General features: G+C 33.6%; 6 protein-coding genes across 6 annotated transcripts; 3 read left to right on the top strand and 3 right to left on the bottom strand.

The window, feature by feature from the left end:
• Positions 1–12,555: 12,555 nt before the first annotated feature.
• Positions 12,556–14,744, top strand: LOC124538798 (uncharacterized protein DDB_G0290685-like). The gene is made up of 4 exons (XM_047116003.1): positions 12,556–12,639; positions 12,788–12,947; positions 13,511–13,763; positions 13,957–14,744. The coding sequence occupies exons 1-4, from the start codon at positions 12,600–12,602 to the stop codon at positions 14,674–14,676; spliced, it is 1,173 nt and encodes a 390-aa protein (XP_046971959.1). The 5' UTR covers positions 12,556–12,599; the 3' UTR covers positions 14,677–14,744.
• A 26,705-nt stretch (positions 14,745–41,449) lies between these two features.
• LOC124538900 (achelase-1-like) lies at positions 41,450–42,544 on the top strand. Its single transcript, XM_047116153.1, has 4 exons — positions 41,450–41,560; positions 41,662–41,809; positions 41,895–42,141; positions 42,235–42,544. The coding sequence occupies exons 1-4, from the start codon at positions 41,524–41,526 to the stop codon at positions 42,520–42,522; spliced, it is 720 nt and encodes a 239-aa protein (XP_046972109.1). The 5' UTR covers positions 41,450–41,523; the 3' UTR covers positions 42,523–42,544.
• A 4,343-nt stretch (positions 42,545–46,887) lies between these two features.
• Positions 46,888–48,026, bottom strand: LOC124538964 (trypsin alpha-like). Its single transcript, XM_047116251.1, has 4 exons — positions 47,947–48,026; positions 47,678–47,825; positions 47,342–47,588; positions 46,888–47,244 (listed from the first exon to the last, which is right to left on the bottom strand). The coding sequence occupies exons 1-4, from the start codon at positions 47,981–47,983 to the stop codon at positions 46,957–46,959; spliced, it is 720 nt and encodes a 239-aa protein (XP_046972207.1). The 5' UTR covers positions 47,984–48,026; the 3' UTR covers positions 46,888–46,956.
• Positions 48,027–55,009: 6,983 nt separating this feature from the next.
• LOC124539115 (trypsin, alkaline A-like) lies at positions 55,010–55,932 on the bottom strand. Its single transcript, XM_047116440.1, has 3 exons — positions 55,715–55,932; positions 55,384–55,630; positions 55,010–55,297 (listed from the first exon to the last, which is right to left on the bottom strand). Exons 1-3 carry the CDS (start codon positions 55,930–55,932, stop codon positions 55,010–55,012), a joined length of 753 nt encoding a protein of 250 aa, XP_046972396.1.
• A 5,983-nt stretch (positions 55,933–61,915) lies between these two features.
• On the bottom strand, positions 61,916–62,998 carry LOC124538966 (trypsin, alkaline A-like). Its single transcript, XM_047116254.1, has 4 exons — positions 62,919–62,998; positions 62,650–62,797; positions 62,319–62,565; positions 61,916–62,232 (listed from the first exon to the last, which is right to left on the bottom strand). Exons 1-4 carry the CDS (start codon positions 62,953–62,955, stop codon positions 61,945–61,947), a joined length of 720 nt encoding a protein of 239 aa, XP_046972210.1. The 5' UTR covers positions 62,956–62,998; the 3' UTR covers positions 61,916–61,944.
• Positions 62,999–69,685: 6,687 nt separating this feature from the next.
• On the top strand, positions 69,686–70,886 carry LOC124538965 (trypsin, alkaline A-like). The gene is made up of 4 exons (XM_047116253.1): positions 69,686–69,774; positions 69,929–70,076; positions 70,161–70,407; positions 70,494–70,886. The coding sequence occupies exons 1-4, from the start codon at positions 69,738–69,740 to the stop codon at positions 70,779–70,781; spliced, it is 720 nt and encodes a 239-aa protein (XP_046972209.1). The 5' UTR covers positions 69,686–69,737; the 3' UTR covers positions 70,782–70,886.
• Positions 70,887–72,089: the final 1,203 nt, after the last annotated feature.

Genomic DNA, 72,089 nt, shown 5'->3' with positions numbered 1-72,089 from the left:
GAATGGATATGGATAGTGGTTGCAAACGATAATACCATTAGATATTATAATGGAAACAAAAGCGGTTTATAATCTAATTTTTTTGACCACAAATGCTGAGTTTAGTCTACTCGTCAATCCGTTTATATAGGGACCCATTGCAACTTGGCACCAATTGAAACCATCGATCAGCTTTTACATTTGAACATTTAGTGTACTAGGTATATTTTAGATTTTTTTTTTAATTTTATTATTTCTGAACCTAAGATTGTTGACGATAAAAAAGTGTAATATATAGAAGATAGTATTTAGTAAATCATGTTGTACCTTATTTCTACTATTTTTTTTAAAACTAAATTAAAGTTTGTACCCTACAAGAAAGATCAATTTTTGGACAAGAGGAATAGAATAGGTCCAAGAATTGATCCTAGAGATCCACGTAACAACTGAGACCCCAGTAGACTTTGAGACTACTCCAAGGCTATATACAATGTAATATAAATAGAATAGAATATAAACCCTTTTTATTATCCGTTTGCATTCTGGAAAGATAACGTTTTTGTTTTCTATGATAAGATACTGGAAATTTTTATCAATTAATCATTTAATAGGATTACAAAGTTAATTAAATCAATCGAAAAATCTTAAAAAATACCCTACCATCTTGCTGGAGGCTACTTTTCGAAACCGTGGCAGTGTTTAAATCTTGACAAGCTTTTTCTTTGTGCAGTTTAGAATTTTAAACAAAATCAGTAAATATATTTATTTATGTCTATTCAAAAAGAACTTAAAATAAATTTTATAAAAAAACACAAGTCAATCTTTACTAAGTCGAAGAGTGCCCTTTTTGAGAACAGCCCATATACGGAATGTTTACAACCGCGACACATAGTTTTCTAGTAACGTATAGGCGACTAATTTAATTAAGGTTAAATTTAACAAAGATCTGCGATAATCCAGTGATGACAACACGAAACTGCGGTGACATCTCTGTGGTGAGGCTCCTTACCCCAATTAAATACAGTCATGTATTTAAACGTACTTCAATATTGTCTGGAATCAATAATATTCTGTTGTGCTTGCTGAATGTTTCCACTTACCAAATAATACAATTATAATTAAATAAGTGATAATTATTAGATGATTAATGTTCTCATTATGAGAATGGAGCACGTAATGATAAGCAGATACGCCTTAATCTTGTTGATATCGGGTTTGATAGAGTAATTTTTATAAATAGTAATTTTTGGATCAATGGCCAAGTACTGGTGTACGTTGGCCTATAATCTATATTCATTATTATTTAAATAGCGTAGCGGCTTTCCGTAAAGCGTTATTCTTTAATCTGCTTTCAAAATCTGTAAAGAAATTTGTCGTAATGGCTATGCCACACTGCTTGATTGTCCTAAAGGTACTGAAAACATGGTCTGTGATGCTCTACCCGTTGTTCGGTGGTCCCATTAATTTAGGATATATATCTATAGATGTTATCACTCGGAGATATATCTATATGTGGAATGCAATTTTTCCAGGACACAGCAACAGTGTTGCATCATATTACATAATAAATAATTCATTTTTTTTTTTAACGATCCCAACCAAATCGAAGATAAGATAAGTACCGGAAATGACATGAAAATATTTTGACTCAAGAAGAGTCGTTGTAATTATTTATATATATCTCATATAAAACTACAATAGTCAGAAGGCGATAATTTTCTTCCCAGGGTGTGTATTTTACATATATTTTTTTTATTATTTAGATTATGATTATTTACGCTAAACTAGTGTACTTTATTGTTGTAATTGTATCAATCGTAATACTGTACCTGTTTTCTATTTTTTTTTTAACTAAGGAAGTATCAACAGCAAGCAATACTATATCATTTTTGTTATTGAGCTGAAAGAGCAAGTCATTTATGCATATCAGGAATAGAATAGGTCCAACAATTGATCCTCAAGGCATCCCCTATATGAACTGGTTTCGATTGGTATGAAGGATGCCTTGCCCCGGGTAACTTTTTCCTTTAACGTCAATCCTCTAAATTCTTTTGTTAAGATAAGAAGCCGAAAGGTCGACTAAATAATCTCTAACTGTGAATTGTTAAAGTTTCCTTATGTTACAGAAAATTCCTAAGACATGCAGACTTTTACTCTTCATAAATATTCCAAATAAGCTCGATACGATTACGGTAGTGTAGCGACAACACGTAGATCTAAATCGATTTCAATGACACATATTATGTATTTTAAAATAGTAATAATTAATGTAAAATAATTTTCTGAGGGTAAGTAGTGTTGAGATTGGCCCACAGTTTTTCAAATCTGGAAAACAACAAGATTGGTAAATTGGAATGATTTTACACTAAGTGAATCATCGGGTCAAGAAATACACAACGTTTGACACAACTATTAAATAATTTTGCAAGGTAAGGTGATATCACATCGACAATAAAGTTTATCAATAGATTAATTTTTAACTGCAATAGCATATGTAAAATTGCAGAATTATAAAGATATGAACAAGAATTACTCTACGGCTTATTCTGACATTGAATTTTTTAATAAAATTTAAGAAAGAAAAACAATAGTGTATATTATTAATTATTCATACCCTATAATTATATGTTAATTCTTAATAGTTATCCTGGTAATACTCTCAAAACTTTCAAGGCCATCAGTGACATTATCAGAGTGTTTTTTTTTATATAAATAAGCATAGCTATTACTCTAAACTATTTAGTAAAGTCACTGTTGAAAATTCCCAGAATTTTATTTATCTAAAACCCAAGCTATAATAATACGCTAAGGGTACAAAAAACGAAGAAACGCATTGAGAATAGACAGCTTACACTTGTTAGGCTTGCGCCTCGCTTGGCACATCGTTAGAAATATGATAGCAAATTCTCTATCCGTCTCTTATAAAAAATAATAGGCAATAATATCACATGTCAATAAACATGGTTTAATATTCATAATGTTATCTCATTATATTTTATTATTAAGATCTCAGTATTCGTGTCTTGTCATGTCAAATAACTATTTTGTTCCATTTTTTTTAAATGTTGAAAAAGAGTAACTACTGAATGTCTTACCGGTTCTTCTTGGTAGATCTACTTTCCGAACCTATGGTAGCTCCACTTAATTTAATATGTTATTAAAATTTATATAATATAATTTAAAATGACGATTCAAAAGTGCTTGTGAAAGCCTACTCGAATAAAGTTTATTTTATTTTGATTTTTTTTTTCTGTAGAAACGCTTGGCCCTTGGAGTAGTGGTGCAAAAAGCTTCATTAAAAGTATGACACCTCGCCTTGTTGCTTCCAGTGGTGATAGGAGGGATGGTTCATTTTTTGCTCAGAGGATCGGAATTGTGATTCAACGGGGAAATGCTGCTAGCATTCCTGCTACTATTCCGCACGGTCAAGATTTATACAGTAACTAGTTTTAGTTCTTAGTTAGTTATTTGTATATATTTAAGCATTTCATGTTATTAATTCTTATGTTAATAAAGATTGAGATAATATATTTAATGTTAATTAAATTATTTTTATTACAAACTAGCGGTCCAGCTTCGCACCAGTGGTCATAAGATTTTTTAAAAATACTTTTACCTTTTATTTATTTATTTACTGTTGTTTTATTTTTATACATTTTTAAGTGCATTACCACGTTGTCTATTTATACTTAGACTCCGAATTTGTTCATCGTTATTTATATAAGTAACGTATTTAATCTTAAGGGAGAGAGATTATTATTGTTCTAATTCTCGGACTTTTTAAATACGTAACATCGATTAATTATAAAAGCCGATTTAGGTAAACGAATCAAAAAGTAGTCCATATGAATTGAAATAGCCTTGAAAACATAACGATAATAGTTGGACATATTATGTTGTCTCGAAGTTTTATTTAGATATTTATATTTATATGTTCTTTAATATTGTACAATATACTATTGTTACTATCATCAATAGTTTCTGCAGCGCATTCGAGGAAAGACGTTTTAGAACACTTCTTCACGCCTTGAGTTACGTTACTAAAATGTTAGTAAGATTCCCTAACCTTTTCTAGCCAAAAATATATCCTATGTATTCAGGTTAATGTATCTTTTTAATGGTAAAGGATTTTTGTAATCGGCACAGTAGTTTATAAGTTTATTCATTACACGAAAATACAAATTTTTCTTCTTTTTATAATATTAGTGTAGATACCATTTTTTGTCACATAATAATCAAATTTACTATTTGATGTAGATTATCTTTTTGTTCTTGTCCATGTCTAAATATTGTAAATGTAATATAGAAAGCTGTGTTTTCAATGCAATGTTTTCGTTAATAACTAGCAAAAACTTGTGTTCATTATCATCTCTTTCTTTTAACAATAAATGTCGCGTTGTCTTTGTTTCTTTTAGTTCCTAGAGCGACAGCTAGGGTTGTTCCTCCATCTAACGCGCCTTGAGTATCATCATAGTTAAAAAAATAATTTGTTTGGTAAAATATAGTGACCTAACCAGAAGTTCAACAAGGAAACCTTTTTATAATGATTTCATTATCTGCGTTATGTCTGACGAACACAATGCAGATTAACACACTACATTCAGTACCTACTGTTACGGATGCACTGCTCATACTCAATAAACTATAGATTTTTTTTTATTTACGACGTCACATTGTCCATGTTTTCACAAAGAATCTTTCTCTCGAATCACTATCTATTAAAAAGAACCGCGTCAAAATCCGTTGCGTCATTTTAAAGATCTAAACATACTTTAGATTACTATGTACTATGTAATCATGGTGATATTACAGTAAAAAAAATATTGTATACTTTTTATCTCTAATTATTGTTTTTTTTATGGTATAGGTTGGCGGACGAGCGTATGGGCCACCTGATGGTAAGCATCGCCCATAGACAATGACGCTGGAAGAAATATTAATTAATCCTTACATCGTCAATGTGCCACCAACCTTGGGAACTAAGATGTTATATCCCTTGTGCCTGTAGTTACACTGGATCACTCACCCTTCAGACCGGAACACCAATACTGAGTACTGTTATTTAGCGGTAGAATAACTGATGAGTGGGTGGTAGCTACCCAGACGGGCTTGTACAAAGCCCTACCACCAAGTAAATGTATATTTTATATTTTTATAATATTGTGCAATATGATGTGCATGATGAGCGGTTTCTCACACAGGCAGCCATACAATCAGCGACTAGCTGAATATAAATTAATGTCTCTTCGAAATAGGCGGGATATTCTCGATCAATGTTTTTTGCATAAAATTATACACAACAAGGTTAAGTGCTGCGACCATTTACATCGAATATCTCTTACTGTTCCTCGCAAACATCCCCGAAGTTACATAACAAAAATATTCCATACTCCTATCACGAAAACTCGTCTTGGAAAACTGGCTCCGATAGTGCGCATATGTGCTCGACATAATGAATTGACAAAAGTTATACATGGCATTGACATCTTTCATGATAGCTTCATTGCTTTTAAAAAAAAGCTCATGGATTACTTTTTGTTAGCTAAATAGTGCGTTACATTCCTGTTTTTTTTTCTTTTTTTTTCTGTTATATTATTTAGTTATAGTTATTACGTTTATAAACGACGATAGCATAGGTCATTTTTTTTTTAATTGTATAATATGTTTTATTTTCAAGTTTAAACAAATATGTTGACACGATACACTATGAATGTTATGTACACTTGTAATCGATGTACATATCAGAAGTTGTTTTTCTTTTTTTGGATGTTGTGTAAGCCATCAATTAATATGTATATTGTTAGTGTACTTATTAAATAAATAAATAAATGAGACTATCTGTAGGTAAGTAGTAAAACTTTTGTTTAGAAAATTTTCAAATCAATTTTTTTATTTTGATATATTAAATATTGAAATTTGAATATTGTATCTACTCTTGGTTGTTCAATAAAATGAAATAAAATATTGTTCCCAGTTCCTTTAGCCCTATCTTACGCCGAATCCGAGCCGGAGCCACTTACCGGCAGTTTTCGTTCAATTTGGGTAACAACGGTGCTTTGATTAATTATCTTCGTTGAACACGCCTACAATCACCCCAGCTTCGGACTACGGGGTTTGGACGGTGACATCTCTGTAGTTGTCTTAAATTTTCGCGATTATTGCACATTGAAATAAAACTAGTTTTTACGGATTTGAATCGCGTATATACTAATACTAAATAATATACGCGATTCAAATCCGTAAAAACTAGTTTTACTCCTCAGTCCAATCATTGAACGTACTGCAATATTATTTCAAAGAACAATAATACCTGATAATGTTCCTGCAGTGTAGGCTGGCTGGGGGCAAATTGGGATGAGAGAACATTTAAACGCTCCTACGAAAAATATTGTTATGTAATCGATTTTTGAATTTTTTGTAACGTTTTCACCACAAATAAAGCAAAAACACTTGATTATTCAAACAAAATGACGTCAAATTTTACTTAAATAATAACAATACAACACTAAGCCTGTTATGTTGTTGTTGAGGCTAAGCTAAAAAATATGAATACAGCTGTTTACAAGAAACTAAAACGGATTGGTGAAAACGGGTGGTAGATTCAGAATATAAGTAGTAATATTTTGTAGGTATGTGTAATTAATGGATATTAATGGTCTTGTTATTAGGAAGGAGTTCAATTTTTTTGGCATTTCATGGAAATCTGTGTTAATATAATAAGCCGTTCAGATAGGGTATCTCGATCTGTGTCTTATCAACAGAAGAAATTTCTATGAAACCCTATCACGTAGCATCACTAAACCTCACAGGAAGTGAAGACGCACTATGCCGATTCTATTTGAAATGTGCGATCAAAATCAAAATATATACTTTATTTAAGTAGGCTTTTTCGAATCGTCATTTAACAACAATATTAAGTGAAATTACCACTAGCTCGGAAAGCAGATTCCACCGAAAAGAACCGGCGAGAAATTCAGTAGTTACTTTTTTCATAATTCATGTTAGTTAATTATATTCCTGCTTGGAAGTCAACAAGCATTATTTCAATGCTTTTTTGTCGTCTATATATTTTTTTTTATTGAAAAATATGCCTACTTTATCGATGTACTTTTTACTAATGATTTGAATTTATAAAACAGCAAAGTTAAAAATGTCTGTGAAATTTTATTATAGAAACGGCTACCTTGTCCCGAGACAGATTTATTATCTTTTTCCTGTGCCCTTTAGTTTAGGCACCACTGACTAGTGATCTCTTGTTTGACGGTGGTTGACCTTGAAATCCTCTTGTATATATTTGTTACTCACGTAGTATTATAGTAGGGTATACTTGTCTATCATGGGTCGCAATCTAGCATGGATCTCAATATCTTGCTATGAAATCCTTCAAGAATCTCTGTTTCTATTTCCAGCGGTGTCCCATAGATGTATTCCGTAAGTCCAGATTTGTTTAAGAATGGTCTTGTAGATCTATCTATCTTTCTTTCATGTTATATGTCTATCAGCCAGTACATCGATCTAAATATTATGAATAGTATAATTTAATAATAGTTATGTATATTAAAATGTTTCTGATAAGAAGACACGCTTAATCTTCGATATCTGGTATGATAATGTTATTTTTGTATTAATCAATGGAAAAGTATTACATTGGATAATACATTAATTTGTCTTTAAATAGAGCGGTCAGGTTCAGTGTTCTTCTCGATGTGTCTGTTTTCACAATCAACAAAGATCTTTGTGGTAAGGATTATGCCACACTGCTTGATAATCATGAAGTCTCTGAAAACATGATCTGCACTTGTCTACCCGGCATTGGTGGCCGAGGATCCTGCCACGGTGATTCTGGAGGACCATTTTATTTAGGAAATATCACCATTGGTATTATCTTTATTGGTTATCATACATAATGCTACATTAATATATTATTATGAGAAATGAAAGAGTTTATTAACATAAGAATTAACAACATTAAATGCTTAAATATATATATACAAATATGAACTAAAACTAGTTACTGTATAAATCTTGACCGCGTGGAATGGTGGCAAGAATGCTAGAATTATCTTTTGGGGAGGTTTATGTGGAAAGGCCACTTTTGCAGGAGTTAATACGACGATCGTCTCTGCTGCAGTTTAAATGCAAAATAAATATTATAATTAAATCCAATTAGTTTTTTGTTATTCGAACCTAGACATGTTTAAGTTAACGCATTATTTTTCATATTTGTATCTTTGTCAATAGATGTTTAGGAGACCTAAGTAAAACGTTTTTATAACATGATTGTAATCAATATATTTTCACAAGTGCCTCCATAACTCGAATAATTCTGAGATGTTTGATCAGAACTAGCTCTATACTAACATTATTCATGAGATTTTTTTTCTATCTCTTGAATACCGAATTGTGAAACCTCGTATGAAGCAAGCTTGAACTCCTAAATTTATGCCTAACATACAACGATCCCTAAGCCGCGCGTGTAATCAGGCGATGACAAGTATATTTGTATATGCTATTACTCGTCAAACTCTTTATATTTGACTATGGTCGGGGTTTTGTTATTATGTTAAAAGTCACCACGATTGATCGATGAAAACAAATAACACTACGTATGTACAAGTAGGTAACGGAAGAACGACGACCGAAGACAATCTAAGAATCTGAATGCAAAGTATACTTTATGTATCTACGTTTGAATTGTCGTTTTACAGGATTTTTCAAGTAAATACCAGATAGCAAGAAGATCAGTAGTTACATTTTTTCATCAGTCGAAAGATAACGTACATGCAATAAAATAATTTACAACTAGTACTAATTCTCTATCACTTAAACCTACACGTTTTAATAATAATCCTTATGTATTATATTTAAATTTAAACTTCGACGAATCGATATCAACATTATGATCGAAATATATTTCATTCAAGCTGGCTTTTATCAGCACTTTTGAATCTCTTTTCTGATCTGGATTAAGCTAGCTAAAACCGACGAAGAAATTGTAAGAAACTCAGTAGTATCATTAATACTATTTGTCAAAATAAAGACACGTTAAATATCTGTAGAGTTACAGTTATTTCTAAGAAAAATCAGTTCCTCCAAAATGTATATTTCGATAAACTATATTAGTTTCTATAATATTATAATCGGCAATAATTTGGAATCCATTGATATCTGTAGCTGCGGTAGGTGAGGTAGGTGCATTGGGGTCTCCTGAACTACACACAAGACAATTCTTCTAGCGACGAAAAAAAAATGAGGACGTTCTACTATTTATTATATTTTTATGGGCATACGTTAAGGTTTGAAATTTTAACTTACTACTGAACATTACTTTTTCAAAAACCCGAAAATAAATTAAAGCAAAAGATTTGTGTGTTCCATTGCACCATTTAATTATAACTTTAAAGTACCTAAAAGAACCGAACGCCGGACATAAAACTTTCATACGACTCATGTGATCTAATGAAAACTAACCTGGCTAAAACCTGTATAATATCTGCTCGAAATGTTTTATTAAAACCTAAAAGTATTGTTGATGCATTTTAGAATCAAATATTAGAAGGTGTTCGTTGGTTTTTACAAGTAGGTAAGCTAATCGATGGGTCAGAACAACTACCTATGGCCTGTCAAAAATCAAAACATACTTTACTCAAATAAGCTTTTTAAAATTTAAATTTTATTAAGTGAAACTGTCACCGGATCATAATATAGATTATACCAAAAACAACAGAACCGCATGCATACCTACTAAAACACCTCGAGGTGACATGTTTGTACTCTCATACATCTATGCAAAATTGGGGTTAGACATAATCTAAGTAAATTTATCCTTTGGATGAAGATACTTATTGTTATGCACACATTGGAAATGAGATGACCGCCTCTATTATGTTTGAAATAACAAAGAAGGTTTACACAAAATCTACTATTATGTCGTCAAAATTAAATCTGAATCTAAAAAGTGATCTCAATCGTACCGTTCAGGCTCCATCGTGATATTGGCGAAATAATCTGTAACAGAAACAAAAAAATCTCTAATACAACACAATTGCTTTAATTTATATTTTTGTGATGTACAACAAAGAATAATATTAATATTACATTCAGAATCATAATTCGTAGATTATTGATAAATTTTCTAATCTTTTTTCCATTCAATAATACAATGTAGATGACTGAATTATTGAATGAAGTCTTACTTAGAGTCTAGAACATCGAGAACAACCGACAAATAAAACGTATTGATAATGGAAATGAAATGGATTTCTATGCCTATTTATGCAATCGCTTCGAATTTATTAATATGACATTTATCCTGTTGCTTTTAAGACCTATAATCTTTATATAGGTAACATTCAATTCTCATTGTCCTGCAATTACTGATAACATTTACACCGGTTGTAATTTTCGTCATACGAATACCGGTGAGTGATGATTTTTATAATCCTTTAGATTAGTATTTTATAAAAGTAGATTATAGGATTTCCGATTGATAACAAATATATTGTTATTGTTAGCGATTAATACGGTACTATGTTCCGTATGTTATTTGAACTGGCTACCGTTCTTATGTAAATATATGAGTTACGCATATAATATATTTACATAAGAACGGTAGAACGTCCTTGGTGGTAGGGCTTTGTGCAAGCCGACTGGGTAGGTACCACCCACTCATCAGTTATTCTACCGCCAAATATCAGTACTCAGTATTGTTGTATTCATTTAAAAAAAACCTGTAGTCGAATTGCCTTTGTCCAATGTAGCAAATAACGTAAACCCACTTTTAGTTATTTGTGACACTTACGTGGTGGTAGGGCTTTGAGCAAAGGTACATAACATCTCAGAACCCAAGTTAGGGCGTATTGTTTGTCAGAATTGGTTATCAGTGTTTTCGGCATTGTGACCACTTACCAACATTCTAATAAGGCATTTAAAATATATAAATTTAGGGCTTGATATAAGGGTCAGAGTCAGAAAGGTCTTTCTTAACATACTTTTGGAACATTGCTGAAGAGAGTCTCTTAAATATTTCTTTGGAGAGAGGAAAGGTCAGAAGACTGAAGTGTTAGATACGTTTTTTATAATTATTTTTAAATAAACTAAATATGATTTAATACAAAAACTTTACCGAAACCCATAATTTCACACATAAATCATATCCGCTGAAATATTGCTATAAATATACATATGATTATCATTGATTAATTTATCGTTCATAAAAATAATGTACGCAAACATATTTTATATGCATATATAGATGGTGTTCTATTAATTATTAACAATTAACGCGGTGTTCCTGTACTTGTTATCTAAGGGCTAACGCAGAATTAAGATAATTATTATAGAAGCCCTAATACCGTTGCTTTTTTTATTTATGACTCGTATGCTAAGACATAGATCAGAAAATCATAATAAGAATGCACTTGGTTGATAAAATAGAAATAATCTTTATTGTGTCAATACACAACTAAGATTATGAAAAGGAATATTGAAGTTTAGCAAAGAAAAAGGGGATTCAATTCATTTACATGAGGATGAACTTGTTTGAGAGACTATGTAAAGCGTGCACAATCAAGTAAATACACAAAAACCAGACACACTCGATTACAATAAAGAATAAATTTTGGCCATATAAAAGCACTAGTCGTAGCTTTTTAGTAACATGGGCTATACACCATTGTCAAGGGAAATATATGTTAGACAACATTAAAACTAGTTTTATTTCAATGTGTAATAATCGCGAAAATGTAAGACAACATTAGCCCGATTGAGATCATTTCTGGATATAGGAAAAACCAAAGGATTGATCTTCAGCTCTACTTCACCAATAATTACCCATTGCCTTACGAATATTATTGAGCCACCCGGCTCTATAGTCAGATTATATGCTATGCTACGTTTACCAACTATGTAATAATGATAAAAATAATTATTATAATAATTTGCAAACTTATTAGCATTATATTATTTTACAAGAAGATTCTTGTAAAATATTTTTTAATTATTAGATAATAATATTTACCAGTGTATATAAGTAAAACATTCCTTCGACTGGCAGGATAAAATCTTAATATACAAAGGCACTTATATCACAAACGCTTAATAGAAAAGTGCTCTCAGTTACGACTAATGAAAAACACTCGATCGAAGAGTTACTATAACTTTGCCCTTTATATACATCTAATACTATTTTTGTTTGTCTGTATTTTTTGTATAATACAAGATTGGTAATTCCATCTCTTAAAATATTATTTTTTTTTTATCACTATTTCAATTATTGTTATTATTCTATATCTAAATCCTAATCTTAATAAAAATACCTACAACAACGTCTATTTAGGGGTGAAATAAATCGTCGTTCCCCAAGGTTAAACTATCACAATACGAAATTTAATACAAATCGATTCAGCAGTTAAGGCATGAGGAGCAACAGACAAAGTTATTTACACATTTTTAATATCAGTATAGATAGTAATTGCTTTAAACATAATCATAAAAATAATACGTGATATCATTTAACATACACCCTGTATAATACTAAAGTAATATTCATTGATAACAACATATATATAAATGGGAAAGATATAGAAAATCATTAGTAGAATAACATTTGGTTCAGCAAAATGACTCTATTCTGGGTTTTGGGATTAGCACTCTTCGCAGGCTGGCATATTATGTATATTATTATATATTTTATTTTCAATAATATTTTATTAGTCCATTCGTGCATTATTTCCAAAGTAAATTATCATTTTCTCAAATGTAAAAGTTAAAATTACAGAAGTTGTTTTATAATCATATTGTTTTTCAGGAGTTGCCTCAGCAGGTAACTATGCCTTGGAAACCTATCCATCAACGGTCCAAGTAGAAACTTTGGACATCACCGACTTGGACACCTGGTCGCAAAGCTGCGCTGCCAGCATCCTCACAACCAGATATGTCCTCACAGCTGCCAGCTGCTTCTCTGGACCGTAAGTTTACAATTTATGCAACAACTTGATGTGCCCGCAACTTCTTGTGCATTTGATTGAAACAAAAACAGTTATTGTTGTAGCCTAATCCTTATGAAATTAGCTTTCTGCCAGTGAAAGTCCCGTTAAAATCGGTCTAACCGTTTCAGAGATAATCTGGAACAAATAGACACACAGACAAAAATTGTAAAAAAATATATATTTTTGTATGTGTACTGTGTGTGTTTTGTAAAAAAATATATATTTTGTGTGTGTTGTGTGTAAGAATTTAGTAAAAAGCAGTTTTTTTTATGTTTATTTAGTGTCTGCTTGTACAGGCACTCTAATTTTAGTAACGAAATTATTTTCATGGGTACGCCACTCCGAGGTCCCAGTTCAATTCCCGGACAAGTCGACGTAGAAAAAGTTCATTAGTTTTCTATGTTGTCTTAGGTCTGGGTGTTTGTGGTCGTTACTGGAAAATCATATTTTCCATACACAAGTGCTTGAGCTACTTAAATTGGGATCAGAGTAATTTTGTCCAATATTTGTTTGTTTTATTCATGGTCAATTTATATTTTTAGCCTTTACCAACGCGAATTCCGTCGTATCCGCGCTGGTTCAAGCAACCGCAACACTGGTGGTATCATCGCTTACGTCGAAATTGAAATCAACAACCCCAAATGGGCCAGCGGCACTCTCTACGATGTCTCCGTCGTGAGACTACTGACCCCTCTGGTGTACAGCGAACTGGTCAGACAAGCCACCATTGCTGGTGTCGGTTCAGTCATCCCTGAAGGTCTTGGTGTCGTTCAAGCAGGATGGGGTACTGGCGAAGTAAGTTATGAGACATTATTTACTCTTTTTCTTAATTACTATTTGTCTTAACTTCTTTATGATAGGGCTTCCGATAATGAAGTAATTCTCACGACTTTTAACTGTAGCAATAACTGTCGCGTTTGCGACTAGTAACCATTGCTCCAATCGTTAATATTTAAGACATGCATCAATATTTCTGCATCAATTTCAGACATCCGACGTTCTCAGCGTCTCTTCTTTGGTCACCGTAAATGTTGCTCAATGCGGCAGACGTAGATTAACCAAGCGAATGGCAACTTTCGCTGAAGGTGAAGAAGATAAAGAAATTGAGAACGAAAACGAAAATGAAAACGAAAACGAAAATGAAAATGAAAACGAAAACGAAAATGAAAACGAAAATGAAAACGAAAATGAAAACGAAAATGAAAACGAAAATGAAAACGAAAATGAAAACGAAAATGAAAACGAAAATGAAAACGAAAATGAAAACGAAAATGAAAACGGGGAAGACAACGAAGAAGACAACGAAGAAGACAACGAAGAAGACAACGAAGAAGACAATGAAGAAGACAATGAAGAAGACAACGAAGAAGACAACGAAGAAGAAAGCGAAGAAGACAACGAAGAAGAAAGCGAAGAAGACAGCGACAGTGAGTCTAATGAAGAGGAAAGTAGCGAAGAAGATGAAGAGGAAAGTGAGGAAGATGAAGAAGATGAAGATTACGAAGTCGATGAAAACAATACCTTACTTTGCGGTGCCTACAGCGAGGATGTTCAAAGCTCCAACGCTGATGTTGGTGGCCCTTGGTTCTTCGGTAACATAACTCTTGGTATCATCGCTGGAGCCAACAGTGGCGACAACTCCTGGTCAGGTATCTTGAGTACATCTGTCTCATCTTACACCGAATGGATCGTAAGCGTTGCCGTTTAAGATTAAATGATCGTCTGATTTGTAATATGTAATATTTTTATGTATTAAATAAAACAAATTATATTTTATCTCTGTTTTTGGACTTACTAGCTTAAGAAAAGTAGGTATCAAAAGTCTAAAATCTTTATTCAAAATAGAAGTGATTACACTTTCTTATTGATAGTCAAAAATCTACCACCTGTTCGGAATTTAACACCTCAGACCTGAGAAGACGTCAGTTGTCGAGCGAATCCTCGTAAACCAAATTGTTTGTTGTGTAGCAAATTGTATTTGTTAAAATGTACTAGCATTTGATTTAGTATTAGTTTTTCGAAAATTTTGCTAAGAGTTGGTAGTACAGAGATGGGTCTATAGTTGTTGGGGTCTGATGTACTACCTGACTTAAATATTTCATGAGGTCAGGAAACACGCCACTAAGAACACAATTATTGAATATAGTAACAAGGTAGGGTGCGATTACTTCAATTATTGAATTGATTACCTTAACAGAGATCCCCACAGATCGGCAGATTTCTTAATATCTAATTATCTGAAAGAACTTATTATGTCATTTACATTTTTATATTAAATTTAAAACTTATATGACATTCTTTCATATTGTCTTCTATACTTATAATAAATCTGTAGAGATGTCAATTCTGTACATGAAATATTTTTACAAAATAACTATCAGGGGGTGATCAGGGGTCGATACTGATGGCAAAAATGCAATCAGTAAAATTTTTGTCTGTCTGTCTGTCTGTCCATATAACCGTTATAGAAACAAAAACTACTCGACGGATTTTAACGAAACTTGGTGCAATTATTTTTCATACTCCTGAGCTGGTTATAGTATACTTTTCATCACGTTAAAGTCCATAGGAGCAGAGCAGTGAAGGGAAATGTCTGAAAAACGGGAGAAGTTACCCCATATTTTGAGCTTCCGTCGCGTGTTTAGCCTTAATGGTTAAAGCTACACAGAAATCATGTACTACGAAAAGGTTCTCCTTAAAATTATACAAAAAATATCCCATGACAGCGTATGTCTATCTTTTATGGTTGACTCACAATAACACGTGTCACTCCTAATAGCGTAGTAGTTCGAAGCTTTCTGATTATATTTGTCTATTATTACGATTATAACACTCTCAATCATCCCAAATTACAAAAGTTAACAGTATTAACTATTCCATAAAAAAAAGTCATAGAAATCGGTATAGAAACACCAAAGTTATACATAAAATACGCTAATAATAAAGCTATCGCACGTCAGTACTAAATATATACTATTATATAAATCTCTAGAGTCTGTCTGTACACTTATTTTTGTCGTTATTCGTCATAACTGTGTTCTTTGACTGACTTAATTTATACCATTTTCGAAATTTTTGTGTGTCTGTATCTTTATAAAAATTGGCATACAGGAAAAACATGTTCTTGCGCAAATCATAGGCGATCTATACATACAAAAGTGTATATAGATAGCCAAAAGGATGTTTTTGTATGTGTGTCATCGATAAACTCAGAAACTATTTGATCGATCATTATGAAAATTGGTATGTTTATCTATTGTTTTATGAAGAAAGTAATTATTTCATCCGTATCATTAAAAATAACCAACAGATGGCCCTTACGTGTATCACGATGCACTTATATTCCGATCAACCGATAATTATAAAATATGAAATAAAAAATGAAAATCTATTCAAAAAGCATAACAACTAACCTAATTTCCGTCATATGCCAATATACATAAAATAATCACAACAATAATAATTGTCATTTTAAAATGAGATAATTATTATAAATTACATATATGGGAAGAAGTGATTAGCTGTTCTGATTATAAGAAAGTAAACAATAATCATTATTGGTAAGTATACTCATAACTCCAATAACAATGAATCTTTAGTATAAAATGTAAACGTAAGACACATAACCAAAAAAAAAAACAACTTATTTATATAAGTTGAAACCACCATGCCATTAAAAAAATAGAAGATCGGAATATCAACAATATATGCGTAGCGTCATCCAAAAGAGCTACGGAAACAACACACCAACAAGAAATACGTTTAGAAACAAATAGAATCCAAATTTCTACTTTAAGAGCTGCCAAAACAGTTAGTCAACGAAATGATCAAGTTTCAGATCTTCGAACAAGCATCTTTATCGAGAGATACTGATAAACCTGACAAGCCCAATGACTGGATGATGAACGATTAAAATAGACTAAGTCAAGAACTAGAACCAATCTCAATAAATCAGCCTTCAATTACTATATAGGTTATGATAACAAGATGAATCCCGATGTGATCATTGGTTCAATGAATATAGTATGCCCATATTGTCACGCTAAATAAACTGATGGTATATGCTACTCCACTGGTAAAATGTATTTACCACAACTGGTTGAATCACCAGAACCTCTTCTTACCTACGTGACGGGAACTATTAAGGAGTCTAAATATTTCCTTCAGTATATTAGAAATTACAATTCATGCTTTTAAATGACATCTTTTGGAGCAACAAATATTGTACAATACAATAATTTCGCGTCTACGTTTAAAGTGTATCATATGATTGGTTCACTTCTTCCAGTATCTAAATAAAATCCCCAATCTCTGGACATTTATTTCACGGACAACGTAGAAAAAAATTGATTTTCGATGCATGTACAGTACCACAACTAATCGAGAAATAATCGCTAAATTTAGGATTATGCCTAAAACTGCTCTAGAAAGTGAAAACACAAATGATTCAAAGTAATTATTAATGCAGATAGAACGCAGAGCATAAAAGGCGTATTAAAGCTTCCATAGCTCCTGAAGTCACAGCTGTAATTGTCGATACAGAAATTACATAACGAGGTATTGTTATCACTAAGCGACACAAAAACAATCAAGGTGTCGCTGAAAAATATCAATCGTATGACAATTATTACGATAATCCAATTATGATTATGCGAGCAGAAGATGGATATCATCTCGGACTGTATCAAAATAATCTCACGACTGGCTCTGTGACATCGAAAAGTTAGATTTTTATGCGTATCGTATAATTATAGATAATTAATCTAACCATATTCTGAAGTATCGTCAACTGTTTTAACAATTCATTGTTGACATGTACGCTATGGTCGAGAACGAACGATTAAATTACATTCAATGCAACCAATCAAAACTTCAAGCCAAAGGGTACATTTATTTACGTGATACATACAGATGACAAGGTTATAAATGTAATAACATCGATATTTGATAGAACCAGATAATAGAGGACGTTTTTGTGTGATACAAACTTTTCTAGACTATAGAAATTTAATTAAAATTTTCATCGTACAACTTTACATCGAGATTACACCAACAAAAACATTCTCAAAAATCATATCTGTTTCCGGATTCAAAAAAAGAAGATATGATCTTGATAAATAAGTTTATGGGTGTTATGACCAATCTGCAGCCTATCGAGAACATCATTGACGAATATTAAATGAAATAATTTTTAAGTATTTGATTAGAGCTCGCATGTTTCTGATTATTTGTACATTCTATCAGTAATTAATTACAAAATTAAAAAAATATTTTTCCACGACTAATGCCCAGCGAAGCGGGCGGGTATAGCTAGTTTTTTAATAATGATTCAGCAACGGTGGGAGAGGAATTTAGTGAGCTAGTAGTCGAAAAAGGAATGTCAGCAAAAAATTTTTCAAATCCTATTGCAACTTCCCGATCTGAGGTCTGACGCCAACATACCATCTGAGCAAACCAAGACCCTATATCTGGTTCATATGCAGAAGAAAAGAATCTCCTGATGGGCCAGGTATACGGAAAAGGTCAGGGTCAGGGTCACGACCATCCACGATCTCAGGAACAAGGGACAGCCCTAAGGCGACCTTGGTAGCATAATTTAATTGTAAAATGACGATTCAAAAGTGCTTGTAAAAGCCTACTTGAATAAAGTTTATTTGATTTGATTTCAATCACTATAACACATGTGTTTACACGGACGATTGTGACGAATCTATCGGCAGATTCATCGGTCGAGCGGAGGGTGCTTCAGAAAGGACTATCTTAGTCGCCGAGGCTGTACTATATCTGATCGACCGCGAGCAGGGCCCGCTGGATTGCAGTTACTTTACTTTACTTTATTAATATACTAATATTTTTTTATATATTGTAATATATTATTTAGTATGGATTATGTATAGAAAAAAAAAGTCAGTGTGGAACACGGCTTCCAAGAGGACGACAAGCTTAAAGTCTAGCGAAGATCTGCTGATGTTTAGTAATAATATAAAATATAAAACGCCAAAATCCATAAAAGTAGAATATATTATGGTACGAGCAACTGTGAGCCCGTGGATGTTGTAAATTAAATAAAAAAGTCTATCCAGTAAAACCTTGTAAGGCCGCCGTTAGATGCGCACCACCCACCACTTGAAATAGCAGTGACATTTTTAATGCGCCCTATTAATGACAATGATGATTAAACCACTACTGAACCGATCCCGTAGGAACCTATTGGTTGGAATTTTTACAAAGCCGACTTTAAACAGTTATATTCACAAGTTACAGCCGTAGACTGGACTCCTATGTATCAATTAAATTTGGAGGAAAGCTTAAACTACTTTTATAAAACTATTAATTCTATTATTAATAACTGTATACCAAGAAAAAAGCGAAGTTCTGTTACATCGAGGTACATTTACCCCGAGTGGTACACGGGTGAAATTATTCGCAACATTAAATCTAAGGCATTTGTACACCGTAAGTATAAGGTGACTAAGTCGCATGATGATTACGAAACGTTTGCTCAGTGTAGGACAAAATGAAAAATATAATATTGTTACAGCACAGAATTTATGGGGAACATGTTAAAAGTCAGTAATTGAAAGATCCATTATGATTCTGGCATTATATAAAATTGATAAAAAATTCCAGAGGTACGCAACAGTTTTAAAGAATGGAGTACTGTTAACATCTCAACAATGCGCTGTAGAATTTGCTAGCTACTTCTATTCAGATTATTGCACAGAGCAAGTTGAACTCAATGTGAACTCTGCGGTGACAGCTGCGGGGGGAGAAAATGGAGCAGCAGGAGTACACTTAGATCGACTGACGTTGGACGAAGTAAGAAACCCTCTAAAACAGCTTAAGCCCAAAACATCTGCAGGGCCGGATGGCATACCACACTATATTTTTAAAGATTGTTGATTAGCTTTATCAAAGCCTTTGCTTTATGTTTATAATCTATGTCTAGAAACAGCTGTATTTCCCGATATGTATAACCTTACTCGGGTATTTCCAAACTCCACCCTTTGGTACTGCCAAAGGGTGGAGTTTGGAAACTACTAAATAATTATAGACCTGTTGCAGTGCTTTCAACGCCTGCAAAAATACAAGAGCCATTTACAAAAGTATTTGTATACAGGTGAAAGCCCAACTATCAGACTCTCAGCACGGGTTTAGGCCAACGAGAAGCACTGCCAGCAATGTACTCTCGCATATGTCTCACATTGTAATAGATAGAGGAGAACATATTGATGAACCGTACTTTAAAAAAGCCTTTTATGTAGTAGATAATGATGTACTGTTAAAAAAGTTAGCATCACTTGGGTTCACCTCAAATTTACTTACATTTTTTGCCAGTTATATGAAAGACAGACAACAGTATGTGGAATACAAGGGACATCAGTCTCAACCATATTTTAAAAGATCCAGTGTAAGTCAGGGAAGCAAACTAGAACCTTTGCAGTTTGTTTTAATGATCAATAATCTACCAAACGTAGTGAACGATGCGAAATGTTTGCTGTTTGTAGGCGACCTTAAGTTACCTCTCACAGTCGATCAACTCAGTGACTGTGCGAGGCTGCAAAAAGATATAGATAAAGTAGTTAAATGGAGTGAAGAAAATCAGTTGCCATTTAATACGCAAAAATGTGCGGTGATTTCCTTTTTTCTATTTTATTGATGGGGCTTAAATGACAAGAGTTTCAGAGGTTAGGGATTTGGGCGTAAGTTCTAGGACTGAGCTAACGTTTCGTAATCACATAATAATATGTTGCAAAAAAGCATATCGAAATTTAGGTTTCATGCTCCGTACAGTTCACGGTTTCACAAATATGAGTGCTATAATCACCAATCCTGAAACGAAATATAGTAGGATGTTGGAGCGAGTCCAGAATAAATTTACTAGATATTTGTATATGAAGCTGTATGGAGTGTATCCTTACTGCTCATTGATGTACCCAGCTTTATTGATCTTAGGTATGGTAGTATATAATGAACTAAGGGTAAGGAGAGAGCTAGCTCTTATAATATATTTTTTTAGGGTTTTGAGAGGTGTAATCTATAATGCTGATGTCCTTAGCCAGTTAAGTCTGTGCGCCCTAGATAGATATGTGTGGCGGAGACATCGACCGTCGTTGCTAGCGGTGCCCACCGGGCGAACCAAGTTGCTCAAGGAAGCACCTCTGGCGCGCACGTTACGTACTCTCAATGTGATAGCAGACAGAGTGGATTTGTTCTGCAGCCTGACTGAACTAACAATAATTGCTGCTTGGAACATATCATATACAATTTAGTATTATATTATAACATCGATAGATATTTTGAATTTGTTTTTTTTTTAAGTGCTGTAATATCGAATTGGGACACAATCCTGTAAGGTGTATACAGTGTGGCATTAAATAAATAAATTTTACTCCGATATTGGTATTCTGTTTTTTATAATGATTTTTTTTTACCATAATAACACTGAAAGTGAATTTTCTCATATTTTTTTTATTATACAACTAAAGACTAGCGGAAAATAAGATAATATAATGAATCAAAAGTAATCACTGTAATTTTAATTACAACTTATCATAAATTAAATAGAAGATTCCCTATTTCGCAATACAGGGTACATATATTCGCTTTTGTTACTTCACTATAATATTCCGCTCGCTCCACCCAATGGCGTAGCTAGGTGAGGAAGGGCCCCGATGCGTAAAAAAAGATTCGGGCCCTCACCCCCTCTTTCGCTCTTTAACTAATAATTACCCTTTAAAATTATAGGTACCATATAAGAAATTTTTAGCTTTTCTAGCTTCAGAAACTGAAGGTTTAGTTTAGAGCGCCCCCTGAACTCCGAGGCCCTGGTGCACTGCACCACCTGTCCCTACGATAGCTACGCCATTGGCTCCATCATCCTTTGGAGTTAAATTTGAGTATTAATATAACTTCATGCATAAACAATAGAATCAATTTTTTGAATATTAAAATTCTGATCACCTACACAAACTAACCTAACGAAATAATCTGAAAAGATTAATATTGACAAAAGTTACCTTATTACCTAAAACTTTGTCAAGAGATTCTAACATAAAGTTTCATCTTATTAATCTAAATATAAACAAAAGGTTGTGTTATGTATTAGGTAAATTAAAAACAGTACCTTTTTTATACGCCTGAATATTTTTAGAAAAAATTACGTTTTTCTCAAAATTTGCCCTTTTTTTGTTAAGGTCATAAATAAATAAACTATGTTTGAAATTGATACCGTACAACACGCAAAGCTGGCAAAGAAGAAAACAGTATATTCCCTTTAAATAATATCGATATACATTGATTGGTATCATTTACTTGGTCATCGCCGCCAATGGACCACAAACTCTGGAAACAAAAATTTCTCCTGGGCTGGCTGTTACTCTGGCTCACTTACACTTGAAATCGAGACAACAATGTCAAGTACCAAGAGCACTTTAGTGGTCGTTAGTGAGTGGGTAGTATGTATCCTGACAAAGTCCTGCCAACAAAAACATAATGTTCTGAATATCTTGTTATGTATGCGACCACCCTATGGTGGTACATTGGGACATCGCGTTCTCCGAGACCACCGACGACGGCCCGGTACCAGCAACCCTTGCGCAACACCACACCGGCCAACAACGGACCACACCGATCTTAACTTAAGTTCTGTGTCTCTTAGAATTAAGTAAAGTATTAACATAAATAATATTATAATATAAATAATATAATAATTAGCTCTCAGATCATTCTGTGTTACAACTTCAACACATGAAGTAGTCTAATTAAATTAAGTTAGTATTAAATTTGTGAATTAAAATAAATTCACTTTCAAAGTACATTCGGGTTTTTTTAAGTCCTTCGGCTGCGAACGACGTAATTGGCGCAGTCGGTAGGATGCTCAGTGCGTAATAGTTCCGCGATAAAGGTGATCTCACATCGATACCGCTACGCGTCGAGCTATCCAAGAGACTATCTAGTCCCACAACTGGGCATCTTGAATCTACGAGTGTTTGTGGCCAGGGACGTACTCGAAAATCAGTACTAAAGAAAACCAAATGTAAGTACTTTGAAACTTTACTTAAACGTTGCTTCCTTTATAATCTAGTGTTATCCTATCCAAAATTTTCCACCCTAGAAAAAACGGTGAAAAATCTGCCCCACATAGGCAGATCTCGCGAAATACTACCTTAGATTTTAATAGAAAAATTGATAATAGTGAATTAGAAATAATTAAAATGTCTGTAGATCCTGATGTTATTTATAAGGCGCTCGGCCCCGTCCCCGAATTCGACGGGAACCCCAATGTTCTTACCCGATTTATCAAAATATGTAAACAAATAGTAATAACATCATTTAAAAAATGAACATAAAATAACATTATTTAAAAAATGAACCAGGTTACGAGTTTAGTAATTTATGTTTAACTAACGGGATTTTAAATAAAATTACTGGCCCTGCCGCCAGGACGATTAATTCGAATGGAATTCCTGATAGTTGGGCAGAAATTAGGAATGCGTTAATTAATAATTTTGCTGATCAAAGGGATGAGACAGCCCTATATAACGACCTTTCGTTACTCTCTCTGGGAAGCGATACTCCTCAGGAATTTTATGACAAATGCCAGGCACTTTTCAGTACTATAATGACATATATTTCATTACATGAAAATATACCTACTACCATAGAAGCAAAACGTGATCTTTACCGGAAACTCACCCTAAAATCTTTTATTAGAGGTTTATAATGAGACATACGACTATAATGACCAAAATCCTGACTTATATTATGACTATGACCCCAATGAGTACTATTACTCATCCCACGACTATGACTATTATTATAACACAAATATTCCAGACTACACTAACGAATCCAACTCACCACACATAGAACAACCCCCTCTAACAGAAATTGAACCGCAACTTTCATCTTTAGGAGAACAGGATTTTCACAAAGGGCGTTCCAATATGGGACAAAAATAGAATTGAACCTGCAATCTAAAAAGGAGTTGAGATCTATACAGATCGCGGACCCCCCTCTTAAATTATTGGTGGACACCGGAGCTAATCAATCTTTTTTAAGCCCTGACGTAATTAAACAACATTTTTCTTGTGTTCCATTTATCTACGACCCCTTTGAGGTAACAAACTCTCGAGTTACCTCGTATCATGAACACTCTATCACAATTCCACAATTTGCAGAATTTAATGAACAAAAGAACGTAAAGTACTTCATATTTAAATTCCATACCTATTTCGACAGTCTAGTAGGACTAGATTTGTTAAAAAATAGTATAATAGATCTTAAACATAATATACTAGTGACAGATTATACGAATATTCCATTATTAAAATACAAATGTCGAACCACCAATTTGCATGAAACTATCCCCGCGCATTCTCAGAAAATAGTTAACGTACCTATGGCTTATCCACCTGGTGACATATACGTGTCTGAACAAATAATATGTAACTGTATTATTCACGAGTGTATCACGACCGTTACGGATAATTCTGGTTTTGCAGAGATAGAGAACCCCACTGACTATGATATCACACTGACATTTGAACAACCCTTATCGATAGAATGTTATGACATCGATTGCACCCTTCCAGAACCCCCAGTTACACGCATTAAAGACGTACTGAACCGACTTAGGACTGATCACTTAAATAGTGAAGAAAAGTTTAATCTACAAACTCTTTGTTCGAAATTTGCTGTTTTTGTTTTACTTAGAGGATGAACCACTTACATTCACAAATAAAATCAAACACAACATTAAGACTACTGACTGAGATTCCTGTTTATACAAAAAGTTACCGGTATCCATTTATTCATAGACAAGAAGTTAGGGATCAAATTGCAAAAATGCTTGAACAAGGAATAATACGACCATCTGACTCTGCCTGGAGTTCACCTATCTGGGTGGTACCTAAAAAAGCAGACGCTTCGGGTAGACAAAAATGGAGACTAGTAATAGATTTTCGAAAATTGAACGAAAAGACTATAGATGATAAATACCCAATACCAAACATATCTGACGTCTTAGACAAGTTAGGACGTGCCAATACTTTTCTACGCTAGACCTAGCATCCGGTTTCTATCAAGTTGAAATGAACCCCGACGACATACCCAAGACTGCCTTCAATGTTGAGCATGGGCATTTCGAATTTCTTCAAATGCCTATGGGACTTAAGAACTCTCCTTCTACTTTCCAGAGAGTCATGTATAATGTCCTCAGAGGCTTGCAAAACGAGATTTGCCTTGTCTACTTAGACGATATAATAGTATTTAGCACCTCTTTACAAGAGCATATTATTATTAACTTAGAAAAAGTTTTTAGCAGGTTGCGTGAATCCAATTTTAAAATCCAGATGGATAAATCTGAATTTCTGAAGCTGGAAACCGCATATCTCGGGCATATAATTGCTAGAGATGGAATAAAACCTAACCCAGACAAAATATGTGCAATTCAAAAGTACCCCATTCCTAAGACTAGTAAGGAAATTAAACAGTTTTGGGACTGATAGGATACTATAGAAAATTTATCCCAGACTTCGCGAAAATTACTAAACCGATGACTAAATGTTTGAAAAAAGGCTGTAAAATTACTCTAGACAATGACTATATTAACTGTTTCGAAAAGTGTAAGACCGTATTGACTAACGACCCAATATTACAATACCCTGACAAAGAATTCAATTTGAGAACAGACGCATCCAATGTAGCAATAGGCGCTATACTATCACAAGGACCTATAGGTTCCGATAAACCTATTTGTTATGCCTCGCGAACTCTCAATGACAGTGAAATTAACTATGCCCCAATAGAAAAGGAACTCTTAGCTATAGTTTGGGCTACAAAATACTTTAGGCCTTACCTATTTGGACGAAAATTTAAAATAATAACCGATCACAAACCCTTACAATGGCTAATGAGTGTTAAGGAACCCAACTCCCGACTGACTAGGTGGAGACTGAAACTTGCTGAATATAACTATACTATAGTATACAAATCCGGCAAATCTAACACCAACGCCGACGCTCTATCTCGAATAGAGATTAATAATGAAACGACTGGGTCAGTAATAGTTAACGTATCTGAAAGACCAGCCTCTCCTTCGGGTTCTACCACAATAACTGCCCACACTAGTGCTGAAAACCCTATCCTTGAAATTCCCATCACTGACGAACCACTTAATAAATTTCCTAGACAAATACATATAACTATAGTAGGTGACATGAAACGTAAACCGACAACGACAAAACCTTTTGAAACTCACACTAGGACATTAGTACAGGTATCAGAATCTAATCTGGAACAAGATGTTGTAGACGTAATAAAATAATTTGTTAATCCAAAAATTAAGACATCTCTTAGAATTACCCCTCCATTAGGTACGTATTCTGTTTTACCTATAATTCAAAATCATTTCCGTAGTTCTTCTATGAATTTAGTCTTAGCAAAGGTAGAGTTAGAAGATGTAAAAGATTATCTTAAACAACAGGAAATAATTAAACACTATCACGATGGAAAGACAAACCACCGAGTATTAACGAGTATTAACGAGTGCTATTTAGCCTTGTCTAGGAAATACTATTGGCCTAGGATGAAAGACGAAATTTCTAAATATATAAATGAGTGTATAGTGTGCGGACAGACTAAATACGACAGAAACCACATTAGACCTATATTTAATATCGTACCCCCAGCTGCAAAACCATTTGAATTAGTGCACCTAGATTTATTCACTGTACATAATGAAAAATATTTAACCTTTGTCGACTCTTTCTCTAAATATGGACAAGCCTACCATTTGAGAGATGGTACTGCAATTAGTGTCCTTCAAGCCCTTTTATCTTATAGCACACATATTCCTTTGACTATCATAACTGACAATGGGACTGAGTTCACAAATCAACTATTTAGTGAATTTACTAGGCTACATAAAGTGAATCATCATAAAACTCTACCTCATTCACCTAACGATAACGGACTTATAGAACGTTTTCACTCTACTTTGTTAGAACACTTACGCATATTGAGATTACGCAATAAAGAGGAATCTGTCACTAATCAAATGCCCTATGCGATATTAGCTTACAATAGTTCAGTTCACAGTTTTACAAAGTGCCGACCCCATGACATTATTAGAGGACATTTCGACCCTAGAGACACTTTAGACTTAGACCTGACTAAACATCTATTACAACAGTACATTACTAATCATCGCGATAAAATGAAGACGGCCTATAACTTTATAAACGATCATACTCATACTGAACGAAAATAGGGAACCTGAAGTCCAATAGTCCTGCGTGGAATTTCCACAGTACATTATAGTCTGCGTGTACCGGCCCCCATCGGGAGATTATTATTTGTTTGAAACCACTATGGAGGACATTCTTAAAAAACTATGTAAAACTAATAAATATATAATTGTATGTGGGGACTTTAACGTCGACTTACTTAAAGAAACTACGTTAAGTGTTCGGTTGGTGGCCTTGTTTATGTCATTTAATTTAACTCATAGAGTTAATGAACCGACGCGAATAACCGACGGCACTTCTACGTGTATTGATAATGTGTTCTGTGACTGTGAAATATATGAAGTATCAATTATAAATAATTTAACTTCTGACCATTGTGGTCAGAAGTTTTCATTAAAACACAAAGAAATAAATCATTTAAAAAAAATAACATACAGGCCAATAACGGCTAACAAATTACATTGTTTTAAAGATATTGTGGCGTATAAATTGTCTAATCTAGATCTTACGACACAGGATCCAAATGAGCTTTATAATTCATTTTTTGAAGTAATACTAAAAGAATTTAACAATATATTTAAAATGAAATCATGTTATAGTAACACAAAATTAAAGTTTAGTGACTGGGCTACTGTTGGTATTTATAAAAGTAGAAATAAATTATACGACTTATATGATATGAGGCGGTGGAATCGAAGCGTAGCCTTTTTAGAATACGTCATTAAATATTCCAAAATTTTTAAAACAGTATGCATTTCTGCTAAGTCCTTATATTTAAAGAAAAAAATCCTGGATTCTGATAATAGAATTAAAGCCACATGGGATGTTATTAGTAGTGTTAGTGGAAAACCCAAAAAGGAAATGATACCAATAGAATTAAACACAGGTAGTAGATACACGAGTTCTGAATTAGAGGTTGCTAATTTATTTGAATCATTTTTTGATAAAGTACCCCATAAAATAACATTTCATTTAAAATCATCTACATCAAATGCAGCTAGGTTATTAAATAATAGTGTTTCTAAATGCGTTATTGATTTTTCATTTGAAACGGTTTCTGCAATAGATGTCATAAAAGTATTTAAAACTATAAATATTAAAAAAACTAACGACATATGGGGCATTTCGGTAAATTTTTTTAATAAAATCATATACGATATTGCTCCGTATATAGCAGTAATTTTTAACAAGAGTTTGGACACGGGTTCATTTCCTAACTTGTTAAAATGTAGTAAAGTTTTTCCACTTTTTAAAACTGGAAACAGAAGCGATCCCGGTAATTATAGGCCTATTTCAATACTCCCATCCTTAAGTAAAATTTTCGAAAAAATTATTTTAAATCAACTTCTCGTCCATTTCGGTACAAATGCTATTTTTCATGGTGAGCAATTCGGTTTTAGAAGAGGTCGCTCGACAACTGATGCGGGAATTGCGCTTCTGAAACATATTTACGATGCTTGGGAGAAATCACAGAACGCTATTGGAGTATTCTGTGATTTATCTAAAGCATTCGATTGTGTAGAACACGAAACGCTTCTTTATAAGCTCAAATATTACGGTGTTAAAGGTAAAGCTCTTGATCTCATCGCTTCATATTTAAGTCAAAGAATCCAGCAAGTTTTCATTAATGGAATAAAGTCTTCTGGATCTACGTTAAAAATGGGAGTTCCACAAGGTTCAATTTTGGGTCCCTTTCTATTCCTAGTATATATAAATGATCTTCCTTTCTATGTTAAGGGTATTTGTGATATAGTGTTGTTTGCTGACGATACTTCGCTGATTTTTAAGGTTGACAGGAAAAAAAATGACTATGACGATGTGAACGGTGCATTATCACAGATACACAATTGGTTTACAGTAAATAATTTAGTTTTGAATGCTCAAAAAACAAAATGTGTAGTTTTTACCCTACCTAATGTTAGCAAGCAAAATTATAATATAGCTTTAAATGGTGACCGTCTTGAAGTAGCTGATACTACGGTGTTTTTAGGAATAGAATTGGATTCCAGACTTCAGTGGACTTCTCATTTATCATCCCTAACAGGAAGACTCAGCTCCGCAACATACGCGGTTAGAAAAGTTAGACAACTAACTGATATTGATACCGCTCGTTTAGTTTATTTTGGTTATTTTCACAGTATTATGTCATATGGCATATTACTTTGGGGTAACGCTGCAGATATTGAATCTGTCTTTATTTTACAAAAGAGAGCAATTCGGTTTATTTATAATCTTGGAGCTAGAGACTCTCTTCGGGATGTTTTTAACAGAGTAGGAATACTTACTGTTGCGTCGCAATATATTTACAACAATATCATGTATATTCACAGTAACATTGATCACTTTGATAAAATCAGTGATAATCATTGTATATGCACTAGAAGTAAGGATAAACTTATAACGCCAAGTTTCCGACTCCGCAAAGTCAATAGATCCTTCTTGGGGCAAGGTATCCGTTTCTATAATAAAATTCCGCAGAAATTTTTAACTTTGCCGTTTAGTAAATTCAAATCGTTTGTTAAAAATACATTGGTAGAAAAAGCATACTATTCGATACAAGATTTTGTAGATGATAAAAAAGCGTGGAGTTAATACCTGTTGACTTCCAAGCAGGATACATTAATTGAAATAATTGTATTTAATTAACATGACGTTGTATTTTTTAAATGTTAAAAAAGAGTAACTACTGAGTTTCTTGCCGGTTCTTCTCGGTAGAATCTACTTTCCGAACCGGTGGTAGCTTCACTTAATTGTAAAATGACGATTCAAAAGTGCTTATAAAAGCCTACTTGAATAAAGTTTATTTTGATTTGATTTGATTTGATTTGAATACTCAACTGAACAACAAGTCATCATAAAGAACCCCGCTGCTAGCAGACAAAAATTAGCTAACAAGTATACCCATGACACAGTACTTGCTGACTTGCCTATTCATATCTACGTTTCCAAGAAGAAAAGTCCCATAGCCAAATCTAGACTTAAACGAGTAACTAAGACTAAGAAATTGTTACAGGACTCGACTGGTACTGACCTTACTAACTCTTCAGCTGACGTTGGCTCTGGACATAAAACTTGAACACCTAGGAAATGGACCAGGACTCCCCCCTTTTTATCTTGGAAATGCCAAACTCATAACCCACTATCATTCCTTTATTCAATACATAGAACAAATGAGTTCGAATTTCATCTTGATTCAATTGATTCACAATTAAACCATTTAGAACTACTCTGGATAAAGCTATTTACGCTCTTTATGAATTACAAATTGATTATATATCTAACAGATTAACTAAAATACGGTCTCAGATTAAAAGTTTGGAACCCCATCGAATTAAACGAGGCTTAATTAATGGTATTGGCTCTATTATCAAAAGTAGAACTGGTAACCTGGATCAAACAGATGCTGAAAAGTATAATATTGCGTTAGAAATCTTAGAAAGTAACAATGAAAAGTTAGTATCCGAATTTAATGACCATATTAGTTTAAATAAAGAATGGATGATGAAACATAATTCACTCTTTACGAATATCGTACAGAAACAAGTTAAGATTAATAGCACATTAGAGTTACTGTTAGAACATGACGCCTACGCAAACAATACTCTGATTAAATTTGCAAAGTTTGCCCAATTATTGATAATTATTAGTAAGAATACGGAAGACCTAATGTTAGAATTAAGTAGATTAGCTGTCGAAACGCTTGGCCCTTGGAGTAGTGGTGCAAAAAGCTTCATCAAAAGTATAACACCTCGCCTCATTGCCTCCACTGGTGACAGGAGGGCTGGTTCGTTTTTTGCCCAGAGGATCGGAATTGTGATTCAACGGGGAAATGCTGCTAGCATTCTTGCCACCATTCCACGCGGTCAAGATTTATACAGTAACTAGTTTTAGTTCATATTTGTATATATATATTTAAGCATTTAATGTTGTTAATTCTTTAGTAGATTAGAAGATATATTAGCGTTTGTACGTGCATCGAGCACCCATCATAGCATGTTAAGTACTAGTGGTTTAGAAGATATTTTAGATAAACTAAGACACATTTATAACTCCAAAAAGTTAATAGAGGCAGATCTTAGAGATTATTATAGTATTATCAGACCCGGTTATTATTATGTAGGAAAGCGAATAGTAATAATTTTTAAATTCCCGATTGTTTCTCCTAGACAATTCAAATTATTTAGACTCTCAATTGTTCCTAACAAAGACCAATATACCTTTATCCCACCATATCCTTTCATAGCAACTGATGGTAAAGCTTTCATTTACATGGAGGCTGAATGCCCGAAGTTTAATCAGCAATATCTCTGCGAGGAAAACATCCGACATCAGACCCGAGAAAAGTTAGAGTGCGTCCAGACCCTCATCACCAGTCAATCTATGGATAGATCCTGCCGGCCCGTTAAAATTACGCTAGTCGAAGAAACAATGGAACAACTAGATGATCAGTACTACACTCTTATCTTCCCACGCCCAATGAAGGTTGAGTTAGAATGCAGCAGCCATGAATTTACTACCCTATTCGGAAGTTATCTAGCCACGATTCCGCAGACGTGTTCACTACACACTGACGAATTCACCATTTCTAATATTCAAAATAAACTCAAATGACAGCCGCTGAAATTAACCGAAATTCCAGAACATTATACAACTACAAAGAACATTACAATCCCTCACCTGAAACTGAAAAATATAAATACACCGGGGCTACGCAGCATTGAAGACAGGGTCCTAAATGATCAACCTACAAAACTAGATCACCTCCATGGAAGTATATATCATACAACTTTTTCATTCTACATACTTTTGTTCAGCGCACTGGCACTTAGTATTGCCATACTCACTAAGCGGTACATTCACCATGTAACAAGGAATGAATCGGTAAAAAAAGATAACGGGACTCATAACAACCCTGCTGAAGAGCCTGTGCAAGCCAGGAACGAGACATCGGTGCCAGCGACATTTGCACTCAACGCTTTCAAATAGTCGCTGATCTACGGGGGGAGGTGTTATGTATGCGACCACCCTATGGTGGTACATTGGGACATCGCGTTCTCCGAGACCACCGACGACGGCCCGGTACCAGCAACCCTTGCGCAACACCACACCGGCCAACAACGGACCACACCGATCTTAACTTAAGTTCTGTGTCTCTTAGAATTAAGTAAAGTATTAACATTAATAATATTATAATATAAATAATATAATAATTAGCTCTCAGATCATTCTGTGTTACAACCTCAACACATGAAGTAGTCTAATTAAATTAAGTTAGTATTAAATTTGTGAATTAAAATAAATTCACTTTCAAAGTACATTCGGGTTTTTTTAAGTCCTTCGGCTGCGAACGACGTAATTATCTTCATAATAATCTTGTCTTTTTGTTATTTTTAACTATTTCTTCCATATGAGTCTGTTCTAAGTAGTCAAAGAGATATAAGACAAAAGAGGTTTTAATAAAAATGAAATTTTTCATAAAAAGCACTTTTGAATCTTCAGTACAGTTACAGTACAGAATTAAATTTAAAGCTACTACCTGCCCAGAGGGTGCAAGATATTCAGTAATTCCTCTTTTCCACCATGTCCCACCATTTCAAAAGGTGAAATTGAATTTATTTACTATCAGCAATGATGTCAGTAAAACAAAAATCAAAGTACACGACCAAAGTACACGATTTCCAAAGACGAGAACAATATTTCGTCTATCGTTCTCAGTTTTGGTCTCTCCTTGCTCCTCAAAAATTATATTACAGAATAGGAAACATGTGACTCGTATTTTGAAAATAAAAGGAAAATATTTGGTGATCTTTTTGTGTCATAAATAACAAATGCTAAAAATTTATATCATGGAAACGCCTGTCCTTAATTTTTAATGATCATAAAATTCTTAAGAAAAAAATTTAATGATCAAGCTACTAGAATCGTTACTATTCCTTATTGGTCAACTAAAGCTTGGGTCATTAAATTCATTGAGATCATCCCTTTCATTAATTTTAGACAAGTAGTTAAGCAACAATAATTATGTTTCAAGTTTCCTGAAGAAATTGTATAATTGGACATATATTTCGGATACATGAAAATTTGTGCAATCCTTACTTATTTCTCAAATTTCTCGGCCAACATTATCCAAATTAATCATTAAATTTGAATACAGGAAAACACGTGTTCAGACTTCGTCACTTTTCAACCGACTGCAAAAAGGAGGAGGTTATCAATTTATGTTTGTTACCTCCTAACTTTTCACTGGGTGAACCGATTTTGGCATTTTTTTTTGTTCGAAAGGTAGTGCTCTCATTTTAATTTTTTTATTTGCATTATGTATATGCGCGAAAAATAGGTAAATAACTCAAAATTGTGCTAACCGATTTTGATCATTCTTTTTTTATTATAAAGGATATACTTCAACGGTAGTTTGGTGAACATTTTGTAAAGTTCTGAGCATAGGGTCCATGATAAAGTAACGGAAAGGAAGGGAACGGAACAATTCTGAGGAGCACGTTAGTGATACTCGGCTGAATCTTTTACTTATAGGTATTTAGATATTTGAGTCACCTTCTGTAACGTGGTTATGTTCATGTAATTGTCATAGTCTCTACAGTATATCTATCAAAAACAATACGAGAATACTTTAAGAAATATGTTTTTTACAAATTACCTTTTATTCGATAAATAATATATTGGGTCAATCAAGGGGCTCGTATCGCTTCTTTCTTTTGATTGTTGAGGCGCGTACCCGTGGCTGACACCGGCTCCAAATATAATAACTACGTTACATAATCGTGAATCGACTTTAAAGTAGGTTAATATTTTTTACTTCATTAGATATTAGATTAACAACGCTATGACTTTATATACGCCTGAGTATTTTTAGAAAAGATTACGATTAATAAAAATTTGCATCCAATTTTTTTTAAGGTTACAAATATATAAAAAAACAAAATTTGAAATGTTAACCGTACAACGCAACAAGAGTGGCAGGGAGAGTGATAGGATATACATTAAAAATCATCACGTATTTGGTCCCTGTTGCCCATATACGAGTATATTGGCGCTATAAGAAATATTAAAGATGCTGACTTCACTTTTCTCTTACCTTAAAGTTGATTTTAAGCTATTTAATTACAATATATAAATATTTTATAACTTTATGAAAATGTGTTATGCGTAAAAAGACACTTCGTCCTTTCAAATTATTGTAAATCTTGATTTTATATGATACTCAAAAACTATGACTACAGTTACCAAAAAATAAAAGAGCAAAAGAGCGATTAATTAGGTATTGTCTGCCCCGCACATCTATTCTATGAAACTAGCTACTACGACTTGAGAACCTTCAACAAAAGCCTTATACTTTATACCATCCTTAAAGTAATTGTCAGTCCGTTCACACTGTGCTTCCACTTCCTATGGTCAATAAGTCAGAAAGTGTCATAGAAAATAGTATTACCAAAACCATTCCCAGAAATGTGTCACTACAGATAGTAATGGTCCAAATATCCTAGGGGATACAATGTCTGACATAGCCTGTAATATAAAACATGTACGTACTCGGACAAGATAGGCCAGGGCATGGGATCATTATTAAGTAATAATTTGAAGCAAAAAGTAAATAACACTTGTAGTCCAGGGATACCATACATAGAAATGATAAACAAACGAACTAATATAAGGAAAATTCTAATATTATAATTTTCTATGGAGACAGTTTATCTGTTAGCAAAAAAGATGTCTTACAATCAATGAACATACTTCTTGAAATAAATAAACATTATAAATGTAAATTTCTACTATGTGCTTTCCCATATTCCAATTTACCAACGGAAGCACAAAATAAATACATTTATAATTATTTAAAATCAATTTTTACATAGCATGATATGTATTCATAGTGACGTTTTTATTAATTTTGACATAAATACATTTATATTTAACTTTAAGCTGACAAGAAATACAATGTACCTGCCACTTAAATATAAACGACATATAGCTAAATTGTTAGTTTATAATATATTTGATCCTATTATAGATACTACAACTAAAAAAAAGATTATACCCTTGATTAGTAGTTGTGCTACTAACAATAATAAATTAATCCATCCTACGTGACATTGACGAAATAATCTGTGCCCTGCCGGCACAACTGAAAGCCATTAAACTAAGAATTGAATAATAAATAAAAAAATAGATAATAAGATAATGGATTAGCACTGTAAATATATTATTAGTATTGTACATCAGAATATATACAGAGCTAATCCAGCAAAGATAACGAACTATTTTTAAAGTATGAAAATACTACCACCTAGTATTAACAATTATAAATTGTCAAGTGCGTTATTTAGAAAAGCAACTAAACATGAAGATCATTAATATACACAAAACAGAATATTAACTGTAAAGAACGAAAAGACATTGTGGATCTTTCCATAGAGAGCACTGAGCACTGCGTATACCGACCTCCACAATCGGATTTTAACCTTTTTGAATGTGTGATGGAGGACGCCCCTAAGCGAGTCTGTACTGGGCGAAAAAATATCGTTATTTGTGGAGATTTTAACATTGAAATTTTAGTTCAGTCTTCCATAAGTACTAGGTTCATAAATTTATTTCAATCTTTTAATCTAAATTACATATTTTGTGAACCTACAAGAATATCAGCGACTTCCGCAACCTTTATAGATAACGTGTTTTGTAATTGTGAGGCCGTTAATAAGGAAATCTTATCAAACCTTACATCAGACCACTTTAGTCCTATGGTGTCAATAGGTATAAAAAAAAATCAAATGAAACGAAGAGTCACTTGTAGGCCGATTACTGTAAAAGGTTTAATCAACTTCAAAAATGCTTTACCTTCCAAAATTGAATCTTACCTCAAATAATCCCAAGTCTTTATATAATTCTCTTTTACAATTGATAAAGAATTCAATAACATATTTTAGTTAAAAACTTTTTATCAGGACAATGAAATACAGTTCTCAGACTGCGTCACTACCGGTATCTATTTAAGTCGAAATAAATTATATGATCTATATGAACTCAAGAAATATAATAGTGATTGTAAATTTACCAATTTTGTCAAAAAATATTCCAAATTTTTTAAACAAGTTTGTCAAGCAGCTCGGTCGTTGCATATTAAAAATAAAATGTTAAAATATAAAAATAAAACCTTGTAAAAATAAAATGAAAACTACTTGGAATAAGTTCGGAGACAGGTTGAAGTTTGATGCAGGGTAACTGCCCTGGAATGTTGTTATGGGTTAATGCAGCAGGTGTTGAAGTTGTTTTTATTCTGCAGAAAAGAGCTATCCGAACAATTTACAATATTAGCTCTAGGACATCATTACGCGAGAAATTTAAAGAAATCGGTATATTAACGGCTGCTTCACAATATATTTATGATAATATAATGTTTATACAAAAGAATATAAAAAATTATATACATACTATTAATATAAGAACAAAATTGGAACCCCTAGTTTCCTTTTGCATACGGTAAAGAGAAAGTTATTGGTCATTGGCATAGGCATATTTTAAAATTTTAAAAAGATTGTTAAGACTAAATTAATAAAAAAATCGTAGTATTCATAAAAAGAGTACTTTTTGGAAACGCCTGGAGTTAGGCACGGGTTCCATGATAGGACACTAATTACTGAAAGTAACAGCATTGTAAATTTGTTTATATGAAAGGAGCAACTATGCGAGTTTCTTGCCGTTTCTTCTCGCTAGAAGATGCTTTTCGAAACGGTGGTAGTATTTAATTATTGACGATTCAAAAACGCTTAATTGTGAAGTTTACTTGAATAAAATTGATTTGATTTAAAGGCCGGTAAAGTCCCATGGTGTTACAGATGCCCATGGGCGTTGGTAGTCACTTTCCATTAGTAGAGCCTTTGACATTATACGAGTATAATAAAAAAATGGGTTGATTTCAATTCTCTTACATTGATTTAATTAGCAGAGTAATATGACATGGTGTGAACGGTGTAATTTATATCATTTTGCTTCGTATATATCAAACCCAAAAATAATATAGAAACTGAAAGATCTTAAAGGGTAATTAATATAATATTAATTAATACAGATACAGAAATAGAAACATTTGTGTATTGACTCGTATTTGAAAATATTTGGTGATCTTTTTGTGTTTCTCATAAATAATAAATGCTTAAAATTTAAATCGTGGAACACTTTGCCTTTATTTTGAATAACTATGAAATTCTTTAAAAAAATATTATTGATCAAGCTACTAGAATCGTTACGATACCCTTTTGGTCAAGTAAAGGTTGTTCATTAAATTCATTGAGATCATTCCTTTCATTAATTTTAGAGTTACTTAAGCAGTTAAGCAATAATATAATTATTATTGCTTAACTGCTTGTCAAGTTGTTTCAAGCTTCTTGAAGGAATTGTATAATAGGATATATACTGGGCCAAAATTATCTAAATTAATCATTAAATTTGAATACAGGAAAACGCGTGTTCAGACTTCGTCACTTATAGACGTTGATAACGTATCATTCAGTGAAATTGGTGCTTTAATTCCCAATATTATTAAAACCTCAGTTCTTAAATAATCAAATTCAATATTAACTAAGCCAATATTGTATTAAAAGTTAGTAGAGTTATTAGAGTCTAGTTGTCGTGCAAAGGTCACAGAAGTATGGATTAAAATTATAGTCTAAGAAAATTATCCTTACAACTAAAACGTATGCTAGCTCTATCTTAGATATCTATTAGTCTTTGGATAAAATATGCAATGAAGGAAAGCCTTGATATAAATAAGTTAACAGTACGCGGCTGCTCTTCTATTCAAAAGGGGGCGTTTCAGTTGCTGTAATTAAAAAATGTCCCGCTAGCAGACGGGTAGTTCTTTGTGTTTTGGAAAGTTTTTTAGATATTTAAGTACAGGAAGAATGGGCCTTTGTAAATCCAGTGTTCAATTTTTAGTTAAATTTAATATTATTTTACAATTATCATAAGATTTTTTATATTGGATAATTAAATATTTTCCTTGAATTTTCACCCTTTGATTTTCTATGTTGAAAGCTAATAGATTTTGCCAACTACTAAAGATCTACATATATGGTAAATTAAATCACAAGGATGTTACATCCAAAGATACTTAAGGTTCCTTTCGTTTTATCCTTTAAATATTTCGTTCACGTCAATACAGCGAAATTACAGGTTATTTAAATAATGACACTACACTAAAGTACTCTACTGTTATAGAAACCCATATCTACCATGTCTCCTACGTATCATCATATTTTGGGATTCCTCAGATCAAGATAACTTCTTTGGCGAACTATTTTCTGAAATTATATTTTATAATAAAAAGCAGCAAATTCAATTAAGTTAAATATCAGATAATTATAATTTTAAAATAAAATCAAAATAAACTTTATTCAAGTGGGCTTTTACAAGCACTTACGAATCGTCATTTTACAATTAAGTGAAGCTACTACGGTTCGGAAAGTAGATTCTACCGAGAAGAACCGGCAAGAAACTCAGTAGTTACTCTTTTTCAACATTTAAAAAATATAAAGTCAAGTTGTCTTAGATTTTCGCGATTATTGCACTTTGGTAGACGGATAGTCTACCCGTGTCCACGAACGCTGTAAAGTGCTCAAAACGTCGAGATAATAAAAATAATTAATATACGCGATTTAAATCCGTTAAAACTAGTTTTATTTCAATAAAGTCAAGTTAATTAAATACAATTATTTAAATTAATATATCCTGCTATTTAACTAACACATCTATGACTAGACCAGTGGACATATCGAAGAGATCAGATAACAAGATCCTGAAAGTGTTATTTAATTTAATCTTCTTTTGTTCTGTTACTGTAATGAATCGCCTCATTATAAAACCTCGATAGGTAAATTAAAATAAATACCTTGTGCCCTTACCGGAAATTGAGCTATGTCCGTATCAAATTTTATCAAAATCGGATCAGCGGTTGAAGCTTAAAGAGGTATACAGTGGTTTTTACGCATTTAGAATATTTGTGTAGATAGAATGGATTAGGGATTACATTTATTGTTAGATTATAATTATCAATATGATCCGTTAAAATATTCCTTTGATATATCTATTTTCAGTCGATATTAAATTTAAATTTAACCGAAAGCCGCTCGATATCGTATCGATTGTGTCTGATCGAAATATAAAGCAAATTTGATCCGTCTGAACAAGATAGATGATAAGAATGATAATTTGGATATCCTATCGTATAGCAACAAAATATGATTCAAGTCAGGTTTACGAGCCCAGATGGCACCACTAAATTTTCCTGTGCATAATTTGTCTTAATAATTCATATCGTGCTCGGCGGTAAAGGAAAACATCGTTAGGAAACTTGCATGTGTCTAACTTCATAGACATACTGCCACGTGTGTTTTCCACCAACAAACATTGGAACAGCGTGTGGAATATGTTATAAACCTTCTTCTCAAAGGGAGAGGAGGCCTTAGCCCAGCAGTGGGAAATTGATAGGCTGAAGTTTAAACTATTCTTATTTTATGATGTTTTCGCGTCCCATTAAGACTGTTTTATCGATCGACAAATATTGATCAAGTGTTATAAAACGTTGTGGTTCCGTTATTAGCTTACTTTTTACTATACATTTAACTTCATTGAAACACATGAAAAGTTTTGAGTAGGTACAGATTTTTTGTTATGTTATTTAATGTCTAGACTCTTAAACATATTTCTGTATTGTAATTAAAAAATAGGCTAAAAATAATTAAACCCACTGTTTCTAGAATTAACAGTTTTCTCGATTTAAATCACATTACAAAAGTAGCATTCTACCATGTAAATACAATAAAACATTCATTTGTATTTTAATGTATCTATCTAACCAGTAACCTGATGTAACATTGTACAAGCATCTATTATTTACAGTCTTCCTGTTCAAATTTTACTTTGAAGCAGTAAAACGTCTTAATATTTTGGGATAGCACTTGAATCTTTGGCGTCTTCTGTTATATGTATTTTTTCAATATTTGTACAATTATTCTACCGCTAAACAACAGTACGCAGTATTGTTGTGTGCCGGTTTGAAGGGTGAGTGAGCCAGTGTAACTACAGGCACAAGGGACATATCATCTTAGTTCCCAAGGTTGGTGGCGCATTGACGATGTAAGAAATAGTTAATATTTCTTACAGCGTCATTGTCTGTGGGTGACGGTGACCGCTTACCATCAGGTGGCCCATAAGCTCGTCCGCCAAGCTATTCCATAAAAAAAATTAAATTCATTAAATTAAGAAAAGCATATGTCATTGCGTCATTGCAAAATTATGTCGATCAAAAACATTTACATCTCTCAAAGTGATCAAGCTAAGTTGTTCCGGGTATAGTAGTATTCAACGTTGTTACTCCTTCACTTCATCTACAGATTATATATAAGTAATTAATTATAAAATCACAACTATTTTAATATTTGTATTTGGCCTAGTAGGGGGGCATTTCTAATAAGTTATAGTTACACAATTGCAATCAAATCGGCAATGAATCATAATCCATGGATCCATCTTATGATAATTATTATCTACGTGTGTAAACTAAATCTTTGTGTTTATTGAATCCTTATAAATATTCATAAATAACTTATAGGAATCATCCACACCTGACACGTACTATCTATTTAATACCCCCTGTATTAGATTTCAAGTGGTATTTTCAAATTTCACAATAAAGGCTTAAAGTATTTAGATATTATTTTGACTACTGTTTCTTGTACTTTAATAATAATATATTATACATGATGTTCATATTTAATTTTGTAGTACTAAATATTAATATTAATTTAATAATTTCCTTTACTGGTTTTCTGTTAATCATCACAAATAATGACACATTCACTGCAATATTATAATTTAAAAGTGTTTCATACATTATCAGTGTTCCTAGCATCAACGAAGCTAATAGATGGTATAGAGAATTGTGTCCAAATGTAATTGAGAGGAGTGAAATGGTGAGCGTTGCTTACTAACTTTCGATACTCGTTGTCTCTTTCAGGACCAGTATGAATTACAAAGCTGTGCTAATTCTTCAAGCACGAAGTAACACATGATGATTACTAAAGAAACATATTTGAATAATATTAAATTAAAAAAAAGAGCAAACATTTATTCCAACTGTAAGAAACAAAATATAAGGTGAAATATAAAAAACCAAAACAGCCTTTATAATAAAGATTTAGCTTTAATCATCGAAGATAACAAAATGTTTGTATAAAAACATAAGCTAAGATCGGAAATCCCTCATAAAGATCGATACAAAGAATCGAATTACAATGGTTCTCATCTGGCTACTAAGTCTCGCCCTCGTAGGTAAGTTCGACACCGGTCATCTACAGGTACATCATGAATTCGAATTTCGAAAATTGAATGAGATTCTTTAACGTATAACATATTTCTATTTCGACCATCAGGTGCAGCATCAGCTGACTCTTTGATAACATACCCTTCCATCGTGCAAGTGGAGACTATCCAGCAGTCGGCCTTCTGGGAGCAGACTTGCGCCGCAAGCATCCTCAACTCCAGATACGTGCTCTCTGCTGCCTCTTGTTTCTCTGCATCGTGAGTGCTTCAGTGCTTAATCTAAGAATAAAGTAAAGCATCATTAGGTATCAACTAAATTTTTCCGTATTGTTTATATTTTCAGGCCATCTTCACACCGTATCCGCGCCGGCGCTAAGTACCTCCACACCGGTGGTGTCATCAACTACGTCGACAGAATTATCAACTACCCCAGAGACAATTTCACCGCCCAGTTTCACGATATCTCCGTAGTGAGACTGGCGTCCGTTATCACGTACAGCCATCTCATACAACGGGCTGCTATTCCGGCGCCGCAAACAGTTATCTCCAATGGAATAGTATTGGCGCAAGGAGGCTGGGGTCGTGGCAATGTGAGTTGATTTCTGAATATTAATTCCCTGTACTTGAATGAAATAACTAATTATTCGACTGGGTATGTAAATACGTTGTTTTTCTTATTACAGGCCTCACACACTCTCACCATTTCCTACGTCAGAACGGTCAGTGGCAGTCACTGCGGCATCAATCTGCCGACCAACCAGACAAATTTCAACTCCACATCTAACGTCCTCTGCGGAACTGTTACTGAAGGCCCCAACTTCCACAACGCTGACGGCGGTAGTCCTTGGTTCTTCGGCAATGTCACGGTGGCCGTCGTTTCCGAACCCAACAACATGAATAGCTCTTGGTCCAGTGTTGCGGCTACCCCGATCAGTTATTTCACCAACTGGATCATCAGGACTGCTGTATAACGTGAAACAAATGATTAAATAAAAACACCTTTATATGTATATGGACCAAAAAATGAATTTGATTGAATTTTGTAAATTTTATTACTCTTTCATAATTTACTTTTATTTGTTTTAAGAAATATTTAAGCATAGAAATTATATTTCTGACCTAATCTTTGTTCAAATCTAAACATTATAATATTTCTATGTGTGACCTCTGTGGTAATATATTTACACGTATTTTAATGGGTAAGCCACTCCGAGGTTCCGGGTTTGATTCCCGGCCGAGTCGATGTAGAAAAAGTTCATAAGTTTTCTATGTTATCATTATTTCCGTCGTTATTTCTGATTTTCTATAACACAAGTACTTTAGCTACTTACTTGGTGGTAGAGCTTTGTGCAAGCCCGTCTGGGTAGGTACCACCCACTCATCAGTTATTCTACCGCCAAATAACAGTACTCAGTATTGTTGTGTTCCGGTTTGAAGGGTGAGTGAGCCAGTGTAACTACAGGCACAAGGGACATAACATCTTAGTTCCCAAGGTTGGTGGCACATTAACGATGGAAGGAATAGTTAATATTTCTTACAGCGTTATTGTCTGTAGGTGATGGTGACCACTTACCATCAGGTGGCCCATATGCTCGTCCGCCAATCTATACCATAAAAAAAACATCGGGATCAGAGTGATCTATGTGGTGTTGTCGCTTATTTATTTATTTTTTCTAGATATTTGCTGCCATTTCGAATTATCCACATATTTGAAAATTATAACATATTTTTTTAATGAATACTCAATACTAATTCTGTTAACTAACTAAAATAATTATATATAATTATATCCACCGGTAGCCCAGAATCTGAAGTCACATGGCTTAAGACTTCAATGCCAAATAGACAAATATCAGAACGTGGATTTCACTAATCCAAGTTTTGTAATCCTAAAAACACTGTGACACTAAAAGAATCAGGATTAAAAAAAACATTTTCGTACATTTAAAGTTATCTCGTAGCAAAGAATTTATCACTTCAACTGATACTGCAGATCACATACATTCATACATAAAATAATAAATAAATAAATATGAGACAAAATCACATACATTACTCTGATCCCAATGTAAGTAGCTAAAGCACTTGAGTTATGAAAATCAGAAGTAACGACGGTACCACAAACACCCAGACCCAAGACAACTTAGAAAACTAATACTAATCTACATCGACTCGGCCGGGAATCGAACCCGGGATCTCAGAGTGGCGTTCCCATGAAAACCGGTGTACTCACTACTCGACCACTGAGGTTGTTGAATATTTTTGGACTTTCGCTTGCTATCAGTCAGTCAAGAGATAATTTCGTTTAAATTACGTTCCATTGCATACGTATATATTAGTAGGAAACTATAGTAAGTTTTGTCAGTGATATAATTTTTACGACCAAAAATGTGATTAAATCAAAATATAGATTCATTGGTAGCTTTGGTACCGCACAGACGGAGGTACTTTGACAAATCAAAAACGAGGTGTTATTAATTTACCTATCCTCTATTTTATCTGTGAATGACTGGTGCTGACATTACTAGATTTTAGTAATGCCTTCAACACCGTGGACCTTGATATCCTTCTTGCTATTCTTGGTTCTCTTAAAATATCTCCACAAGTAATTGATTTGTTTCATTCTTACCTGCGTGGGCGTCGGCAGGGTGTAGGAGTTAACGTTTATTTCTCCAATGGTCTCCTATAACTGCTGGCGTGCCGTAGGGTGGCGTGTTATCTCCTCTCTTCGTTTTCAATATCTATTATTTTATCTCCTCTCATGTTACATCTCTCTATCACTTGTATGTAGATGATGATCAAATATACTCACTGAGTAAAGTTTCGGATTCAGTTAAAACTGTTCATTCAGTAAATGACAATTTAGATAAAATTGCTAAATGGTCGAAATCTTTTGGATTAAAGGTAAACCCTACAAAAAGTCAAGTTCTGACCATCGGAATTTCTAAATTAATATCGCGCATTTCGTTTTCTGACTTACCAACTGTAAGCTTGGATGGTGTTGATATACCGTTTAGTACAAATTGTTAAAATTAGGGGTTATTTTTAAGCAACGTTTATCGTGGGAACCACAGGTAAGTAACATAAGTAGAAAAATATTTTCAACTTTAGGGTCGCTCCGAAGGTTGCGAAACTTTCTACCTATTTCCACCAAAATTTCGCTTGCACAGAGGCTCCATTACCAATTCTCGATTATGCTGACACATGCTTTGTTGACTTAAAAGAGGAGCAACTAAACAAGCTTGAGCGTCTTCAAAATCTTTGCATTCGTTTCTTACTTGATCTTCGTAAATATGACATATCCGACTTTCGCAAAAAGCTCAAGTGGCTCCCAATTCGCTATCGCATGAATACTCGTATTCTCCATCTATTTTACTCAATACTTTTGCATCTTTCAACTCCGCTCTATTTAAAGGAGAATTTTAAATTTTTACGTTCTACTCATAATTCTACTCTTCGCACAGTAGATAATTTACTTTTAAAGATCCCTCCTCATTCGACCTCCTTCTAAACAAATTCCTTTACTGTTCAGGCTATTCGTCTGTGGAACTCTTTACTGTTGAAGTAGGACAGATGTGCACAATAATTTGCATCATTTAAACCTATCTTGAGACAATACTATCTTGCACTTTAATTGCTGTACTTAATTAATTTTTTTTTCGCGAGACATTAATTTAGTTTTTTTATATATTTTATATCTAGATAAGTACATATATGTATGTATTTTCCTTATCAGTTATGGTACATTATTTTATATTTAAATTTATTAATATTTCACTGTATTTATTTATTATGATTATATCTGTTTTGTACACTCCTACCTCTTTCTATATCTGTTTCTCTACTCTACTTTAAGGTTGCCTGGAAGATATTAGTGATAAGTCCGCCTCTTTCTGAATCGTGTTTAAATTATTTATTTATTGGTGTACAATAAAGGGTAATTTGATTTGATTTAAATTTTATTATCACCGTTTCTTTAAAAAGATACCGTGGAGCAACTGTTAGTATACCTTTTATATATAGGTACAAACTAGTAGTCGCCCGTGGCTTCGCTCGCGTTTTAGGATGTTGGTTGTCATGTATTAGGCAAAAAAGTAGCCTATATCCTTTTGGAGTTCAAGTTTGCTTCACACCAAATTTCATCAAATTCGGGTCATTGGTTTGGTCGTGAAATAACGACAGACAGACAGAGTTACTTTCACATTTATAATATTAGCATAGATTGATATGTTTTATTTAAAATATCCGGAAGGGAGTTTCGAGCTGAAAGATTATAAATAGATAAAAACAAAGTAATCACTTGCAACCGTTTGATTAGCTCTTCGCTCGTTAGATTATTTCAGATAAAGAAAGCATCGACCAATCAGATTTCAGATTCAAAATGACGTGTAATTTGTTAATCATGAACATCATAAACAGTAATAAAAATGTAATGGCATTAATACGCACTATGAATAAATAATTATGCTTTATTTTTAGGACTATAAAGTACAAAATTGAATTAAACTACAAAATAGCCATATTTTATTATTAATCCCAAGTTTTAAAGCAAAAATTTCCAGCTACTGAAGAAAGTAAGCTAGGTAACTGTATTATCGTCATTATCCAAGATGTCTTAAGAGAAAATTACTGCTTGCTAATTATATGAACTTCGAATTAAAAATCTCTTTTTAACATAGAAACACAACATTTGATTTATTATCAGTCAAAAATTTACAACCGATTCGGAATTAAACCGGAAAGTTTTCTCTGAACGTACTGAAGCCAAAAATGAAGGTATGAAATGATAATATTTAAATAGGTGTAGAAATATTTTTTGACCAAAACGCGTACATCAAGTTTTGCGGCATTTGTAGATACTGTGATTTGTATGACTAGGGTTAACCCATCCAAAATATAAGGTATAATAAGAACGACAAAGAACTTCGACAAAGTAAATTCTGATAATATTTATACGTCCCTTTTTTCGTTGAGCTTCATGTAATAAGTTTTTTTGACACTGTTTTTTGTACCAACTAATGCAGCATAATACAGGATGCATTTCTTACCCAATAAATTATAAGTAATTTCCTTTTATGAAAAGGTGATAATTAGACGTCGTCATTTTAATTATTAAAAAGGCAATACTACCCAGCTACAAAAACACTAAGTGTCAGCTTTGTTATCATTCTGAGAACGGTTTCAATCGATGAAAAACTGATGGTTCAGTTAATCATCGTTTCGATAATTACTCGCTATTTCGACGTTATTTGATCAACAATGTATATTAACATCTTAAAATATTAGTGTATTATGTACTTTTTCAGGAGAAAAGTTTTAAAGGTAAAAATAATAAATTGTTAGCATATAACACTTTTATTATTTAATAAAATCTTCAATGTGTAAAAGAACGATTCCGTTACATATTACACAGCTGTTCTGACGATCCAGTTGGTGAAATAAGCGATAGGGGTCGCGACAATGCTAGACCACGAGCTGTTTCCGTAGTTGAGTCCAGAAACGACGCCCACTGTGACGTTGCCGAAGAACCAGGGACTGCCGCCGTCGGCGTTGGAGACGTTGTACCCATGTGTGTAAGTTCCGCAGAGGATGTTAGACGTGGAGTTGAAATTTGTCTGGTTGGTCGGCAGATTGATGCCGCAGTTACTGCCACTGACCGTCCTTACGTAATAAACGCTGAGAGTGAGTGAGGACTGCAACAAGGAGAACAACGTATTCACATACCCAATCGAATAATTAATGATTTGATACAAGTACACACAGAAGATTAATATTCAATAATCAACTCACATTGCCACCACCCCAACCTCCTTGCGCCAAAACTAATCCATTGGAGATAACTGTTTGTGGCGCCGGAATAGCAGCTCGCTGTATAAGATGGCTGTAAGTGATAACGGACGCCAGTCTCACTACGGAGATATCGTGAAACTGGGCGGTGAAGTTGTCTCTGGGGTAGTTGATATTTCTGTCGACGTAGTTGATGACACCACCGGTGTAGAGGTTCCTAGTGCCGGCGCGGATACGGTGTGAAGATGGACTGAAAATATGTGCAATACAGAAAAATATATGTAGGTGATAGCTAACATCGATTTAATTTATTCTTAAATTAAGCACTGGAGTACTCACGATGCAGAGAAACAAGAGGCAGCAGAGAGCACGTATCTGGAGTTGAGGATGCTCGCAGCGCAAGTCTGTTGCCAGAAGGCCCACGGCTGGATAGTCTCCACTTGCACGATGGAAGGGTACCTTTCCAAATAATCAGCCGATGCTGCGCCTGATGGTCGAAATAGTTTTATTGAATTATATTCATGAATACTCTTCTTACACGTTACAGAATATAACATTAATCACTTTCCGAAATTAAAAATCGTTGATATTAATATGGGAGAACTTACCGACGAGGGCGAGACTCAATAACCAGATGAGAGCCATGTTAATTCACGTCTTTCCTTCGAATGATCCACTTCAAGCTTTCCTTATATTTATATAACATATCACAATCATTTTAATCTCCAATAATTACCACAACATAGTATATCTCTAACTTTATCAATACATTATTGAGGATAAACAACCAGATTACAGATTCTTAGTAACTGCTACTGCCTTTTTAATAGATAATACATATATAAATTTTAATTGAATAGTTTTATTTATGTTAATCTATACATGTTTTTATTTTATTTTTTTCTCTTATTTTAAAGGGGCAGTCTCACTGAAGATCCTAAGTTTGGTAAAAGGTACCTAATGGTAAAGTAGATTAAAAGTATAGGTCACCTATGATTTTTTGTACAAGGATCAATTTTCTTGGGGCACGGCAGTGCCCCAGCCAAGTCTCGAGCAAAACGGGCACGGCTGTACCATCTTTTCTCGAAGCGATTCGCAGCTGTTTCGCCCCCTCTATATCTTCGACGTGGACAAAGCTAGGACTTTAGGTTTTCGGTGAATAATAGTAGGCATTAGAACAAGCTTAAGTTAGAAATTACATGCCAATTGAATTATCGTAGTGTTATTCGGAGAACTTAAGTTAGCCGGATTAGATAGTAGATTTATTATTGTTAATAGGCTCTTCATTTTTTACATGTGGTCAAGCATACGTGGCTCTTTCAAGAGTGACTAGTTTGGGTGGATTACCTTTAATAAATGTGAATTTTAGTAGTATCAAAGCTCAGGAAACAGCAATAGCTGAATATAATCGACTTCGAAATATATATCGCCTATACTTATCTACCTTAGAAGTACCGAAGCCTCAAAGAAGAAATAAAAGAGATAGAGATAGAGAACGGGTTCTAAGTAAAGCAGAAGCTGAAGTCCTTCTTGGACTTTAAGTATAATATAAAGAAAACTATTGATACAATTACTAAATGTTTATTTATAACTGCAAAATAATTTGAATATGACTTGGCTTTTATGAGATCTCAAAACTTTTTACGATGGAAAGACTGCATCGAGAGACTTGGCATTTTTTTACATTTAATGATTTGGTTGGATAGTTCGTTTTCTATTTCTAGTTTATGGACATGATCTTCCTCCCTATGTTTAAAGTATCTGTGATATTATTTTGTTTGCTTACGATACTTACGTAATATAAATTATAATGATGCCGATATAAAGAGTGCATTATTAGGGAAACGTGATTGAATCTCAACAAGTAATTTATCAATCACACACAATCTTTTAGTTAATAATGCCTTATATTAATCGCGTTTATTTCAACGTAATGGAATAAAAAGTAAGTATTGTTTATGTATATTTTCTCATATTGTTTATCTTATTTATTTAACAATTCACTTTCTGATATATATTCTTGACTAACCCGTACGTATATCGGCTGGACATAAGTCCTTGGCTTAAATCTCATGTCAGACCGTTAAAAGTTGTAAAATGTTTCTATCGATACATTTTCAGGAACTAGAAGTGTACTTTAAGTGCCTTGGAATGCACGTAATGCAGTTGATTGTAGGTCTGAACTATTTATTATGCTATAGGTGGCAAACGAACGGAAGGTTCACCTTACGAAAGGTACCAACGCCCAAGGACATCTGCATGACCGAGAGTTCCGCCCACCAAAGCTCTGTCGAATACAGAGTCATTGTGCGGAGCAGAAAAGTCTTAAAAATCGGGTCGTTGTGGATTTTCGAATATCTAAAAGATGAGATACTGAAGTTATTTTCCAGCCGTGTCAGATTTGCCCATCGTCCCATCAGATGAGATTGACAAATTAGAAAGTGTGTGTACCGCACCCAATTGAGCCCTAAAACATTTACCATGTAGCCTGATTTCCCTTGAGTTTTTCCTTCTTAAGAAATAAAAATGTGTGATATAATCCCGATTGTGATGAAGCTGTAGTGTAGGTATTCTATTTACGCCGGCGAAGACACTGGATCAGAAACCGTAGTTCTATTTACGTAGAACCTTATTCTTGAGAGCGAAGTCAGAGAACAGCTGGCACATGCATGTAAATTTGCATGACAAGCACAATTTTATCGATAAGATAATTAGAATATGAAGATTCAGCGTAAAACGTAAACATAATAGGTTTATTATCAATGTTCTGAATATGAGCGATATCAGGAAGAGATTTAAAAATGGATTTCACGTGATATTAGCTTATTGTGTTTATTCTGAGAAGGTTTTAACTATCAATATTGAATAATAATAAACAGATGTTTACAATTTCTTATCATTATTACGTGTAAAACTTGTTGTAGATAGATAACATCTAAGATATCTAAGTGTGGTGACAAAATCGAAATACAACCTATTTTGATTGGACCATCATATTTGAGTTGGGCCTTACAATCGTTTGTAAATCGGCATGCACAAGACATTGAATCAAAATCAAAACCAAAATAAACTTTTTTCAAGTAGGCTTTCACAAGCACTTTTGATCGTCATTTAACAAATTTTTCAACCGACTTCAAAAAGGAGGAGGTTATCAATTCGTCTGTATTTTTTTTTAATGTTTGTTACCTCATAACTTTTCACTGGGTATACCGATTTTGATAATTTTTTGTTTGAACGGTAGTGCTTCCTGTGGGGTCCCATTTTAATCTTATTTTTTTCGATGGTGGTATCCGTATGAAAACGACATAAATCTTAAATTTGCTTTATATATATGCGGGACAAATAGGTGAATAACTGAAAATTACATTAACCAATTTTGATTATTCTTTTTTTATTATAAAATATATACGTCAAGGGTAGTTTCGTGAAAGATTGGTAAGGTTCTGAGCATAGGATCCATGACAAAGTAACGGAACGGAAGGGAACGGAACAATTCTGAGGAGCACGTTAGCGATACTCGGGCGAATCTTTTATTTATAGGTTATTTGGATATTTGAGTTACCTTCCATAATGTGGTTATGTTTATGTAATTATCATAGTCGAATATTATAATCAACTAGCTACCCACCACGGCTTCGCACGGGTGCAATACTGATACTAAATATACTACAGAATTTGTTTATTTCCGACATCACATTGCAAACTTCTAAAATTATCAGTGTTTCTTTACTATATTCTTCATGTATTATGAATCACACTATCTATTAAAAAAAACCGCATGAATATCCGTTGCGTAGTTTTAAAGATATAGGGACAGAGAAAGCGACTTTGTTTTCTACTCTGTAGTGATGGAACTCCTATACGGCTCACAGTTAGGGTGCGATATGGGACAGAATTTCTTACTATCTTTAATCAAATTTTGTGTATGTGATGTGACGACATATATTAGCTCTTTTTCAAAGTTTTTTTGCTGAGGTCGATTACAGCTTTTTCGAGGGATCCTTGTAGTTTATGCCGCATGACGTATTAAAGCCGCATTCTCGAAAGTCTATTTTTGCTTTATTCGCTAGTTTCTGACTCATATAAACGCAACGCTTAATCTATTCATATTATGAAAAATTAGTTAGTCAAAATCAGCTTCACTTAAAATCAAAAAATTAATAAAAATATTAACAAAAAGAAAAACCGACTTCAAACAAATTATTATTATATTAAGTGAAGTTACCACCGGTTTGGAAAGTAGATTCTATCGAGAAGATCCGGCAAGAAATTCAGACTTAGACGAATGTACACATATCACCGGTTCGGAATATATGTTTTACGGTACGGAACTGAGACTGTCATAAACTATCTTAGTGAACTATTACTGTTCTAAATTATATAAATGTCGTAACTAACGGGTCGTTTTTATGGCAAATTCAGGAGGCCACCTGATGGTAAAGTGGTCGCGACCGCCCGTCAATTCTCTCTCTGTTATATTTATTATTAGACTTAAAATAATTTAAGGTCAAAATATTTCAAAAATGAAAGAATAAGGTTTAATATAGGTTAATATTTTACGTTTTAAGGTATAATATATAAAATAAGGTTTAATATTTTACGTTTATATTTTATTTTTAGTGAAGTTTCCAACAATAAATGTTCACCTTTAATATTAATCTTGATGTCATTTAGCAACACACATCAATGAATTGACTATTTTGCAATGCTATGTGCTGTAATGCATAGAATTAAAAATTTGTACAATTAAACAGGTATAGGCTCAAGAAATAAAGAAAATATCTGATTATGTATATTTTATATATTTATTAACGCTAGTCATTTTTATAATGTAGAAATAATGAGTATATTGTACTCTAAAATGTCTTCGTAAACTTTTATTATTATTGCGTAAACTATTTTTAATTCAGGATAAGTTTCGACATGAACCCTTTGAGATATAAATGAAAATAACTTGATGAAGTTTGAGCTCGCTTTGTAGAGTAACAATATGTGCCAGTGGTGAACGACTTAGATTAGACTCTCATTTGATGGAAGAGATTGCAAATTAATGAGTAATACAAAGGTACTCGAAACATTTTTTAAAATAAGGAGGAATAGCTAGATTGAATAAAATGGATTAGACAAAGACAGAATATATGTACCTATTTCTGTAAAGGAGTAAGTTGAGCCACTTGGCGTTTCTACGATTCTCATTTAAAAGACAATCCCATTAGTTAAATACAATTATATACGTACGTAATGTATCCTGCCTGTCAACAGGCTTTTTTATCATCTATAAAATTGAGTATCGAATATAATGGCTTTTTTACCCATGTATTTTTTTACAAACGATTTGAATTTACGGCAAAAATAAAAATGTCTGCGGATTTTTATTTTAGAAACGGATACCTTGTTCCAAGAAGGATTTATTTTCTTTGCGGAGTCGGAAACTTGGCGTTATAAGTTTATCTTTAATTACTTGGGGTCTCCAATGAAGTCTGGAATCCAATTCTATTCCTAAGAACATCGTAGTATTGGCTACATCAAAACGGCCACCGTTTAAAGATATATTACAATTTTGCTTTCGAACATTAGGTAGGCTAAAAACTACACCTTTTTTTTTGAGCATTCAGAACCAAATTATTGACTTTACATTTTTGCTGAAGGCGAAATTAATTCAACCTACGTCACCTGACCTTTGATTAGCGGTAACTAGTGTTGCCCAAATTCAGTCTTGGTCTTGCAGTCTTGGTCTTGTTCTTGCGTTTTTGCAAGACCAAGACCAAGAAAAGAACAAGACCGCGTATTTTTAACAAGACCAAGACCAAGACTGACCGTGCAAGACTTGAGCAAGAACAAGACATAGCCTGCAAGACTCTTGCGTCTTGCAGCTAGGACTTAGCGCTATCGGAGTAGTTAGATTTAAGAGTTCGGTGTATAGGTACGCTTAGGAATTCTATGAGACGCAAAAAACTGTATTAAAGAATATGAAATACTGGACCTATTCGCATTACGACTAATACCATAAACATACCTACATAGCGAATAAAAAAATATCCATTAAAATCAAACTGAGTGCATGCATAGTTATGTTTTAATCATCGGCAGATTGATAATGCGGCATCAAAGGTTTTGTACTTACTTCTCAAAGAAATTTGCCGTTTTTCGGAAGTACATGGTTATGATACACGCGCCGGCGGCTTCTTTTGAAATCATATACAACAATCGTTGCCGCCGCGCCGAAATCACAACATTTGACACTATTTTAGGGCCGCCACAGGGCGTAGGTATACTCATGCAAAATAATTTCGAATTTTAAGAGTACCTACAGGTGTTCCAAAGAATAAATAAGTTTCAGAGTGCTTAGAATGAAAATGAATACATTATAATGATCACGCAAGTAGTATTATGATTACGATAAAATGGTAAGGATAGGTAGTAGATGTCATAATAATTTATTCTAATAAGTATATATTATAATATTGATTATATGGTTTTAAACTAATTACTTAGGTACTATTAATGTACATTCAGTCATTATATTTCTTAAGTTTTTATAAGAAAAAATAGCAAAAGTGTTCAAATATCACCCGTTTGATAAATATTGTAGCAACTTTTAAATATACCTGAAACGTGTAAAACAATTCTACAATACTAATAAAATAATATAAAAATATGTCAGTACATAATATAGGTCAGTTGATTTTTCAAATTTCTTATCAAATCTTCAGTAATTTATTAATCTGCTTGTTCTTTACTTTGGCTATGTTAATTCAAGCTCACAATGTTCCAATTCTAATACGTTTTTCTAAGATTTAAAATAAACTTTAATAAATAGTAATAAACTAATAGGTAATTGCAAGACTCGCAAGACTCTTGCTGCAAGACCAAGACCAAGACTGGAAGCGCAAGACCAAGACCAAGACCAAGACCAGGTGTATTGGCGCAAGACCAAGACCAAGACTGGCTAAGTCTCGTCTTGTTCTTGCATTTGGGCAACACTAGCGGTAACTGTATCCTGCGGTTCCATAAGGTTAACTCTTAGACCATGTGATTACTCGATTAATTTATTAGAAATAAAGATATAAACTATAAATATAATAATACGGACTCATCTGTAGTCTGCAAGCCAAGTAGAACTCAATACTTGGGAATATTTGCCTTCTTGAAGAGCTGGAGTGAGTATTTAGGGTCATATCTCATAAATCAAAATCAAAATCAAAATATACTTTATTCAAGTGAGCTTTTACAAGCACTTTTGAATCGTCATTTAACGTCATTTAATTAAGTGAAGCTTTGGAAAGTAGATTCTACCGAGAAAAACCGGTAAGAAACTCAGTAGTTACTCTTTTTCAACATTTAAAAAAAATACAGTCATGTTAGTTAATACAATTATTTAAATTGATATATCCTGCCTGAAAGTCAACAGGTATTAGTACGTCCTGAATAGGTAATACATATATATTGTGTAATATTAGTTTATTACTTGACATAATCACATCTTATTTGACTATACTAAAATAATTACAGAATAATTTTTATGCGTAATTTAACAAATATTATTCATGAAATAAAGGAAGAAAATAAAAAATGTGTTTGTGCGAGTGCATTAAAAATGTATTTTTTATGAATAAAATCTTTAGTTGGTACACGGCTTGGGTTGACTTTTCTTTGGGTAATGTCGTTATATTACACAGCGGTTCTGACGATCCAGTTGGTGAAATAAGCGATAGGGGTCGCGACAATGCTAGACCACGAGCTGTTTCCGTAGTTGAGTCCAGAAACGACGCCCACTGTGACGTTGCCGAAGAACCAGGGACTGCCGCCGTCGGCGTTGGAGACGTTGTACCATTGAGTGTAAGTTCCGCAGAGGATGTTAGACGTGGAGTTGACATTTGTTTGGTTGGTCGGCAGATTGATGCCGCAGTTACTGCCACTAACCGTCCTTATGGAGGAAACGCTGAGAGCGTGTGAGGACTGCAACAAGGAGAACAACGTATTCACATACCCAATCGAATAATTATTAATTTTAGAATTGAATTAATATTCAGTAATCAACCCACATTGCCACGACCCCAGCCTCCTTGCGCCAAAACTAATCCATTGGGGATAACTGTTTGTGGCGCCGGAATAGCAGCCCGTTGTATGAGATGGCTGTACGTGATAACGGACGCCAGTCTCACTACGGAGATATCGTGAAACTGAGCGGTGAAGTTGTCTCTGGGGTAGTTGATGATTCTGTCGACGTAGTTGATGACACCACCGGTGTGGAGGTACCTAGCACCTGCGCGGATACGGTGTGAAGATGGTCTGAAAATATGAGAAATACGGAAAAATATAGCTGATAGCTAAAGATTGTTTAATTTATTCTTAAATAAGCACTGGAGCACTCACGATGCAGAGAAACAAGCGGCAGCAGAGAGCACGTATCTGGAGTTGAGGATGCTCGCGGCGCAAGTCTGCTCCCAGAAGGCCCACGGCTGGATAGTCTCCACTTGCACGATGGAAGGGTACCTTTGCAAATAATCAGCCGATGCTGCACCTGACGGTCGAAATAGTTTTGTTGATTTATACTCATGAATACTCTTCTTATACGTCACAGAATATAACATTAATCACTTTCCAAAATTGAAAATCGTTTATATTAATATGGCGAGACTCAACAACCAGATGAGAGCCATGTTAATTCACGTCTTTGCTTCGAATGATTCACTTCAAGCTTCACTAATATTTATATAACATGTCACAATCATTGTAATCTCCAATAATTACCACAACATAGGATATCTCTAATAACTTTATCAATAAATTATTCAGGATAAACAACCAGATTACAGATTCTTAGTAACTACTACTGCCTTTTTAATAGATAATACGTACATACATTTTAATTGAATAGTTTTACTTATGTAAATCTGTACGTGTTTTTATTTTATTTTTTTTCTTATTTTAAACGGGCAGTCTCACTGAAGATCCAAAATTTGGTGAAAGGTACCTCATTTCAAGTAAATTAAAAGTAAACGTCAATTATGTTTTTTTTTTACAAGGATAAATTTTAGGTCCTTTTCTATTTCTAGATTATATACATGATCTTCCTCCCCATGTTTAAAGTGTCTGTGATATTATGTTGTTTGCTTACGATAGTTACGTTATACAAAATATAATGATGATGATATTAATAGTGCATTATTAGGGAAACGTGATTGAATCTCAACAAGTAATTTAGATTTTCATGCTAAAAAAACTTTGATTTAATAATGCCTTATATTATTTGCGTTTATTTCAACGTAATGAAATAAAAAGTGGGTATTGTTTATGTATATTTTTGCATATTGTATATTTTATTAATTTAACTATTCACTTTATATTTTCTTTATGATATATATTCTTAACTAACTCGTTGGTATGTCGGCTGGACATAAGATCGCAGATCCCGAAGCCATCGCCTAAAACCCCAAGTTATCGTTAAAAAGTTATAAAATAACCGTAGTAACCGTGCCTCGGAAAGCGTGTAAAGCCGTTGATTGTACGTCTGAACTATTTATTATGCTAAAGCTGGCAACCAAACGGAAAGCACACCTGATGAAAAGTGACTACTATCGCCCAAGGACATCTTCAAGACCGGGAGGCTTGCAGGTGCATTTTTGGCCTTTAAGGAGTGAGTTCCGCCCCCTAAAGCTGGTTCTATAGAGTGGTTTTGTAAAGCAGAAAATGTCTTAAATATCAGGCTGTTGTCGATTTTCGAACATCTTATAGTTAATAAAGTTATTTTCCGGTCGTGTCAGATTTACCCACCCTCCCATCAGATGTGATTGACGAAATAGATAATGTATTACCGCACCCTATTGTGCACTCAAATAATTCCCATGTAGCCTGACCTCCTATATATGCTATATGATCTTCCTTCCTTTGTTTGAAGTATCTGTGATATTATTTTGGTTGCTGACGATACTTGTTGTAATCTAAAATCTTATTATGACAATATAAACAGTGCGTTCTTCTGAATAAAATAAAAATGTATGATATTAACCGATTGTGATGAAGCCGTAGTGATGTATTCTGTTTACGCCGGCAAAGACACTGGATCAGAAATCATAGTTCTATTTATGCAGAACCTTATTCTTGCCAGCAAAGTCAGGGAACAGCTGGCATATGCAAGTTAATTTGCATGACAAGCACAATTTTATCGATTATTGGATCAAAATCAAAACCAAAATATACTTTTTTCAAGTAAGCTTTTACATGCACTTTTGAATCTTCATTTAACAACTTTTTAATTTAAGTGAAGTTGCCAAATGTTTGGGAAGTAGATTCTATCGAGAAGAACCGACAAGAAATTCAGACTTAGACGAATGTACACATATCACCGGTTCGGAATATATGTTTTACGGTACGGAACTGAGACTATCATAAACTATCTTAGTGAACTATCACTGTTCTAAATTATATTAATGTCGTAACTAACGTTTTTATGGTATATTCAGGAGGCCACCTGATGGTAAAGTGGCCACGACCACCCGTTAATTCTCTCTCTGTTATATTTATCATTAGACTTAAAATAATTGAAAGATAATTGAAAATAATCCGTCAGTGATTAATCAATTTGTCATGGGTTTAATATTTTACGTTTATATTTTATTTTTAGTGAAGTTACCAACAATAAATGTTCACCTTTAATATAAATCTTGATGTCATTTAGCAACACACATCAATTAATCGACTATTTTGCAATGTTATGTGCTGTAATGCATAGAATTAAAAATTTGTACAATTAAACAGGTATAGGCTCAAGAAATAAAGAAAATATCTTTATGAGATAGATTATGTATATTTTATATATTTTTTTAACGTTAGTCATTTTTTTAATCCTTACTAATATTATAAATGCGAAAGTAACTCTGTCTGTCTGTCTGTTACTTTTTCACGCCAAAACGATTTTGTTCGATTCATTTTATTTTTGTTTTTTTACGATGTCTCCTAAACGAAAGTCCAATTTAACTAAAAGCTCTAGCAGAGCTCGGGCTGCTAAACTGGCTAGATCACTGGAGTCGGAAGAGGATTCACAGATCCGTCGGACTTTAGATGCCGAGCGTCATGCAGCTCAAAGGGCTGCTAAAACTATTGAGCAAACAAAGAGCCGTCATAATGTCGCGGGGACAAAAAAAAACTTTATCGGTTAAGCAATTTTTATTGGAAAAAAAAATAAAATTATAAAATAATCAGATAAAAATTATTTTAAATTTAAAAAAAAATAATCATCAGGAGTGAGGTCGTTGACGGTATCTGGTCATGAACAATATTGTTATGCATCAATACATAATGTATGTATGTATATCAACCGGTTAAATCTAATATTATTAATGAGTTGGCATCTTTAAATGAAGAATAAATAAAAATAAGCAGGATAGCTCAAACCAGAAATGAAACGCATCAATAAAAGCCGTGCAACCAAAATAGCGGCAGCAGCAGAAGCAGCAGCAGCAGCACTGGACATGCAGCAATTCCTCCGACGAAGCAGATGCTCGAACTCAGCAACAATCCTTAGCTGAGTCCGCCCAGCAACACCGTAGTACTTCAGAATATACTTTATTTAAAAGTATATATGTATATAAATACATATAAAAAAACACTCCCTGTGAACAAAACAACTTATTACCTATCTTGCATAAGCACTAAGAAGGTTCTAAGAATGCCTTTGACACAGGTACAAGCCAGAATAAGCTATTAAAATTCAATAATAACTAATAAGATTATAGTTATTCAATTGGACATTTAAAGTGTCAAAAATGAGGTAATTATTGCTTAATTTGCAATAATACAATATGGAAAAGCAAGAACTATATTTATATTAACGAAACAGTGCCTCTAAACGATTTAAATCACTATAGGATTCGACTTAGGTCATTCAATACATGGACAAGGTCTATGTTCAGTTTTTGAGTAAAATATGAAGAAATTAATAAAAATAATTACTGAGCCATGTAGGATATTGATTAACAAAGGTAATTAATGCATGAACTCACCTCAGGAGTGTTTAAATAAATAAATATTCGGCAACGCTTGTCAAATAATGCACGTGGCCGGTATATTACGAAGACTGGAATTGAACGAAAAATATGATTAAATATCATTCTAAAAACCAATAATATGCCTCGATTAAGCAAATATAAATTCTTTTACTATGGTTTAGTAGCCTAAACCTCTCAAATATATAAAATAATAGGTTGAAGACGTAGTTAACCCTCCGTTTATGTATGTATATAATTCGTGTATAATCTGAAACGAATGCAAAACCAATATACGAAACGTAGAAACAATATATTAAATTCCAATTATCCAACTTATTCACTGAATATACTCACGAATAGAAATGATTATATCGTTTTAAAATACACAAGTGTCGGTATGCGACCGGCGCCTGCACAACGATAGAATGACGACGCAGGAAACGCAGTGTTGCCGTTCCACGAAATTGACAGATAATTAAGACAACGACGGTTACGGTCCAAAAATCGAAGTGTTGTTATAAAACCGATAAATATTTATAAAAATAAATACTATAATTTTAGTAGAAATAAATTATAGAAATAATAAAATTTTTAGGGTTACAATAGCTAGTGTAGCAATAATGAGTATATTGTACTCTAAAATGACTTCGTCAGCTTTTATTATTTTTGCATAAACTGTGTTTAGTTCAGAATAAGTTTCGTTATGAAACCTTTGTGATATAAATGAAAATAACTTGCTGAAATTTGAGCTCGCTTTGTAGAGTACCAATATGTGCCAGTGGTGAACGACTTAGATTAGACTCTCATTTGATGGAAGAGATTGCAAAATAATGAGTAATACAAAGGAACTCGAAACATTTTTTAAAATAAGGAGGAATAGCTAGATTGAATAAAATGGATTAGACAAAGACAGAATATATGTACCTATTTCTGTAAAGGAGTAAGTTGAGCCACTTGGCGCTTCTGCGATTCTCATTTAAAAAAGAGAGTCATATTACTCAAATTCAATTATATACGTATGTAATGTACTCGTATCCTGCCTGTCAACAGGTATTAACTCCACGCTTTTTTATCATCTATAAAATTTTGTATCGTATAATATACCTTTTTACCGATGTATTTTTTTTACAAACGATTTGAATTTACGAAACGGCATAGTTTAAAATATCTGCGGAATTTTATTATAGAATCGGATACTTTGCCCCAAGAAGGATTTATTGACTTTATGTAGTCGGAAACTTGGCGTTATCAGCTTATTCTTATTCCTAGTGCATATACAATAATTATCACTGATTTTATCAAAGTGATCAATGTTACTGTAAATATACATAATATTGTTGTAAATATATTGCGACGCAACAGTGAGTATTCCTACTCTGTTAAAAACATCCCGAAGAGTGTCTCTAGCTCCAAGATTATAAATCAACCGGATTGCTCTCTTGTGTAAAATAAAGACAGATTCAATGTCTGCAGCGTTACCCCAAAGTAAAATATGCCATATGACATTATACTGTGAAAAAACTAAAAATATACTAGACGAGTGGTATCAATATCAGTTACTTGTCTAATTTTTCTAACCGCGTATGCTGCGGAGCCTATATATATTCCGTTTCTATAATTATATAGAAACGGATACCTTATCCCAAGAAGGATTTTTTGACTTTTGCGAAGTCGGAAACTTGGCGTTACAAGCTTATCCTTACTTACTTGGGGATGAAGTCTGGAATCTAATTCTATTTCTAAGAACACAGTATCGGCTACATCAAGTCGGCCACTGTTTAAAGATATATTATAATTTCGCTTTCAAACATTGGGTAAGGTAAACACATATTTTGTTTTTTGAACATTCAAAACCAAATTATTGACTGACATTTTCGCTGATTGGTGTAAGGCGAAATTAATTCAACCTACATCACCTGACCTTTGATTAGCGGTAACTGTATCCTGTGGTTCCATAAGGTTAACTCTTACACCGTGTGATTATTTGATTGATTTATAAGATATTAAAAATATAAACTATATATAAAAACTGCAAAAAGCTTCATCAAAAGTATAACACCTCGCCTCATTGCCTCCACTGGTGACACGAGGGCTGGTTCGTTTTTTGCCCAGAGGATCGGAATTGCGATTCAACGGGGAAATGCTGCTAGCATTCTTGCCACCATTCCACGCGGTCAAGATTTATACAGTAACTAGTTTTAGTTCATATTTGTATATATATATTTAAGCATTTAATGTTGTTAAAACTATATATATAACAATAAGGAATCATCTGTAGTCTGCAAGCCAAGTAGAACTAAATCCTTTTGAAGATGTGCCCTCCTAAAGAGATGGAGTGAGTATTTAGGGTCATATCTCATAGTACATCCTAAATAGATAATACATATCTATTGTGTAATATAAGTTTATTACTTTACATAATTCCATCTTATTTGACTATACTAAAATAATTACAGAAGAATTTGTATGAGTAATTTAACTAATATTATTTATGAAATAAAGGAAGAAAATAAAAAAATATATATGTGCGAGTGTATTAAAAAGGCATTTTTAATTAATTAAATCTTTAGTTGGTACATGGCTTGGGTTATCTTTTATTTTGGTCTTGTTGTCATATTACACAGCGGTTCTGACGATCCAGTTGGTGAAATAAGCGATAGGAGTCGCGACAATGTTAGACCACGAGCTGTTTCCGTAGTTGAGTCCAGAAACGACGCCCACTGTGACGTTGCCGAAGAACCAGGGACTGCCGCCGTCGGCGTTGGAGACGTTGTACCATTGAGTGTAAGTTCCGCAGAGGATGTTAGACGTGGAGTTGACATTTGTCTGGTTGGTCGGCAGATTGATGCCGCAGTTACTGCTACTAACCGTCCTTATGGAGGAAACGCTCAGAGCGTATGAGGACTGCAACAAGGAGAACAACGTATTCACACACCCAATCGAATAATTATTAATTTTAGAATTGAATTAATATTCAATAATCAACTCACATTGCCACGACCCCAGCCTCCTTGCGCCAAAACTAATCCATTGGGGATAACTGTTTGTGGCGCCGGAATAGCAGCCCGTTGTATGAGATGGCTGTAAGTGATGACGGACGCCAGTCTCACTACGGAGATATCGTGAAACTGGGCGGTGAAGTTGTCTCTGGGGTAGTTGATGATTCTGTCGACGTAGTTGATGACACCACCGGTGTGGAGGTACCTAGCACCTGCGCGGATACGGTGTGAAGATGGTCTGAAAATATGAGCAATACGTAAAAATATGGATAATAGCTAACGGTTGCTTAATTTATTTTTAAAAAGGCAGTGGAGCACTCACGATGCAGAGAAACAAGAGGCAGCAGAGAGCACGTATCTGGAGTTGAGGATGCTCGCGGCGCAAGTCTGCTCCCAGAAGGCCCACGGCTGGATAGTCTCCACTTGCACGATGGAAGGGTACCTTTGCAAATAATCAGCCGATGCTGCACCTGACGGTCGAAATAGTTTTGTTGATTTATACTCATGAATACTCTTCTTACACGTTACAGAATATAACATTAATCACTTTCCGAAATTAAAAATCGTTGATATTAATATGGAAGAACTTACCGACGAGGGCGAGACTCAATAACCAGGTGAGAGCCATGTTAATTCACGTCTTTCCTTCGAATGATCCACTTCAAGCTTTCCTTATATTTATATAACATGTCACAATAATTGTAATCTCCAATAATTACCACAACATAGTATCTAACTTTATCAATACATTATTGAGGATAAACAACCAGATTACAGATTCTTAGTAACTACTGACTTCGTTTTTAATAGATAATATAAAAAATATATTAAAATAGTTTTGTTTCTTTTAATATACAAATAATATTTTTACGTTCATGAGCAATATAGCCTTCATCAAGTTTTTTCCTCATTTTAATTTTTTTTAATCTGTCAGATTAAAAAAAATATTAATAATGACCACATTAGCGGCCAAAAATTGTATGCCACTTTAATCCGTTGGAATCGTTACATAACTATAATAATTATTGCCGTTTGGCGGTAGTATAAGTGATGAGGGGTTGATACCTTTCCAGGTAGTCTCGCTCAAGGTTCTGAACTAAATTTGGTAAGAGGTACCCGCTTCTAAAGTAAATTAAAAATAAAGGTCACCTCTTTTTACAAGGACCAATTTTAGGTTCTTTACTCTTTCTTATATATATACATGATCTTCCTGCCTGTATTTAAAGTATCTGTGATATTATTTTGTTTGGCGAAATAAACAGTGCATAATCACAGAAACGTGATTGATTCTCAACAAATATTTTTTTGTGGACTGAGGTATTCTGTTTACGCCAGTAAAAACACTGGATCAAAACTATAGTTCTATTTACGCAAAACCTTATTCTTGCCAGCTAAGTCAGAGAACAGAAAACTTGCATGACAAGCACAATTTTATCAATGAGATAATTAGAATATGAAGATTTAGCGTAAAACATAAACATTAAAAGTTTAATATTATCAATGTTCAGAACATCAGCGATATCAGGAAAAGATTTAAAAATGGATTTGATATTTACGTGATATTCGACTATTGTGGTTATTCTGAGAAGGTTTTAACAATCAATATTTAACAACAGATGTGTACGATTTGATCGTTCTTATCTCTATTATGTGCTAAGCCAATTTAGATAGATAATATATAAGATATTAGAGACATTTTTTTATTTCTTTGTGAAGTTGTGGTGTAAAATCACATCAAATCAATGTTATTCAAGTAACACTTAACGATGAAGCTTTATTGAATCGTCAATAATTAAGTACTACCACCGTTTTGGAAAGCAGTTTTGCTCTTTTCATATAAACAGATTTACAATGCTGTTATTTACAGTAATTGTCAAATGATGGAACTCGAGCCTAACTCCAGGCGTTTCTTTCTAAAATGTACTCTTTTAAAAATATGATTCATTTATTAATTAAGTCTTAATAATCTTTTTAAATTTTGAAAATGGTAAATTGATTATATTTCCCGGTATCTTGTCATATTTGCGTATACCATTGCCCAAAAACGTTTTTTACCGTATGCGAACGGAAACTAGTGGTTACAAGTGTATTCTTATTTCTTTTATTAATAGTATGTATATCAGCTTTAATGGAATACTGCTTTATATTCTTTTGTATAAACATTATACTTGGTGGTAGGGCTCTGTGCTAGCCCGTCTGTGTAGGTACCACCCACTCATCAATCATTCTTCCGCCAAATAACAGTACTCAGTATTGTTACGTTCCGGTTTGAAGGGTGAGTGAGCCAGTGTTTATATTATTAACGGATTGGCGAGTAGACTGAGTTCTGCGGCTTTCGCGGTCAAAAATAAATAAATTATGTACCGATATTGATACGGCTCGCTTAGTATGTTTCAGTTATTTTCACAGTATAATGTCATACGGTATTGTGCTGTGTGGCAACGCAGCCGCTATCCATACCATATTTGTGCGCTATTCGCGCAATCTATAACCTAGGAGCTAAAGAATGGTTAAGGAATAAATTTAAAGAAATCAAAATGTTGACTGTTGCTTCTCAATATATATTCTGCAATGTTATGGATGTACGAAAAAATATTAATGGTTTCATGAGAAAATGTGATACTCATAACATAGGTACAAGGAACAAACACAAACTTGTTGCTCCTTTTACTTGACTACATAGAGTCAGTAACTCCTTTGTGGGGCAATGTATACGGTTTTACAACAGGATCCTAGAAAGCGTTCAAAATGCTTCTGTTGCAATCTGTTGCAAATTAAAAAAAAATATTAAGGAACGCTTGTGTGCAAAAGCACACATTGGGAATAAAACGATCGCCTCTAGGCAGCTATTTCATCTCTTATTAAATTGTTTATATAATATATGAGACAAACAACAAAAAAAAAATCCCGCTGAGTTTCTTTCGCCGGTTCTCCTCAGGTCAACTATTTTGATTGGACCAAATTAAGGCTTATCGTCATGATTCACTAAAGTTTGATTATTACTCTTAGAGTACTTACCGACGGAATATCTAATTAGAATTAGATTTATTTACAAACCAAGTCGAGCAAAAAAGCGGCACGGCCGTACCATCCTTTTCTCGAAGCAATTCAGGCCATTTTCGACCCCATGTAACTTCGTTGTGGATAAAACTAGAAGACTGAATTTTCAGTAACCATGCAAGCATTGTAAAGACACGGTATATTTCATTCAATTTGAACTAGTAGTTTAAGAATTATAACGGGTCAAAGTTTCTTAATTTTGTCACTCACTCACTGACTGACTCACCGATCATCAAAATTCTAAGGCACTTCTAGCAGACCTAGAAGCTTCTAATTTGGAATATAAGTAGTGTTTGGTGTAAGAATCAAGGAAAAACTAAAAAAAAAAAAAAAGAAAAATACTATTACAAAGGAAGATTATTTATTATGTTATTATAATAACAGTATAATAAATTTATTATATTAATAAGCTTTCGAAAATGTTTGTTAATTGTGTAATTACATTTTCATCTAGTGCACACAGATCATTTCAAGACTAAACTAAACTATGACCATGTTTCTTTACATTACTAAATAATTTAATTAACCCGTGTTTTCATGCGATGGCCGAGTCAATATATTTATATAAAACATTAAAGATTTTTAAGACTGAAATGCGTCACTATAAGATGCTGTCAATTATTACGTAACAACTTAATGCTTCGAGTACTGAGATTCCAGACACAATTGATTTTCAATTGTTATGGACCACGATCGTGGTCTTAGGGAGTGGGCGTATTAAGACAGGAAGTCGCTTAAGTATTACGTGGATAAGACTTGGTATTACATGGATCTCACAACTTATTACCGTAGAACAGCTGAGTTGCGAGACTTGGTTTTTTTGACAAGTATTGTTTTTGATGGGATATGTGTTACCAGCTAAAACTAAACCATGAACAAAAAACATTAAATCTCTTAGTTTCGATTAATATCGATTAAATATCGATTTTTTAAAAGTACTACTTAGACTGAGCTCTGTTACGAAACCATAGCGCGATTCAGACGGGCACAACACTATCCATCGGGGTGCATACAATATTTATTGCAATACAATGTAGTTTTAGCTTTATTAATTTCATGAATGATGAATATTATGTTTTAATTATAATCTATGTATGACATTTATATTATTATTTTATTTTATTCTATGTATGTATTCATCCAATATGATACTTAAACAACGAACAATGTTAACAATGCAGATAAAATCCATACACAATGTTCTTGCCAAACCGCAAATATAAAATTGTTTTCTATGTTATACCTATCTTGGTGCAAAATTTGAAGTTTCTAAGTCTAACAATTACCTTAGATTTTTGAAAATCGGTCAGTGAGTCAGTGAGCGACAAAATGGTGTAACTTTGATCGACCGTAACATCTATACCATTAATTCAATTGGCATGTAATTTCGAACTTAAGCTTGATCTAATGCCTTCTATTATTAACTGGAAACCGAAACTCCTAGCTTTGTCCACGTCGTAAGATATAGGGGGGCGAAACAGCCGCGAATCGCTTCGAGAAAAGATGGTACGGCCGTGCCCGTTTTGCTCGAGACTTGGCTGTTTTTATTACTTTGCTTGGTTGATATTAAACCTCTGTTACATTTATTTCATTCGCATATTAATTCAGTTTGACGTAATTGTAAATATCCTTCGGTAAGTACTCTAAGAGTAATAATCAAACTTTAGTGAAGCATGACGATAAGCCTTAATTTGGTCCAATCAAAATAGGTTGTATTTCGATTTTGTTTATTTGATTTTGACCTCTATTTTGCCAGTCTTGAGTAAAATTTTTGAGAAAATTATTCTTAATCAATTGTTATTATACTATATTTCGAACAAGCTATTGTATTCTCAACAGTTTGGTTACACTAAAGCTCGCTCGCTCGACTACTGATGCGGGTGTAGCATTTGTTGAGCACATTTATGCTGCGTGGGAAAAGTCACACAATGCTATTGGAGTTTTTTGGGACATCGAAAGCTTTCAATTGCGTTAGGTTAAATATTATGGCATCAGGAGCCCTGCAAAAAAATTCATTTCTCTACCTTAATGAAAGAATTTTAAAGGCTCTGGTTAATGGTGTAAAATTAAATCGCGCTGTGGCGCAAATGGGTGTAACACAGGGTTCAATTTTAGGACCTCTTTTGTTCTTAATACAAATAAATGAGTTACTTCATTTCGTAAAAAAGACTTGCGATATTGTACTGTTTGCAGATGACACTATCCTTATTTTTAAACTTGACAGAAAAATAAACAACTATGTCGTTGTAAGCAGTGCTCTGTCGCGGGTTCTTGGTTGGTTTGACATAAATAATTTAGTACTAAATGCAAAAAATACTAAATGTTATTGGTTTTCCCTGCCAAATGTCAAATCAAATCCTTCTGCGATCACTTTAAAAAGTGAAAGACTTGAGTTTGTTGAGTCGGCGGTTTTTTTAGGGATAACCCTTGACTCCAAACTGCAGTTAGGCACCCATTTGTATGCCCTAGCAATGAAACTAAGTAGTGCCATTTATGCAATAAAAGTAATTAGAAAACTCACGGACTATATAAGTACTGCTAAACTAGTTTATTCTAGTAATTTACACAGTCTTATTTTTTCTAATTATATATATCTTATTTGAATGTTGCTATGGGCTAATGCAGCAGATGTTGAAGTTGTTTTTATATTCTGCAGAAAAGAGCTAACCGAACTATTTACAATATTATATCAAGAACTCATTACGCAAGAAATTTAAAAAAAATCGGAGTATTACCGGCTGATTCACAATATATTTATGATAATATAACGTTTATACAAAAGAATATAAAGAAGTATTCCATCAAAGCTGATATACATACTATTAATACAAGAAATAAGAATAAACTTGGGGTTACAAGTTTATTCTTATTTCTTGTAGTCTAGTCTCCGTCAAGTTTCCGTTTGCTTACGGTAAAGAGATCGTTTTTAGGCAATGGTATACGCATTTATGATAAGATACCGGGAATTATAGTCAATTTACCATTTCCAAATTTAAAAAAAAATATTAAGACTAAATGAATAAATTAATCATATTATTAATTAAAAAAGTACTTTTTAGAAAGAAACGCCTCAGGCTCGGGTTCAATCATAGGGCACTAATTACTGTAAATAACAGCATTGTAAATCTGTTTATATGAAAAGAGCAACTATGCGAGTTTCTGACCGTTTCTTCTCTCTAGAAGCTGCTCTCCGAAGCAGTGGTCGTATTTAATTATTGACGATTCAAAGACGCTTCATTGTGAAGTTTACTTGAATAAAATTGATTTGATTTGATTTGTCACCACACCTTCACGAAGAAAAAAAAAATGTCTCTAATATCTTACATATTATCTATCTAAATTGGCTTAGCACATTATAAAGATAAGAACGATCAAATCGTACACATCTTTTGTTAAATATTGATTGTTAAAACCTTCTCAGAATAACCACAATAGTCGAATATCACGTAAATATCAAATCCATTTTTAAATCTTTTCCTGATATCGCCGATGTTCTGAACATTGATAATATTAAACTTTTAATGTTTATGTTTTACGCTAAATCTTCGTATGTAAATTATCTCATCGATAAAATTGTGCTTGTCATGCAAATTTTCTGTTCTCTGACTTAGCTGGCAAGATTAAGGTTCTGCGTAAATAGAACTATAGTTTTGATCCAGTGTCTTTACTGGCGTAAACAGAATACCTCAGTCCACAAAAAATTGTTTGTTGAGAATCAATCACGTTTCTGTGATAATGCACTGTTTATTTCGCCAAACAAAATAATATCACAGATACTTTAAATATAGACAGGAAGATCATGTATATATATAAGAAAGAGAAAAGAACCTAAAATTGGTCCTTGTAAAAAGAGGTGACCTTTATTTTTAATTTACTTTAGCAGTAGCAGGTCCTGAACGAGACTACCTGGAACGGTATCAACCCCTCATCACTTATACTACCGCCAAACGGCAATAATTATTATAGTTATGTTACGATTCCAACGGATTAAAGTGGCATACAATTTTTGCCCGCTAATGAAATCATTATTAACATTTTTTTAATCGGACAGATTAAAAAAATTAAAAGTGAAAAAAAATTGATGAATGCTATATTGCTCATGATCGTAAAAAATATTATTTGTATGTTAAAAGAAACAAAACTATTTCAATATTTTTTTTTATATTATCTATTAAAAACGAAGTCAGTAGTTACTAAGAATCTGTAATCTGGTTGTTTATCCTGAATAATGTATTGATAAAGTTAGATACTATGTTGTGGTAATTATTGGAGATTACAATGATTATGACATGTTATATAAATATAAGGGAAGCGCGAAGTGGATCATTCGAAGGAAAGACGTGAATTAACATGGCTCTCATCTGGTTATTGAGTCTCGCCCTCGTCGGTAAGTTCTTATATATATTATTCTATGTTCTATATGTTCTTATCTATATTAATATCAACGATTTTCAATTTCGGAAAGTGATTAATGTTATATTCTGTGACGTATAAGAAGAGTATTCATAAATATAATTCAATAAAACTATTTCGACCATCAGGCGCAGCATCGGCTGATTATTTGCAAAGGTACCCTTCCATCGTGCAAGTGGAGACTATCCAGCCGTGGGCCTTCTGGGAGCAGACTTGCGCCGCGAGCATCCTCAACTCCAGATACGTGCTCTCTGCTGCCTCTTGTTTCTCTGCATCGTGAGTGCTCCAGTGCTTATTTAAGAATAAATTAAACGATCGTTAGCTATCAGCTATATTTTTCCGTATTGCTCTTATTTTCAGACCATCTTCACACCGTATCCGCGCCGGCGCTAGGTACCTCCACACCGGTGGTGTCATCAACTATGTCGACAGAGTTATCAACTACCCCAGAGACAACTTCACCGCCCAGTTTCACGATATCTCCGTAGTGAGACTGGCGTCCGTTATCACGTACAGCCATCTCATACAACGGGCTGCTATTCCGGCGCCACAAACAGTTATCCCCAATGGATTAGTTTTGGCGCAAGGAGGCTGGGGTCGTGGCAATGTGAGTTGATTACTGAATATTAAATCAATTCTAAAATTAATAATTATTCGATTGGGTATATGAATACGTTGTTCTCCTTGTTACAGTCCTCACACGCTCTCAGCGTTTCCTCCATAAGGACGGTTAGTAGCAGTAACTGCGGCATCAATCTGCCGACCAACCAGACAAATGTCAACTCCACGTCTAACATCCTCTGCGGAACTTACACTCAATGGTACAACGTCTCCAACGCCGACGGCGGCAGTCCCTGGTTCTTCGGCAACGTCACAGTGGGCGTCGTTTCTGGACTCAACTACGGAAATAGCTCGTGGTCTAACATTGTCGCGACCCCTATCGCTTATTTCACCAACTGGATCGTCAGAACCGCTGTGTAATATAACGACATGACCGAAATAAAAGACAACCCAAGCCATGTACCACCTATAGATTTAATTAATTAAAAATATATTTTTCATACACTCGCACAAATACATTTTTTATATTCTTCTTTTATTCGTGAATAATTTTTGTTAAATTACTCATAAAAATTCTAATGTAGTTATTTTAGTATAGTCAAATAAGATGGCATATGTAAAGTATTAATCTTATATTACACAATAGATATGTATTACCTATTTAGGATGTACTATGAGATATGACCCTAAAGACTCACTCCATCTCTGCAGGAGCGCAAATCTACCCAAGTATTGAGTTCTACTTCGCTTGCAGACTATCAATGATTCCTTATTGTTGTATCTATAGTTTATATCTAATAAATCAATCGAGTAATCACGCGGTCTAAGAGTAAACCTTATGGAACCACAGGATACAGTTACCGCTAATCGAAGGTCAGGTGACGTAGGTTGAATTCATTTAGCCTTACAGCCTTTAATCAGCGAAAATGTAAAGTCAATAATTTGGTTTTTAATGCTCAAAAAACGAAATATGTAGTTTTTACCTTACCCAATGTTCGAAAGCTAAATTGTAATATATCATTAAACGGTGGCCGTTTTGATGTAGCCGATACTAGGGTGTACTTAGAATAGAATTGGATTCCAGACTTCATAAGAGTCCTCAAGTAAGTAAGGATAAGCTTATAACGCCAAGTTACCGACTTCGCAAAAGTCAAAAAATCCTTCTTGGGACAAGGTATCCGTTACTATAATAAAATTCCGCAGACATTTTAAACTATGCCGTTTTGTAAATACAAATCTTTTGTAAAAAATACATTGGTAAAAAGGCTTATTATTCGATACCAAATTTTATAGATGATAAAAAGCGTGGCGTTAATACCTGTTGAGAGGCAGGATACGAGTATATTATATACGTATATAATTGTATTTAACTAATAGGGCTGTCTTTTTTAAATCAGAATCGCAGAATATATGCAGAAATACATATATTCTGTCTTTGTCTAATCAATTGTATTTGATCTAGCTATTTCTCTTTATTTTAAAAAGTGTTTCGAGTTCCTTTGTGTGACTCATTAATTTACATTCTCTTACATCAAATGAGAGTCCAATCTAAGTCGATCACCATAAGCTCATGTGCTTGGAACACATTTTCTTTTCTACAAAGCGAGCTCAAACCCTCTCTGGGTTTTATATCGAAACTTATTCTGAACTCAAAATAGTTTATGTAATGATAAAAGTTGACTAAGACATTTTAGAGTACAGTATGGTTTATAAAAAATATATATAATC

This window comes from Vanessa cardui, chromosome 21 (assembly GCF_905220365.1).
Source record: "Vanessa cardui chromosome 21, ilVanCard2.1, whole genome shotgun sequence".
Lineage (NCBI taxonomy): Eukaryota > Metazoa > Arthropoda > Insecta > Lepidoptera > Nymphalidae > Vanessa > Vanessa cardui.
Note: the sequence above shows the minus strand (reverse complement) of the source record. Positions and strands in the feature narration are given on the sequence as shown.

Bases quoted from the DNA above. Each gene is read 5' to 3' on its own strand.
- LOC124538798 (XM_047116003.1), top strand. From the start codon at position 12,600: ATGACTCTATTCTGGGTTTTGGGATTAGCACTCTTCGCAG. The intron at 12,948-13,510 runs GTAAGTTTACAA...TTATATTTTTAG, and splicing joins GCCAGCTGCTTCTCTGGACC to CCTTTACCAACGCGAATTCC. The intron at 13,764-13,956 runs GTAAGTTATGAG...CATCAATTTCAG, and splicing joins CAGGATGGGGTACTGGCGAA to ACATCCGACGTTCTCAGCGT.
- LOC124538900 (XM_047116153.1), top strand. From the start codon at position 41,524: ATGGTTCTCATCTGGCTACTAAGTCTCGCCCTCGTAG. The intron at 41,561-41,661 runs GTAAGTTCGACA...TTCGACCATCAG, and splicing joins ACTAAGTCTCGCCCTCGTAG to GTGCAGCATCAGCTGACTCT. The intron at 41,810-41,894 runs GTGAGTGCTTCA...TTATATTTTCAG, and splicing joins GCCTCTTGTTTCTCTGCATC to GCCATCTTCACACCGTATCC.
- LOC124538964 (XM_047116251.1), bottom strand. From the start codon at position 47,983: ATGGCTCTCATCTGGTTATTGAGTCTCGCCCTCGTCG. The intron at 47,826-47,946 runs GTAAGTTCTCCC...TTCGACCATCAG, and splicing joins ATTGAGTCTCGCCCTCGTCG to GCGCAGCATCGGCTGATTAT. The intron at 47,589-47,677 runs GTGAGTACTCCA...ACATATTTTCAG, and splicing joins GCCTCTTGTTTCTCTGCATC to TCCATCTTCACACCGTATCC.
- LOC124539115 (XM_047116440.1), bottom strand. From the start codon at position 55,932: ATGTTATATTCTGTGACGTATAAGAAGAGTATTCATGAGTATAAATCA. The intron at 55,631-55,714 runs GTGAGTGCTCCA...TCATATTTTCAG, and splicing joins GCCGCTTGTTTCTCTGCATC to ACCATCTTCACACCGTATCC. The intron at 55,298-55,383 runs GTGGGTTGATTA...TCCTTGTTGCAG, and splicing joins GAGGCTGGGGTCGTGGCAAT to TCCTCACACGCTCTCAGCGT.
- LOC124538966 (XM_047116254.1), bottom strand. From the start codon at position 62,955: ATGGCTCTCACCTGGTTATTGAGTCTCGCCCTCGTCG. The intron at 62,566-62,649 runs GTGAGTGCTCCA...TCATATTTTCAG, and splicing joins GCCTCTTGTTTCTCTGCATC to ACCATCTTCACACCGTATCC. The intron at 62,233-62,318 runs GTGAGTTGATTA...TCCTTGTTGCAG, and splicing joins GAGGCTGGGGTCGTGGCAAT to TCCTCATACGCTCTGAGCGT.
- LOC124538965 (XM_047116253.1), top strand. From the start codon at position 69,738: ATGGCTCTCATCTGGTTATTGAGTCTCGCCCTCGTCG. The intron at 70,077-70,160 runs GTGAGTGCTCCA...TCTTATTTTCAG, and splicing joins GCCTCTTGTTTCTCTGCATC to ACCATCTTCACACCGTATCC. The intron at 70,408-70,493 runs GTGAGTTGATTA...TCCTTGTTACAG, and splicing joins GAGGCTGGGGTCGTGGCAAT to TCCTCACACGCTCTCAGCGT.